We start from the raw sequence: 55,088 nt of genomic DNA, 5'->3' as shown, positions 1-55,088 counted from the left end.
CGGCTCAGCTCCCTCCAGCCCCACTACACCCCCCCCGGCTCAGCTCCCTCCAGCCCCCCTACACCCCCCCCGGCTCAGCTCCCTCCAGCCCCCCTACACCCCCCCCCGGCTCAGCTCCCTCCAGCCCCCCTACACCCCCCCCCGGCTCAGCTCCCTCCAGCCCCCCTACACCCCCCCCGGCTCAGCTCCCTCCAGCCCCCCTACAACCCCCCCCCGGCTCAGCTCCCTCCAGCCCCCCTACAACCCCCCCCCCGGCTCAGCTCCCTCCAGCCCCACTACAACCCCCCCGGCTCAGCTCCCTCCAGCCCCACTACACCCCCCCCCCGGCTCAGCTCCCTCCAGCCCCACTACACCCCCCCCCCCGGCTCAGCTCCCTCCAGCCCCACTACACCCCCCCCCCCGGCTCAGCTCCCTCCAGCCCCACTACACCCCCCCCCCGGCTCAGCTCCCTCCAGCCCCACTACACCCCCCCCGGCTCAGCTCCCTCCAGCCCCACTACACCCCCCCCCCGGCTCAGCTCCCTCCAGCCCCATTACACCCCCCCCCCGGCTCAGCTCCCTCCAGCCCCACTACACCCCCCCTGGCTCAGCTCCCTCCAGCCCCACTACACCCCCCCGGCTCAGCCCCCTCCAGCCCCACTACACCCCCCCCCGGCTCAGCTCCCTCCAGCCCCACTACACCCCCCCCCGCCTCAGCTCCCTCCAGCCCCCCTACACCCCCCCCCCGGCTCAGCTCCCTCCAGCCCCACTACACCCCCCCCCGGCTCAGCTCCCTCCAGCCCCACTACAACCCCCCCCCGCTCACCACGACCTCACCTCCAGCCCCCCCCCCCGAGGCTCCACTATACGCCCCCTCTCGGTTCAGCTCGGGCTCGGCAGCCGTCCCCCGACATTGAGTCACACCCCCAGCTCAGACCCGCAGCCGGAAGTGGCCGGGACTCCCCCTGTGAGCGATAGTCACATGACCAGATCATCATATGATCCGCAAAAGGGGCGGGCCCGGGAGCAGCTTCTCGCGAGAACAGCGGAGGTATCGGCGCAGCAAGATGGCGGCGCCGGAGACAGTGGCGGTGCTTCCTGGTTCCGGCCCGGAGCAGGTAGCGGCGCCGTGGAGCGTCGCCGGGCCCCTGGAGCCTCCTCTTCCTGGGCCGGGGTCGGTTCCCCGGCCCCTCAACGGCTCCCCACGGGTTCGGCTCCGCTCGCCGGGCCGGCTCCGCTCCCCGCTTCCTGCCTCCCCTGGCCGGGCTCGGCTTCCCGAGCCGCTCGGCTCCGCTCAGCCGCCCCCCCCCCCCCCCCACGCGTCCCTAGGCTGGTCCCAGCTCTGCTTCCCGCTTCTCCCGCCCTTGCCACGCGGGCCTCGGCTCCGCTCCTCGGACGCCCCCTCCCCTCTCCAGCCTCCTTCCTCCGCTCCCCCCCCCCGCCTCCTCCCTCCGCGCCCCGCTTCTGAGCCCCTCAGTCCCCTTCCTCGCCAGGCTGCCCCGACTCCGCTCCCAGCCTCCTCTCCCGCCCGGGGGCCCCTCCCTGGGCTGCCCAATTCCTTCTGCTATGGCCCGGGCCCTTCATCCATGGGAGCTTTCGTGGTGTTTCCCCCTGCTGGGTCCAGACTGGGGCTCTGGGCTCCCCGCGGCCGCCCTGGATGGGGGCTTGTCCTGCGTAGACAGCTGGGGAAACCACCTGGCACTGCCCATCATGTGAGCGTTTTCCACCAGCAATACAAGATAACCTGCTGCTTACCAGCCCGTCTCCGCTCCTCCCTCCAAAGCAGGTAACGAGTAATGGAACCGCAGCGGGGGCCCCGACTGCAGAGACCCAGCAGCAGAACCAGCCCCAGCAACAAGCTCCCAATGCCTGGCAGGTCATCAAAGGAGTGTTGTTCAGGTGAGCCCTGGCTGATTCCCCAGCTGCCCTCTTCTCATCACGTATTAAAAACATGATGTTAATTTAAATTTGGCCTCTGAATCCCTTGCCCCTGGCTGTAGGTGCGCTGACAGTTATTACAAATACATTTAATAACAAAACAGCAACAGATCCCATCCTCTTTTAAAAACTGCCATTCAGGAAGGAAACATGGACAACTAAAAACTCCCACTCCTCTGGTCTCCTCAGAAACCCACAGCCCAGCCACTGCTGCAAGAGCAACACATTTTCTGGGCTGAGACAAAGATATAAATTTGGGGTCATCTGTTTACTGATCGCCCTTCACCCGCAGTTCAACTCTTCATCCATCAGCTCTGCCACCAGTTTCATATCACATAGAATGCTGCGGTCCCCCACATCTGAGATCTCTTGGGCACCTATTGAACATTGCCTAACACTAGTCTCTGGGACTTCTCCAGGTGGAAGGGAGAAGAACAAAGCCACCTGAGTTCAGCTTTTTCACTCTACCATGCACTCTAGTTGAGAGACTAATGCCTCATGATCTAGTATTGGCACAGGCACCTGGTAATCTGTGACATACCCAGGTCACAGCCCTAGTTGTGAGTGTGAGGCATCGAGCTACTTCAGAATGTCTTTTCCATTGTCATAACCAAAAATGGAAATTTAGATATTAGTCAGTCACTGGAGAGACTGTCAGCATCAAGTGAGAGCTTTTAAGCAGAGTCCGAAGAGATGTTTCCACTAGAGCAGTGAGCATCCTGCCCTTCTCTAAGTAGATGTTAATGTTCTCAACTAGCCTTCAGCAGCACTGAAGGAGGAGATAAAGTATGGGTTGGGTAGAGTGTTGTTCCAGGACATCCAGAATCTGAGTGAACAACACCGGTCAAAACAAAAAGAAAAGGAGTACTTGTGGCACCTTAGAGACTAACCAATTTATTTGAGCATAAGCTTTCGTGAGCTACAGCTCGCTTCATCGGATGCATACCGTGGAAACTGCAGCAGACATTATATACACACAGAGATCATGAAACAATACCTCCTCCCACCCCACTGTCCTGCTGGTAATAGCTTATCTAAAGTGATCATCAAGTATGGCCATTTCCAGCACAAATCCAGGTTCTCACCCTCTGCCCCCCCCCCCCAAACTCACTCTCCTGCTGGTAGTAGCAGGAGAGTGAGTTTTGGGGGGCGGGGGGGGCGGAGGGTGAGAAAATCTGGATTTGTGCTGGAAATGGCCCAACTTGATGATCACTTTAGATAAGCTATTACCAGCAGGACAGTGGGGTGGGAGGAGGTATTGTTTCATGATCTCTGTGTGTATATAATGTCTGCTGCAGTTTCCACGGTATGCATCCGATGAAGCGAGCTGTAGCTCACGAAAGCTTATGCTCAAATAAATTGGTTAGTCTCTAAGGTGCCACAAGTACTCCTTTTCTTTTTGCAAATACAGACTAACACGGCTGTTACTCTGAAAACTGGTCAAAACGTGACTGGAGAGAGCCAAGTGTCCTGTTTATGTGGCTGCAGACAGTTCTAGCTAAATCTGTTCAGTTTTCTTGGGAACAGGAAGGCTTCACAGCAGCCAGTGTGTGGAAAGAATGTGGGTTAATCAGGTTAATTGCTAACCTGAAAGAAATTGCTGCTGGAGGTTTTGCAGATGCAGTAGAGTTTAAAAAAAAATTCTTAACTTTTGCATGGCCATTGTGAAAGAGTGAACGTGTGTGTGTATATATTGACATACATGATCAGCTTCAGATGAGATTTTTACCACTGGTGGTGGTGATGATGAGAGCAGTTTAATGTGTGTGAATTGAGAGTTGTGGGCTCTAATATTTTGAAGAGGAAAGATGTAGAGTCAGGAGCATTGGAAATACAGGGGAAAAATAAAATATAAGTCCCATGGGAACGGAAATAGCTTAGGTTAAAGATTCCTATGCAGCTTGATGCTGTTTAGCTCCCAGTCCCCAGAGTTAGAACAAGTCTTTTACAGACTAGACAATCTTTCCAGGCTGGTGTAGGCCCCTGCCATGCTTCTAAATTAACGTCATTCATTTAAGACTGGAACAGGCTTCTGTTTTAGGCAGGTTCCCAGGCTAACAGTCTTAAATTAAACTCCAAGCTGGAGAGGCGATCCTGGCAATTACAGCCAGTAAAACCTAACTTCTGTACCAGGCAGATTGGTTGAAACTATAGTGAAGAACAGAATTATCAGACACACAGGTGAACATGCTTTGTTGTGGGAAGAGTCAACATGGCTTTTATAAATGGAAATCATGCCTCACTAGTTTATTAAACTATCTTTGAAGGGGATCAACAAACATGTCAATAAGGGGGATACAGTGTACTTAGACTTCCAGAAAGCCTTTGACAAAGTCCCTCACCAAAGACTCTTAGGCAAAGTAAGCAGTCATGGGATAAAAGGGAAGGTCCTCTCATGGATCATTAACTGGTTTAAAAAATAGGAAACAAAGGGTAGGAATAAATGGTCAATTTTCAGAATGGAGAGAGGTAAATAGCAATGTCCTGCGGGGTCTGCATAGCAACCAGTGCTGTTCAACAGATTAATAAATGATCTGGAAAAAGTGAGGTGGTAAAATTTGCGGATGATACAAAATTACTCAAAATAAGTCAGTCCAAAGCCGACTGTGAAGAGTTATAAAGGGATCTCACTAAACTGGATGACTGGGCATCAAAGTGGCAGGTAAAATTCTTTAAGTGCAAAGTAATGCACATTGGAAAACATAATGCCAACTATACATACAAAATGTTGGGATCTAAATTAGCTGTTACCATTCTAGAAAGAGATCTTGGAGATATTGTGGGTAGTTCTCTGAAAACATCTGCTCAATGTGCTGCAGCAGTCAAAAAAGCTCAGTGTTAGGAACTATTAGTAAAGGGATAGACAATAAAACATAAAATATCATAATGCTTCTATATTAATCCATGGTATGCCCATGTCTTGAATATAGTTTGCCGATCTGGTCGCTCCATTACTAAAAAGAGATATTAGAATTGGAAAAGATACAGTGAAGGGCAACAAAAATTATTAGGGGTATAGAACCTCTTCCCTATGAGGAGAGATTAAAAATAGGGCTGTCGATTAATTGCAGTTAACTGACGTGATTAACTTGGAAGAATTAATTGTGATTAATCAGTTTTAATTTATTAACAATGCAATTTCAATTGGTATTCTATTAACTATTTTTGGATGTTTTTCTACATATTGATTTAAATTACAACACAGAATACAAAGTGTACAGTGCTCACTTTTTATTATTTCAAATATTTCAACTGTAAAAATGATAAACAAAAGTATGAGGTGAATTGAAAAATACTATTTCAAGTACCATAATGCAATCTTTTTATCATGAAATTACATCTCTAAAAGGTAGATTTTTGTTGTTACATAACTGCACTCAAAAACAAAACAATACAAACCTTTAGAACCTACAAGTCATAGAATCACAGAATTGGAAGGGACCTCTAGAGGTCATCTAGTCCAGTCCCCTGCACTCAAGGCAGGACTAATTATTATCTAGACCATCCCTGGCAGGTGTTTGTCCAACCTGCTCTTAAAAATCCCCAATGATAGAGATTCCACAACCTCCCTAGGCAATTTATTCCAGTGTTTAACCACCCTGACAGGAAGTTTTTCCTAATGTCCAACCTAAACCGCCCTTGCTGCAATTTAAGCCCATTGCTTCTTGTCCTATCCTCAGAGATTCAGGAGAACAATTTTTCTCCCTCCTTGTGAAAACCATGTACTTTTCCATGTACTTGAAAACTGTTATGTCCCCTCTGTCTTCTCTTTTCTAGACTAAACAAACCCTTTTTTCCCCCTGTCTTCCCTCGTAAGTCATGTTTTCTAGACTGTTAATAATTTTTATTGCTGTTTTCTGGACTTCCTCCAATTTGTCCACATCTTTCCTGAAATGTGGTATCCAGAACTGGACACAATACTCCAGCTGAGACCTAATCTGCGTGGAGTAGAGCGGAAGAATTACTTCTCATGTCTTGCTTACAATACTCCTGCTAATACATCCCAGAATGATGTTTGCTTTTTTTGCAACAGCGTTACACTGTTGACTCATATTTAGCTTGTGATCCACTATGACCCCCAGATCCCTTTCCACAGTACTCCTTCCTAGGCAGTCATTTCCCATTTTGTATGTGTGCCATTGATTGTTCCTTCCTAAGTGGAGTACTTTGCATTTGTCCTTATTGAATTTCGTCCTACTTACTTCAGACCATTTCTCCAGTTTGTCCAGATCATTTTGAATTTTAATCCTATCCTCCAAAGCACTTGCAACCCCTCCCAGCTTGGTATTGTCCTTTGTAAGTGTACTCTATGCCATTATCTAAATCATCGATGAAGATATTGAACAGAACTGGACCCAGAACCGATCCCTTCAGGACCCCACTAGTTATGCCCTTCCAGCATGACTGTGAACCACTGATAACTACGTTCTGGGAACGATTTTCCAACCAGTTATGCACCCACCTTATAGTAGCTCCATCTAGGTTGTATTTCCCTAGTTTATGAGAAGGTCATGCAAGACAGTATCAAAGGCCTTACTAAAGTCAAGATATGCCACATCTACTGCTTCCCTCCTATCCACAAGGCTTGTTACCCTGTCAAAGAAAGCTATCAGGTTGGTTTGGCATAATTTGTTCTTGACCAATCCATGCTGACTGTTTATCATCTTATCTTCTAGGTGTTTGCAAATTGATTGCTTAATTATTTCTTCCATTATCTTTCTGGGTACAGAAGTTAAGCTGACTGGCTGTAATTCCCTGGGTTGTCCTTATTTCCCTTTTTATAGATGGGCCCTATATTTGCCCTTTTCTAGTCTTCTGGAATGTCTCCCGTCTTCCATGACTTTTCAAAGATAGTTGCTAATGGCTCAGATATCTCCTCAGTCAGCTCCTTGAGTATCCTAGGATGCATTTCATCAGGCCCTGGTGATTTGAAGACCTCTAACTTGTCTTAGTAATTTTTGACTTGTTCTTTCCCTATTTTAGACTGTGATCCTACCTCATTTTCACTGGCATTCACTATGTTAGAAGTCCATTCGTCACCAACCTTCGTGGTGAAAACTGAAACAAAGAAGTCATTAAGCACCTCTGCCATTTCCACATTTTCTGTTATTGTCTTTCCGCCCCTCATTGAGTAACTGGTCTACTGTCCTTGGTCTTCCTCTTGCTTCTAATGTATTTGTAAAATGTTTTTCCTGTTTCCTTTTATGTCCCTAGCTAGTTTGATCCCGTTTTGTGCCTTGGCTTTTCTACTTTTGTCCCTACATGCTTGTGTTGTTTATTTGTATTCACCCTTTATAATTTGACCGAGTTTCCACTTTTTGTAGGACTCTTTTGAGTTTTAGATCATTGAAGATCTCCTGGTTAAGCCATGTCTTGTAACGAGACTCGATGAGCTCAATCTATTTAGCTTAATAAAGAGAGGCATAAGGGGTGATTTGATTAGTCTATAAATACCTACATGGGGAACAAATATTTAATAATGAGCTCTTCAGTTTAGCAGTGAAAGGTCTAACGTGATCCAATAACTGGAAGTTGAAGCTAGACAAATTCTGATTGGGCCAGTGAGAGTAATTAACCATTGGAACAGTTTACCAAGGGTTGGGCATCTCCATCACTGACTATTTTTAAATCAGGATGTTTTTCTAAAAGCTCTGTTCTAGCAATGGTTTTGGGGCAGTTCTCTGGCCTGTTGTATACGGAAGGTCAGACTGGATGATCACAACAGTCCCTTCTGGCCTTGGAATCTATTAATGTTCTTGCCCCCAAAGAGATTACAGTCAAAGACAGACATGACACAACAGGTGGATTCCAGAAACTGATGGGGAAGCATGAGGGACCAGTGAGACCGTTCTGATCAGCAGGATGAGCAGTGGCCACAGCTGCTGTTTTTCATCTTGTACACATTCCCTTTGTGCTTTGTCTTGTCCTGCTACAGCCCACAGGCTTGGGGACTTCACTTGCTCTCCACCCTGCCCTCGAGTCTCTGTATATCCAGCACCTGGCAGCGTTGTGCTCCCCTGTCAGCCACCTTAAGGTGGCTCTGACATGGCTGTAGTGGGCAGCAGACTAAGGATCTCCACGAGAGGCTGCAGAATCCAAACTCGCCTGTGGCTTCCCATACCCACCACTTTCTAAGAAGCTCTCCCTCCATCTGCCCCACCCCACCCTTTTTTAGCCTCATAGGCCCTTCATGCCCTGGCCTTCCAACTACAAAGCACCCAGCCTCGTCAAAATAAGCCACCTCCCCATGCCACTTTCTCAAAAAGGAGATGCATTTATTTTTTTCCCTGACACCACCAGGATCATGTTCTTGCACTTTCATGGGATGCTCTGACTCTCATCCGCTTTGGCAGACTCCCCTCAGGAGTGATCACAGCTCAGTTTCCAGCCTGTGGGCCAGGGAAAAGATTCACTGAGCCAGGAGAGAGAACTAAATCTTCGGCCCCTTTGCTTTCCTGAAAAATCCAGGGATTCAAGCAAACCTATCTCCTAGTTGCAGAGATACGAGAGTTGGAGGGTTGTTCCGTGCATGGGCCAGGCTGGCATGTCGAACAGTAGGGGCTCTGAGGGTATGTCTACACTGCAATAAAGGACCACTGGCACATCAGCTGACTTAAGCTCAGGGGCTTGGACTGCAGGGCTATAAAACTCCAGAAGGGAGAGGGTCTCAGAGCCCAGGCTCCTGTCTGTCTACACTATTTTTAGTCCCACAGCCTGAGACCATGATCCTGAGCCAGCTGACTTGAGCTCTGAGACTTGGTGTTGTGGTTTTTTAATCATGTTGTAGTTGTACCCTGGGGCTTGCACTGTTGCAAAGTGAGGGTGGGGACAGCAGATGAGGTAAGAGTAGAGCAGAGGCCTAGAAAGGCAAGAGTGGAAGCTTACATTCAACAGAGCCGATGTGGGAATTCAGCCCAGTGACTCAGAGGGGGCTGACTTGGGCTGGTCAGATAAAGAAGTTGAGCTTGGAATGTGGCACTCAGAGTAGATGCAAGTCTTGCAGGACACAAATTTCAGCACGCACATTCAGTGCCTGAAATGTCCTACCTCTCTTGGTTCTGTATCCTTAACACATTTTTAACAAGTTTTTTGTGGCTAACTGCTCTAGAAAATAAATTCCTACCCATGTAGTCTTCACTGTAACTATTGGCTATGGCGCTTAATATTGTAACTGGCATACCTCTGCGGTACTGAACCTTGAAAGGATTGGAACTGTTAACTTTTCAACTTACTAAGGCAAATTAGCTTGCAGAAGGGGTGTCAGCAAGGACTTTCCACTTGGAAATGTGCAACACCTAGAGTTAGCTGTTTCAGTGTTAAGTGTACGAAATCTGTTGTAATATCTACTTGGCATGCCCTCTCTTAGCTCAGAGGGCTGAGTAGCGTTTTTTGGATAGGCTGTAGTTCAAAAGGAATTATCTTGGGGCAGTTCTCTGGCTTGTGCCTTACAGGAGGTTAGACTAGTTGATCACAGTGGTCCACTCTGGCCTTGGAATCTACTGTATAGGGATCCAGTACTACAGATTTCTCTGTTTGATTAAGGCTTCTCTTAGTCCCTGGTATTGCTATAGTTTATTTTCGAGCATCTGCACAGGCTTCCATATGTGCATTTAGGTTTGGGGTACTTAACTAAAAGCTGACATCACTGCCAACTTCTGTGGTCTTTGTATCCCAGTAAATTCTCACTTACTCTGTTGCCTTGCTCTGTCGAATGGTGTGAGAATTCATTGGGGACCTCTCACGTATGTGGCCTTTTCATGGACTATTTGGATCACCAAAGAGGTTTGTTAACGCAGAGTTCAGGTTGCCTGGTGAATGCTGCCTTGTACCCTTCCAGAATGTGAAGGAAAGCTAAACTTAAAACTTCTGAAAACCAGGAACTACAAATGTAGCCCCGCGTTCAGAGCCTTGTAGGGCACAAGGCAACTGTTGTTCTGCTTTTAAGTTGTTTGCCAGTGAGTTTACCTTGATGTTATCTTGAAGTGGTGGTGATAGTGAAGAGGTTATGACTAAGGGGCACCTGTGGGGCTGGACCATATGGGAGCCTCCTGCTGGGCACACCTTACTGCTTCTCAGCTACCAACTCTGTCCAGCCTCTCCATGCCATGGTACAACTAGAAGGGCCAGAGGGCAGAGGGAAAGTGGTGGTAGAGGGGCTATGAAGAGTCCATCTACCAGCTAGAGACAGCAAGTGGGGGGAGACACTTGAGACCCCTTATTGGAGCCTAATGTAGGGATCAGTGTTCTGCACACCTATATGAGGCTTGCAAAGGTGTGAAATGGCCCCTTCATCTCACTGGGTGTTCTCCCAGCTCTCCTGACCAAGCTGTGTGTATCAATGGCATGCACTGAGTGTACTTGGTTTTAGTTTCCCACACAGACTAGTCAGTTTTTCATAGTGTTGCTCAGCAGGAGCCTGTAACCGTGAACTGGCACAGAACCAGTTTACCCTGGCTGGGCCTCATGACCACAGGCTGTAAGTCTGAGAAAGTGATGTGACCGAGAGAAACCAGCGAAGCTTCTTCCGTACGGAGCTGGCTGGCTGTACAGCGAGCACAGTCCTCCTAACAGATCTGTCATCACTTCAGCTGTAGGCTTGGTGTGTGGGGCTTCTGTTATGTGATTAAGGGGGCATTTGGCTGTGGCAGAAAGGACTGGGTAAAATGTCAGTGTTAATTCACTCCCCCTCTTTCTTCCATAGGATCTTTATCATCTGGGCCATCAGCAGTTGGTTCCGTCGTGGGCCGGCACCACAGGATCAGATTAGCACTGGCGGAGCATCCCGTGTTCCGAGCCGCAACCTCTTCCCTAAAGACACTTTAATGGTAATGGTGAAAGGAGCAGGCCTTTAGCTGACCCAGGTTCTGAGTAGGGGTAGCCACCCCAACTGCATGGGTATCAGACAGTTGTTAGGGCCAATCTCAGATGTAGGGTAAATATGACCTGTGGTCCAGGTGTCTGTATCATCCTGTCCCAGAAGGATCATCATTAGTGCTTGGGGCAGAGCACTGAGACTAGAACCCTGGGAAATGAACCCCGCACTGCCACTATGTGACCTGGTGTAACTCATGTCACCTCAGTTCTCCTACTTGGAAAGTGATACCATCTCCCAGGGATGGCAAGACTGAATTAGTCAGTGTATGTGACGCAGGCCAAAATCCTCAAGATGCTCTTGAAGGGCAATACGGGTCTCCTATGTTGCACACAATTGCAGAATCCACCCAGACTTGTTCCAGAATCTCAGCTTTCCTTAAAAAAAAGAAAAAAACCTTGAAAGTGAATGATGCAATGGAGGGGAGAGGGCTGATTCTGGGAAGGGGGACGTGGTAGGGAGAGTGTTTTTGGGAAGGGTTTTGGAGGAAAGGGCTGTGTGAGGGGGGTCGAGCTTTGGTACATTTGACTTTGTGCAGCTGATGAATTCCAAAGGTAAGGGCATTTTTTCAGTGTGTTCTGATTGGAGTGAACTCGGGCTGAGTTATGTGGGCCCAGTTCCAATTCCCACTAGGATTTTGCCATGGATAGCATCTAGGGTGAGGAGTTCATTTCTCTTTCTTCTGCTCCCAAGGGTGTCTCCAAATCCCAGCCTGCTACATAGTCACTGCTCCTCTCTCTCCATATTGGACTTCTCACAGGGCAAAGGTCACTTCCTGAGTAGCCTTTTTCCTTGGTGCTGAAGGTTGGCATGGAGGAAACCTAGCAACCCTTCCTCTCCTGCATATAAACTAGCCCAGATACCTTCCTGTCCCTCTTGGGTATGGCCAGGTGGGAGCTGCTGCAACTACTGGGATCATCTCTGTGAGGGCAGGGCAGTTTGAGTGTCAGTGCACCTGAGAGATGATCAGCTAGCCAACAGGGCAAGCTGCTGCAGAGGTCTAGATGATGATTTGAAGGGAGCAGCACTTGTAGGAACGCTAGGCAGCAGCTAGAAAACCCAGGCCTGGCTCTCGGATGGGGAATTGAAGGGGTACTCCTGAGGGCGTTCTGCGCCAAAAAAACCAAATATTTTAAAATTCTGCACACAATATTTTAAAATACTGCAAATTTTATTTGTCAAATAAATGTGGAGGCTCCAGCGTGGCATTGGGGACTACAGGCCACTGGTTGCATAGAGGTGGGAGATCACTCTGCAGCTCCTCCCTGTGACACAGACTCAGCGCTGAGGCTGCATCCTACCCTGATACAGCGCAAGGACCGGGCCTGCCCCAGAAACACCCCAAGGCCCTGCCTCCCTCTGCCAGGTGCACCAGGTGTGGGCAGGCAGGCTCAGCTCAGCAAGATCCAAGTGTGGAGCAGCTTAGCATGGGGGGATCCTGGTGTGGGTTGAGAGGGTTCTGTGTGGGGCAGTCTGGGTGCACGCAGCTGAGTGGGAGATCTGGGTGCACGCAGCTGAGTGGGAGATCTGGGTGCATGAGATTGAGGGGGGGCTCTGGGTGCAAGGGTAATGGGACTGCAGGGGGGGGTCCAGGTGAAGGTAGTTGGAGCTCAGTGGGGGTGAGGGGTCTGGGGGGGTGTGGAATAGAGCTCAGCAGGGAGGTCTGGGTGTAAGGGGTTCAATGGGGGAGTCCAGATGCTGGGGGAGTAGGGCTCGGTGTGGTGGGGATCCAGGTGCGGAGGGGAGGGCAGGGTATGAGGGAGTCTGGATGCATGGGGGTTGGGTGGATGGGGGAGCAACTCCCTGTACAGTGATCCCTCCCCCTGCAGCTGATGAGTAATGGGCACAGGAAGGGAGCGGGAGAGAGTGTTTGCAGAGCTTCCTGCAGACTGGGGAGAAATCTGGGGGTGGGTCTGACCCAGTCCTGGATGCTGTGCAGTGGAAGAGGAAGTCCCATCCTCCCCAGTCCAGCCGGGACTAGCAGTTGAGCCCAGCACAGGGTAGGTGCCACCAGCTGGGTCTTCCCCAGTCCTGCCTTCTGCCTCACAGTGATTTCTCTCTGCTGGCTGCCCTGGGCACCCAAAACATCCTGCTGGGGAGTTGCATGACTGCTCTTGTGGATTCCCTTTGCTTCCCTATCAGAGAGTCATTTTTCTCCAGGGAAGCAAAGAAATCTGGGGGGGCATGAATTCTGTGCATGTGCAGTGGCTCAGAATTCCCCCAGGAGTAAAGTGGGAATGAGAAGAGATGGGTGGGGTTGCAGGAAATGAGAGAGGTTTAAAGGGAGGTAAAGTGAGAGCCAGTGGAGAAATCTTGTCCTGTGTGTGCAAGGGACACCTTGGTCCCCAAACCGTGGTTTCCTGGCTAGTGGTTTTGAGCCCTGAAATAACTTCCTTCCATTAAAGGATCGGAGTCTGGAAGAGTTCTTTCCAGTTCCCATCCCTGGTGGGATGCAGAGAAGGATGTGGTATGGCAACATTCTTCCCCCAGCTATCAGCCAGGTGCTGGTTAGGAGACTTGGAAGCTCGATCTCTGAAGTTTGAGCAGCTTGAATGGGAGGGAAGTGAAAATAGAACTCTGGGAAATGAACCCTAAACTGCCAGTGTCAGGCAGATTCCTGTGGCCTATATTCGAGCAACCCTGGAGCTGAATTAGTGGAGGTTTGAAAGCTAGGCTTTCCCTTGCTGAGGAGCAATGTCTCTCCTCTTTCCAGAGGACACTGGTTTTGGACATCACACGCTGAGCATGTCCAGCAAAGTTTGTAAAGTGTGCACCCAGATCCCTGTCAGCTCCATGGTTCTCACTGATCAGCACTTCCCCAATGGGTCAGCGCCAATAGGCTCTGCGGTGGGCCTGGGACGCTGCACGTTTACTGTTCTCTTCCACTGACTGACCAGAATTCTTTGCATGTCACCCTGGTTTTGTGCAGCTGCACCCACTTCCTGCCCACACATCATCCCCTCCTCCCCCATTTTCACACTGGGTAACCAAACCATCAAGAGGACTTGTCAAAAGTCATGTGGGAAGCTTGTGGCGGACCAGTGTCAAGCTGCAGTCTTTTGTCTCCTAGGCCTGTGCCTCTAGTACTGAGGTATTCGCCTCTTGCTGCAGAATTAGGCTCAGAATCTCAGCTCTCATTTTTAAAAAATGTATGTTTCTAGTCCTATAACCTTAAAACTGTGAGACAAGCAGAAACTGCCGCTGTGATGCTAGTGCAAGGCTGCAGGGAGCCAAACAAAATAGCGCTAAGGTGTGAACCGCCATTCAGTCAGGACCCTATGTACTCCATGGTTCTGCAGCTGCAAACTTGGCATATTTCCAGGAGGTCGTGGAGTCTGTGTTTTTTTGCTGTGGGTTTTGCCATTTTGCTATGGCTGAGTGCTGATGTTTTGTCTTGTCTCTCTGCCCCGTTGGATCCTGTCTTCACCCATCTTTGGCTCTGCAGCATTCCCCACAAGTGGAAAGCCGGTTGGATTCCAGCATGTGTTCCCTGCTCTGCTCAACGGGACCAAGCTGTAGGGGTCAGGATGCCAGAGTTGGGGGCTAGTTTGCAGCAGGGAAGCTGGAAGTGCAGGTGGTGATCAGGGCTGTCTGGAGAACGGTGCAGCAGCTGAGACCCAGGGAGATGAGCCACTAAAGCTAGCTCTGTACCCTTCTGTCTAGGATGCATGGACGGGGGTGGTTGCCATCGGGGTTATCCCAGTTCTATATGGAATATGTGGTGCCCTGCCCTTAACCCTCTACTCTACCGTGCAGCTGAAGCAAGGTGCTCATTCGTTGTCTCTGTTTTCTTAACTTTAAAAGGGACCGGGTAGCACTAGTGCATTTCCTGCTGTAGGTTTGCTCACTTGTGTTTTGAAGTCTGTTGTTTGACGGTGTCATAAGCACCTAGATTTGCAGCAGTTCTTCTGAGTGGCACTGTGACTTCAGAGCATAGATGGATTTGTCACATTACAGAGCTTATTCCACGTTCTCTGTCTTAGGCTCTCTATTTGTCTTTGGGGTTTAAAAATTCCACACCCTGAGAGGCATAGCTATACTGACATAAGACTATGTCTACACTGGCACTTTCGTTGCTAAAACTTTTGTTGCTCAGGGGTCTGAAAAAACACCCCCCTAAACGACAAAAGTTTTAGTGACAAAAAGAGCTGGTATGGACAGCGTTACGTCTGTTGACGAAGCTGCTGCCCCTCATTGGGGGTGGTTTTATTTTGTCACCAGGAGGGCGCTCTCGCAGTGAGAGAGAACGGCCACACAGTGAATCTGACAAAGGTGCGGTTGCAGCAGTACAACTGTGCCATTGTCAGGTACGCTGTGTAGATGTAGCCTAACCCCAGCGTAGACAGCTCCAGGTCAATGGAAGAATTCCATCCTAGATACCACCTCTTGGAGGAGGTGGATTACTTACACCGATGGGAGAATCCTGTCTCACTGAAGGTAGTGTCTACACTGAAGTGCTTGTCTACGTAGGAAAGTGTTTGCAGTTGTACAGATATAATTAAATCTGTATAACTATACCCGTGTAACTCCCTGTGCAGACACTCTTCTTCCAGAATAAGAGTGTTTTTTTCAGTTTAGTTTAAACCCTTTCCCAAGCAACATAAGCTAAATTTAAAAAAAGACCCTGTTCTATGGGAATACGGGTGTCTGCATAGGGAGTTATACTAATATAACTGTAGCTGTTTAAATTCAGACCTTAGCTTATACTGTTTCCCATGTAGACAAGCCCATAGTGATTGCATAGCTAACCTGCTCAGTTTACAGCTTTAGAGCTGTTTTCCTTGCAAACCCATAGTGGGATCTGAGAGTCAAGCTGGGGTCTTTCTGACTCAGCAATAAAGATTGTGCAGGCACATAAACTTTTGCAACCCTGTTGCCCTGTGTGGATCACATAGGTATGACAGAGGGCAGGACTTGTCAGTTGGCATGCTGCTAAAGATCCTGATGACACACAAGCCACACCAGACTCCAGGTTCCCCTCGCATTCCTGTGCTGCCTCTGCATGGTTAACTGGAGTCAAAAGCAGGAGAAACTTATGTTAGCCAGCAGATGTAACTGTTCTCTTGTGAGCTGTCTGCTGAGTCAAAAGGGGCCACTTGTCAGAGCAGAACCACACTTCACAGGTAAGTAATACAGCATTACAGTTGGAGTTCCATCCAGGGGTGGCTATCTGCTCCTGGCAGAGTATCCCCTTTCACCCACCCTCCCTTCAGTATTTTAATGTCACCATCACGCTGAGCTGTCTGCCAGAAGCAACCCTCCTCTCCTCTCCCTGCAGGACCTTCACGTGTATATCTCAGAGCATGAGCACTTTACAGATTTTAATGTCACCTCAGCACTGTTTTGGGAGCAACGGGATCTTGTCTATGGTGACTGGACCAGTGGTGAGAATGCAGATGGGTGCTATGAACGCTATGCAGAGTTAGACATTCCTGAGGTTAGTACATAACTGATTTCTCTCTTCCTAGGTGGTTTTTCTCCTGACGCTGGATAATGGGCCATAGAATGGAGCACTGACATGGAGATGAGTTGTTTTCTCCCCTTTTTTGCTCTGTGTCCTCCTTTTAAAGCCTCAGATGAAATGCTTAGGCTAAGGCATTGCAGGCTTTCCCTCTGCAGCCTTCAGGGATTTTACGGAGTGACTGATCTTTCCATAAGTAAGGTGTAGCTGGCATTCTGTTGCAAGCTTGAGTTTCACTCTCCTGATTTGGCCAGCAATAAACTCCCCTGCCTGCAATGTCCTTTCTGTCCTTGTTCCAGAGCAGGAGTCAAATGCTGAGATGTACATGCACAAGGCATTGGTCAGCTTGCAAAACCAGCACCATTTCCTTGTTTGCAAATGAGTGTTGTCTTTGGGTGGTGGCGAGCTGCTGCTCTGCCAGTAATGGTGAAGTCTGGAACAACTCCTTTTATTCAGACCCAGCCTTCTCTCTCTGCCCATATAACTGAAACTCTCACCCAGGTCCCTTATGTCCCATCCCGACTCTGGCTCCTTGCTACCTCTGGCCTGTTCAAAATGCCACTGCTGAGATAGTGTTCTTGATATGTCAGTTGGACTATATTACTCTCCCTCTTCTATTTGCTCTGCTAGCTCCCCCTTTTGCCTTCTCAGACTTCAGCTGCATGCTATCACTCTTCAAGTCCCTCCTTCCAGCTGTTACTGTTTGCTAGCAAGTAGTCTCCTGCCACTCCTCCTGCAGTGTCTGCCTCAACAGCCTGCTTGCCTGTAGCTCCCATAGTGCTTGCTTCTGGGCCATAAGTAGGCAAGGATCATCATCTCTAAATTGATCTGTCAAGCCACTATCCAATCTTTCTCCAAACTCCTCCTAAAAATCTGCTGCTACAGGACACTGACCACTGCAGTGGCAGACAGATGGCCCTTGGGGATTACCGAGGCCTGGCTTGGTTGTCTTTTAGTTTTTAATCTCATAAACATGTTTTAAAAAACCCCAAAGTTACTTGGAGCCGCTGAGGGGGCTGGGCTGGGTTGGGGGTAGAGCCAAAGATAAGATGGGGTGGGGCCAGGTTGCAAGTGGAGCCACTGAAGTGGTGGGGCTGGGCTGTGGGTGGGGCCATGTGATCCTATCACTTCTCACCCATATTCTTTCTTTTATGCCCACTTAGTTTTGTCTGCTATTAAGCTGTACGTTTTTTAAACCATCCATGTCTGAATGGCTCCCACGCAATGGGGCTTCACCTCCCTCAGGCCCCATGGCGTTACTGTAATACAAAACAGTCTTTGGAACAGCCTTATTCATCAGTCACAGGGATTCATTTCTTGAGTCACCCCAAAAGGTTGAATACTTTGCAGCCTCTGTATGGTTAAGAGTGGGCTCCTGCCTTCCTTATGGCCAGACAGAGCATGGGAAACCTCCTTTATCTAATCATGATTAGACAAGTAGCATTCCGAGAGCAGCCATTCCCACTGTTCAAACATATTATGCAAGTATTATGCACAGAGGTAATTTATGGGCAAGGCTGTCTTTTGTTCCAGGTTTGTACAGCACCTAGCACAACAGGGTCCTGGTCCATGGCTGGGGCTCCTCGGCACTATGGTAATATAAATAAACAGCAGACTGAAATAAGGGAAGTGTGGCACTTACATGGAAAAAGCAATGGTCCTGTAGTGATGAAGCTTTATGTTTAAAATTGTAGAGATATGTAAATCTAGTTATAAAACCGGTGTTGTGATGTTCCCCTCGTATGGGCCCTATGTATTAAGCATTTTCATTACACAGGAAATAGCCATGTCACTTTGGATTAGCCAGTGGACTCACTGGAGCATAACGGATGCTATTAGTGCATCCAGAAGAGGAAAGCAATGTGCCTTGAAGTGATCATGACGGGCACAGTAAGCTGCTTGATGCAGACTGCTCTGCGTAGCCTAGGCAGTGTCGTTCCTGGTTTTCCAATGCAGGGAATGAGGCGGCTAACCATCCTGTTGGTGTGTGTGATTTCAGAGTGTGCAGCACAATGGCTCCATGTACGTCCATGTGTATTTTACGAAGAGTGGCTTCCATCCTGATCCCAAACAGAAGAACTTGTACAGAAGACTTGCTACAGTTCACACATCACGAAGTAAGACTGCTCTTGCTGGCATGTGTGGTGGGGTTCAATAGTGTTTGATTTCCATCTTCTGAAGCATTGGGGATGGTCATGGCTGGAGATGGGACAGTAGCGGGGCCAGGGCTCTGAGGTGGCATCGAGCGTTCTTTCTCAGGTGCTTGGCTGGCTGGTTTTTGCTTACATGCTCAGGATTGAACTGGTTGCCATACATGGGGTTGGAAAGGAATTTTCCCCCCAGGTCAGCGTGGCAGGGACCTCGGGGTTTTTCACCTTCCTATGCAGCGTGTGGGTGCTAGTCACTTGCTAAGATTATCTGGGTGTATCTCACTTAATCATTTCCCTGCAATTGTGGGGGCCTTGGGCACTGGTGCCCCTCGGTCCCTTTTGTTCTCCGACTCTGGCATATAATAGTCTAGTCTTCTGAGCGCTGTAATGCTTAGGTCTAATGTTGGTTGTTGAGTTTACTGTGCAGATGCTGGGTACTGTTGGTGGCCTGTGATACACGGGAGGTCAGACTCTGAGGCGGTGGTCCCCAATGTTCCCTCTAATTTTTTCTATTCATGTGCAGCATAAATGTTATGTGTACCGAGGTATGTGCAGATGTTCGCCACCAGTAGAAACAAAAAACCTAGAGACAATGTATATTTTTGAAGAGTTACCATAGGGATAATTAGTCCACCAGGACAGCTTAGGCATTTTAGAACTCATGGCTCAAAGAATCAAATTTAAAGAGAAATAAAAATTATGAAATGCATAAACCAGTCAAAACACTATAATTTTATTCTTTCAAAGTGTGTTATTTTAGCAAATATACATGCACTGCAGGAAGTGCCAAGAAGTAACAGCAACAATAATACAAGTGTGTGTTGGGAGGTGTGTGGTCTGCTGGGGAAACCCGTACGCTGTCTCTTTAAGACACACTGAAAGCTCTCCTACTCTATCCTGAGCCCTGTTGTCTTCCCCCTCCCCTGCTCGCAGAGATGGGGTATGTGGCGAGGGGAGTGAGCATGGAGTTGGGGGGGCGCAGCGGGAGACTGTGTGAGCTGGCTGCTGGGGAAATCAAGGTGGGGGAAGGGGCACCTGAACACATGCTGCTGGCTGTGCAGACTCTGCTAATCAGCTGGGCAGCACTGGAATGTCTCCTGTGCAGCTGCCCAAGTGGGCAGCTTACAGGGAATGCAGATGGGTCCCTTCAAGCATTAAACTCTGACTGTCTGATTATGTATATAGTGCTCGAGCAGTGTGTGATAACTGGTGTCACAGTACAGAAGTGTTCTAATACTAGAAGAACTAACTGAGAGGCTACCATAGTGCTGTGTTGGTTACATGTACCTTTTGTGTCTTGCGCTTTCTAACTAAGGACTTGTCTACATGGTAAGTTTAGTGGAGGCAAGCTATGGTGTGATTCTACAGCAGTGGTTCTCAAACTTATTTGATCGCACCCCCCTTCTTTTTGTCTGTAGTAGCTTACAGTGCCCCACCCCCCCTTCTGGGCACCTGGCCAGCAGCCACCACTCTCCTTCTGCCCAGATCTGAATGTGCGTAGTAAGTCTCCCCTCTCCCCCTCAAAGTTTCTCAGGATCCCCAGAATACGTTCTGCGCCACCCAGTTTGAGAACCTCTGTTCTACTGTGCTCTTACTTGCCATGTGATACATAGATTCCAAGGCCAAAAAGGACCACTAGTGTTATGTCCTGTACAGCACAGGCCAGAGAACTTCCCCAACATTATTCCTTTTGAAGTAGAACATCTCTTATTTTAAAAAAAAAAAAAAAATTCAACCTTGGTTTAAAAATTCCCAGTGATGAAAAATTCACGATGACCCTTCGTTAGTTATCCAATGGATAATTATCCTCACAATTAAAAAATGTGTACCGTCTTTCCAATTTGAATTTTTCTAACTTCAACTTCCAGACATTGGATCATGTTAGACTGTTCTCTGCTAGACTGAAAAGCCCATTATCAAATATTTGTTTCCCAGGCAGGTACTGTAATCCAGTCATCCCTTAACCTTTTCTTTGTTAAGCTAAATAGTGAGCTCCTTGAGTCTATCACTATAAGGCAGGTTTTCTAATACTTTAATCATTTTCATGGCTCTTTTCTGACCTCGCTCCAATTTATCAATATCCTTCTTGAATTGTGGACAACAGAACGGGGGACACTATCCTAGCAGTGGTCACACCAATGCCAAATACTGAGATAAAAGAACCTCTCTACTTGTAGGTTTCAGAGTAGCAGCCGTGTTAGTCTGTATCCGCAAAAAGAACAGGAGTACTTGTAACACCTTAGAGACTAACAAATTTATTTGATCATAAGCTTTTGTGAGCTACAGCTCACTTCATCGGATGCATCTACTTTATACTTGATTTTTCTGTTTGTGCATCCCAGCCCTTTTGGCCACAGCATCACACTGGGAGCTCATGGTTAGCTGATTATCCACCACGATCCCCTAATCTTTTTCAGAGCTGCTGCTGCTTCCCAGGAGAGAGTCCCCCATCCTATAGGGGTGTCCTACGTTCTTTGTTCTCGATGTATGCCTTTACCTGTATTAAAATAATACTGTTTGCTGGCACCCAGTTGACCAAGCAATCCAGATCTTTAAATCCGCAACCTGCCCCTTGCCAGAACCCTGCTAAAAACACACCTGCTTGATGAGGCCCCCCCCTTACAATTACTTTGAGACCTATCAGCATATTTAATTTAAAGTATCATGTTAATTTTGTATCTTCCTAGGTTTTAATCAAAATGGTGTGGGATACATATTAAGTGCCCTACAGAAGTCTTATTATATTACAACTATTATCTTTATCAGCAAAATTTGTAATCTCATACCAATCAAGTTAGGATCTATTTTCCATAAACCCATGTAGATTGGTATGAATAATATTACTCTACTTTTATTCTTTCTTAATCGAGTCCCATATCAGGCATTCCATTATCTTGCTGAGGATCAGCGTCAGGCCTACCTAGGTCATCACATCTACGGTTTTTAAATATTAGCACATTTGCTTTCTTCCATTCTTTGGAAACTCTGTGGAAGTTACAGGATTTTTTGAAAAATGAGTATTGATAGTCCAATAAGCTCCTCCTCCAACTCTTTTTAAACTCTTGGGTGCAAGTAACCCAAATGAGCTGATTTAAAAATTTCTAGCTTTGGTAGCTGCTGTTCTTCTGAGTGGTTGCTCATGTCCATTCCATTCTAGGTGTGTGCATGCCCACATGCATAGTCGGAGAGTTTTGCCTTAGTGATATCCGTAGGGTCGGCTACGGCACCTGCTTGAGTGCCGCGCTCACGCGTCGGTATATTAGGCGCTGCCGGCCCTACGCCCTCTGATTTCCTTCTTACTGCCTGTGACAGTTAGTCGGAGCACCTTGTCTTGCATTGCAAGAGCGTTAGCGGTTCTTACAACCCATTGTTCTGTCTCCTTTGTATTAGTTTATAGGTACTTAGACCATTAAGTTAAGTGTTAGTATAGTTTAGTAGGTGCGTCAGGCCGATGCCCATTAGCGACCCCCACAAGAGCTGTTTAAAGTGTTTGGGGGACAAGTGCAGTAATCTACAAAAACTTTCGCCCTCGAACTCAAAAGGAGTGGGATACCCAGTTGAGGGCTCTCCTTATAGAGGGTGCACTTCGTTCTGCCTCAGAGCCCTCCCAATTGGACTCCATGCCTAGCACCTCGGCATCAGTGCGGAACGTATTCCCAACACTGGGGTCCGTCCGGCACCGTTCCCCCTCACTGGTGCCTAAGAAGCGGCTGCAGACGAAGGGCCTGCCAGCACCAGAGGGGAAGGGGGCTTCAGGAAAAGGACCTGTCAGGCCACATACCCACCCCAGAGCTACACAGGGATACCGTTATGGTCCGACCCCCCCCGCCCCTCCAAGCTACCCAGGGATCTGCCCCTTGGTAATGGCAAGGGGCTCCAGCTCCTCGTAGGTTCTTCAGTGCCCAAAGCAGTCCTGGCAGCCACAGATCAAATAGGCCGGCTGGCACTGTAGACACCAAGCCAGGTGACAGGCCCCGCTAAGGCCCCCAGCATCCAAGGGCAAGCCGGTTGTGGGACTGCCCTCTAAATCAGTGGAACATCCCTGGTCCCCAGACCACAGGTGCAGGTACCGCAGTCCCAGTTCCCGTTTAGAAGACCAGGTTTCTCACGCCACAATCTCCACCTACGAGACTCCATGACACCTCAGGACACCTGAGTTAAGGCACCAAACCCCATACCCAGGGTACCATCGGACCTCCCGCCAGAGATCACCATGGCGCAGGTTACCATCGCCTAGGCGGTCTCCCAGGCATCGGTCCCCTCTGGTCCGGGATAGTTCCCAATCGCGGCACTGGTCTCCGACTCCTTGGTACCGCTCTTCGAACAGACACTGATCCTCGCCCTCTCCTTACTGGTCGCCGACGAGGTTCAATCAGCAGACTTGGGCCTCTACAGCTCCACCCTGGTCTCTGGATGGGCAGTGGTCTGGGTCGGAGTGGCAGTTCAGCCCCTCACCAAGGAAAGGTGAGTCACCACCAACCGGCAAGGCTGGCACAGCTCCCGCAGTGGCGGTGTGGCAGCAGAGCCCGTGGCCCACGCAGTGGCAGAACTGGAACCCATGGAGTGTGCTCCCACCATTTCTCCCTGGCCACATCAGACAAGCTGCCTCCAGCACCACTGACACCAGAATTGGAGCACGGTGCCGAATCTGAAGTGGGGGCAACACACCCAAGGAGCCATCCCCAGACAAGGAAGGGGAAGCTGCCCCTCCCCCTGCAGTGCAGTCGTCGTCCTCTCCCAATGAAACGGTGGTGGGCGCATCCCAAACAGGCAACCCCCCCCCCCCCCCAACGACTTTAAGGTGCACCAGGCCCTCCTCAAAAGGGTAGCTGCCAATCTGACCTTGGAGGTCAAGAAGCTAGCGAAGGAGTCTGACGACCTCTTTAATGTTATATCCTCTACCACCCTGGCCTGGGTTGCGCTGCCTGTCTACCCAGAGGTCCTTAAAATTGCCAAATCAGTATGGCAGACTCCCTCTTCCATTCTGTCTACTGCCAAGAAGGCTGAAAAGAAGTACTATGTCCCTGCAAAGGGATTTGAATACCTGTACGCCCACCCTCCAGCAGCGTCCTTGGTCATGTCCGCTATCAATGAGTGGGACAGTCAGGGCCAGCCTAGTGGCACACCAAAAAATAGACGCCAAGAGGTGGGACTGGTTTAGCAGGAAAATTTATTGGACAGCCAGCCTTCAATTTCGGGTGTCTAACCATCAGGCCCTATGAGGCAGGTACAACTTCAATCTGTGGGACTCCATTAGCAAATTCAAGGATGCCCTTCCATGGGACCAGGTCCAGGCGTTTGTCACCTTAGTGGAGAAAGGCAGAGCGGTAGCGCGAGGCACCCTCCAGATGGCCTGGGATACTACGAACTCAGTGGCCAAGGTGGTCGTCTCTGTGGTGGTCATGAGGCTCAGCTCCTGGCTACAGTCCCCCAGAGTCTGAGGAGATGCAGACCACTCTTCAGGACCTCCGTTTTGAGGTAACAGGGCTCTTCTCTGAGCTTACCAATGCTCAGCTCCACAGCCTTAAAGACTCCCATGCCACCCTCTGTTCCTGGGGCCTGCACACTCCTCAGCAGGCTAGGAAGCCGCTCCATCCTCCACCTCTTCAGTCAAGATACAGGGCATCCCCTGTTCAAGCACTTACAGGAAAAAGGACAAAGACGAGGTTTAAGCAGCAGCACCCTTCATCTTCCCGTTCCTGTGCCCAGCCTGGTCCTTCCAGAAGCAGGCATTTTGAGGGTGCACCTGAGGACGGCTACCCAGTCGCTTCCCAGGATCCACCCTCTTATTCTTTCCTCAACTGCCTGCGCCCCTTCCAGTTGGCCTGGTCGTGGCTCACCTCAGACCATTGGGTGCTTGACGTAATATCTTCGGGCTACACTCTGCAGTTCATGGCCGACTCTCCCTCCCACCCTCCTTCCCTGTCCCCCTTCAGAGACCTTTCTCACAAGCAACTCCTCGTTCGAGAGGTCGAGAACCTCCTGACCCTGTGGGCAGTGGAGGCGGTCCATTGGGACATGAAAGGGAAAGGGTTCTACTTCCGCTACTTCCTAATCCTGAAAGCAAAAGGAGACCTCAGACAATTCTTGACCTGCGCTGCCTCAACGAGTCTCAAGAAGTTGAAGTTTCACATGGTCTCCCTGGCCTCCATTATCCACTCCTCTCGCCACCTCTCACACGTGCCTGCGGTTGTTGGGCCACATGACAGCCTGTACTTATGTGGTCTGGCATTTGTGGTTCCACCTCAGGCAGTTTCAGGCATGGCTGGCGTCGGTCTACATCCCCAACGGACATAGCATGAACCATCTAGTCAGAGTCCTGGACCATGTCCTGTCGTCACTCACATGGGGGAAAGATCCTGTATTGGTGTTGAAGGGAGTTCCCATTGGTTACCCTCGTCTCTGATGCTTTGGACCTGGGGTGGATAGCCCACCTGGGCAATCTCAGCATGCAAGGTCTCTGGTTTGGTCTCGATCGCTCCATACACATCAATGTCAGGGAGCTCAGAGCTGTTTGCTTGGTCTGCCACGCCTTCCTACCTCTCATAAAGAGCAGAGTGGTTCGGGTCCTGATGGACGTTACAGCAGCTATGTTCTATATTGGGGAGGGTTAACTTTTTGGTCCAAGGGCCACATCAGTGTGTGAAACTGTATAGAGGGCCGGGTAAGGAAGGCTGTGCCCCGCCCCCAAATATCCTGACCCCCATCCGCTCCCTCCCACTTCCCGCCCCGTGACCGCCCCCCTCAGAACCTCCGACCCATCTGTTAGGGGGCTTATTCCTTCACCCACTTACTTCCCTGGTCCTTCTCGCATGAACAGAGAGCAACAATACCCGAAGTCCAAAGGTGCAAACAATTCGATGTTTATTGGGGTGAACTTCCAGCAAGCATGATTCCAGTTTCCTTCCTTAGTATCCTCCTTCCCAGCTCTGACACCACAAAGCCTTACACCTGTGTCCCTGTTCCCATTCCTACCCTTAGCCAAACATGATTCCAACTTCCTTACTCCCATTCCCTGTTCCCATTTCCCCCTTTAGCAAAACATGATTCCAATTTTCTTATCCCCATTCCCTGTTCCAATCTCACACACCCACATGCCCATGCCCACCCCCACCCACACCCACACCCCAGTCACTTCCTCATTGACTACAGATTATATAGTAAAACTTGAGTTCTGCTTAGCTATACCTTAACCAATCATTTTCCTGAAATTTAACTAACCAATCCTAACATATTGTAACATGATTATGTAACCAATTATATCCCACCACCTCAATTAGTTTACACCCAGCAAAATTAATTATACAGCAGACAGGAACAATCACAGAACCAGACAGAGATTATACAGACAAACAACAGCAAAGTGGGAACTATAATGACAAAACAATACAGAAGTGAGGATTTCACATCCCAGCTATTGATAAGTGAGTTCTTGCCAGACAGGATGCTATCAAACTAAGTTTCCTTTTACATTTTCTAGGCACTTCCCTTTCTCTGGAGGTGATAGGAATACAGTCCTGTCCTGATAGTGCCTAACAGCCCAATAGCACCTTATTTCAATGTGACTAGTTTGGAATGTGAGGATGTGACCGTTCGCTTCCCAGCTTATGGCTGCCTCTGCTGCTTAGCCAAAGGCCTGAGCCTAAGCACAGGGCCACAAACTGTCACAGTTAGAGAAGGCCCTTACACCAGCAGACAGTGATTTTGATTCTTTCTTTTATACCTCTATCACTAGCCAAGTGATAAGAATACACCTAAATTCTTAGAGTACAGGCCTTTGCAGACAGGCCTGAATATCTATATCCTAACACCATCCAACCCCCCTTGCTCCTTGTCCCCTGACCGACCCCTATCCATACCCTCGGCCCCCTGTCCCCTAACTGCCCCCCTGCGGTACCTCGTGCCTCTTATCCAAACTCCCCCCCACCCCACACACCCCCCCGCCACCTTACCATGCAGCTCAGAGCAGCAGGACCTCACCGCCTGGCCGGAGCCAGTCACACTGCCCATGCAGTGGCGTTGCTGCGGGGGAGGGAAAACAGCGGGGGAGGGGCTGGGGGCTAGCCTCCCCAGCCAGGAGCTCAAGGGCCAGGCAGGACCGTCAGCCCACAGGCTGTAGTTCGCCCACCTCTGTTCTATATCAACAAGCAAGGCGGAGCCAGATCATCTGCTCTTTGCCAAGATGCTCTCCAGCTATGGGATTTCTGAGTACAACATGACCTCCATCTGGTGGCCACTCACCTCCATGGAGCCAAGAAGACTTTGGCAGATCGCCTAAGCAGGACCTTCTTATCTTGCCACAAGTGGTCCCTCCATCCAGAGGTGATCAGCATCATCTTCCAAAGGTGGGGAACTCCCCTGGTGGACCTCTTCATGTCCAGGGAGAGCAGGAAGTGCCACCTTTTCTGCTTCATTCGGGGGTCTGAGAGAGGCTCCTTGTCGGATGCTTTCCTGCTCCCATTGTCGAGCGCTCTGATACGCGCCTTCCCTCAAGTTCCGTTCATTCCACAGAATCCTCGTGAAGATCAAGCAGGACTGGGCTAGGGTATAGAGCGTCACACCTACCTTTTCGTAACTGCTGTTCTTCGAGATGTGTTGCTCATGTTTGTTCCATTAACCAACTCTCCTGGCCCTCTGTCGGAGTTGCTGGCAAGAAGGAACCAAGAGGGCATAGGGTTGGCAGTGCCTAATATACTGATGCATGAGCACGGCACTCAGTGGGGCACCACAGTCGACCCTATGGATACAGCTAAGGCAAAAATCTCTGACAACTGGGTACGTGGTCATGCACACACCTAGAATGGAATGGACGTGAGCAACACATCTCGAAGAACAACAGTTATGAAAAGGTAGGTAACTGTTTTTTCAACATCCTCATAATTTACTATTGGAATGGAAAGAGTGTCATCACATAACTTGACTACATGAGGGTTTTTCCAAATAAAGAACAAATATTTATTGAACACTTCTGCCTTTTCTGCATTATATTGATAATTCTACCATTTCCATCGAGTAATGGACCAGTACCATTGATAGGATTCTTTTGGTTCTTGATATATTTAAAACGCTGTTTCTTATTGCCCTTAACTCTACTGACCATAGATTTCTCCTTGTGTCCCTTTGCTTCCCTTATCAATTTTCTACAATTTTGAGATTCTGATTTATGTTCATTACTATTGAGTTCCCCTTTCTTCCATATTTTTATAGCTGCTTTCACTTCCTCTCTAAGCTAGGTTGGCCTTGCTGCAGTGCACGGAAAGGTCTATAGTGCACTATGGCATACTGCTGTTAAACTGGAGCACGTTAAAGCACACGGGGGAACTTTTAGTGCACTCTAGGGGGGCCCACACGTCGAGTTACTGTGTGACAAACTAGTGAGCTGTAGGCTCCACCCTGATTTGCTATGTAGAAAAGCCCTAAGATGCTTGTTTTAAATGGGTTGCTTCATTAATGGAAATAAAATAATTGGGATCCTGTCCTTTCATCGAGGTGGCAAAGGATTGCATCTCTCTCTCTCTAGAGAGAGCTTAAAACTAGAATTGCTGTTTTAAGCCACCCGATTGATCATTTGTTGTCAGATCATCCCTACAACAAGAGTCACTGCAGGTGAGGGCTGTAGGATCCGGGGGTGGGAAGGGAAAGATGGGGGGGGGGAGTTCCCTGGAGGCGGGGCGGTGGGGAGCCCGGGGGGCGGTGGGGGAGGTCAGGCAGGGGTTCTGGGGATCCAGGGGCGCGCTGGGGCGGGGCACATGGTCTCTGGAGGCGTGGGGTTGGGGAGCCCAGGGCAGGGATGAGCTGGGGAAGGGGCTTGGGCAAAAAAAAAAAAAAAATCCTGCTTCGAGCAGGGGGTTGGACTAGATGACCTTCTGGGGTCCCTTCCAACCCTGATATTCTATGATTCCCATAAGGCAGCAGCTAGTCAGATATGCTGCTCACTTTCATTTTGTTGTGGTCTGTTGAACACAACTATCTGCAAATTGTTTGTACTTGTCTATGGACTGAATGCACACAGAGAGGTCATCATTTCCCAATGGCTCTACCATTCCAGCTACCCTGCATCTTCCTCAGTCTGCTTCTCTGGATGAATCGCTCCATCTGGTTATTGCAGTGGGATCAGGGAGTCCGGAACCTTCATTATGTGGGTGCTTCCAGTAATCCCCACTGGGAATGCCCTCACACTGGAAGTGTCCTGCTTGTCGGCCATTACTCTACAGATAGTCATTAAACTGACTGGGTTAGTGATTGTTTTAATTAATTTAAGCATCAGGATAGTCAGTGAGTTGTTGAGCTTGAAGCGAAGATTAATGGGTGACTTGAACACAGTTTATAAGTAAGGATACAATTTAGTAATGGAGGTCACAGATTCTGTGACTTTATCGAACCTCCATGACTTCTTCAGCTCTCAGCATTACCCCTCTCCCCCACCCACCAGGGTTGTGGCCCCCCCCACCCCACCCCCGGCTGTGGCGGGGGCTGTGCATATGCCACCCCATCACCTGCCGGGGCTGTACACACGCCACACACATCTCCCCCACACACACCCCGGCCATGGCTGTAGCTGGAGTGTTAGGATATAGATATTCAGGCCTGTCTGTAAAGGCCTATACTTTAAGAATGTAGGTATATGTTTATCATTTAGCTAGTAACAGGGGTATAAAAGAGAGAATCAAAATCACTGTCTGCCTGTGTAAGGGCCTTCTCTCACTGGGACAGTCTGAGGCCCTGTTCTTAAGGTAAGGCCTTTGATTAAGCAGCAGAGGCAGCCATAAGCTGGGAAGTGTATGGTGTCATGCTCGCATTCCAAACTAGTCATATTGAAATAAGGCAATCTGGGGCTGTTAGAAAGGTGATCCGATCTATCGCCTCCAGATAAAGGGAAGAGTCTAGAATATGTAAAAGGAAACTTAGTTTGATAGTTTGCTGTTTGGTAGGAAGTCACTTATCAATAGACATAGTTGGGAAACCCTTATGTCTTTATAGATGTGGTGGTGAAATGCTCACTTCTGTATTTTATCATAGTTCCTACTTTGCTATTGTTTATTTGCATGGTCTGTGTCTGGTTCTGTGATGATTTTTCTTTTTTTTTTTTTTTTTTTTGTCTACTGTAATTAATTTTGCTGGGTGTAAACTAATTAAGGTGGTGGAATATAATTGGTTAGCTAATCATGTTACACTATGTTAAGATTTGGTTAGGTAAATTTCAGTAAAATGATTGGTTAAGGTATAACTGAGACTATTTTATAAATTAGGGGCAAACAGGAAGTAAATTGGGATTTGAAAATAAGGAAAAAGGAACTTGTATTTAAGCTTGCTGGAAGTTCACCCCAATAAACATTAAATTGTTTGCACCTTTGGACTTCGGGTATTGTTGCTCTCTGGTCATGTGAGAAGGACCAGGAAAGTAGGAGAGTGAAGGAATAAACCCTCTAACGCGGGGCATGCACCCCGCGCCCCATTGGCTGGGGCTGTGTCCCTGCTGGCCCCCTGCCATGGCTATGTGCTCCAGGTTGTGTGCACCCTCCCATCCTCCAGGGCTGCATCCAGGTCATATCCCTCACCACCACCACCACCCCCCGTCATGGCTGCAGTTGGAGCAAGGATTGTGCACCCCTGTACCACGGCTGCGGGCTGGAGCAGGGGCTCTGTGCCCCCTTGTGGCGGAGGGGTGCCCTTCCCATGGGGCTCCCGCAGTCATTCCTCCACACCCTCTCCCCCATCCCCTTAGTTATTTTTAGTAAAGTCACAAGGTTTTCATGGATTTTCCATCACTGACTCACTTAAAATCAAGATTGGAATTAATTCAAGGTCCTTTTACAGTCAGGCTAGAGATCATTGGTCCCTTCTGGCTTTAAACTCTATTTTTATTATACGAATTTGAATAAATGCCCTTTAGAAAGGGACATGTTTGTGTTTTTAAAAAAACAAAACAAAAAATTGAACAGATGGGCATCAACAGATCTAGGAGTTGGCTTCTGGAGGATGGTAAGTGAAACTTATTTCTGAGAAGTCATGGAGAAGTTGGGGTGATCCTAGAAGGTTACAGAAAAGCAATGCACTATGAATCAGAAGTGGGTGGGTGCAATTTTTGTTGGAAAGGGAGTGTGTCGTGCTGCGTAGGATGGGAATGTGGTTGTCTTTTGTTGTGTAACATGAAGCTAGGTAGAATGTCGTCTGACCATAATCTCAGTGAGGTTTATAGAAATCTCCACAATGTGGCTTTTGCAGAGACCATCTTTGAAATATGCAAGGCTGCTACTGAGTTAAAGCCAGACACTTTTATTATAAGTAAGGCACAAATTTAACATTGAGGTGATTAACCATGGGTGCAAACTGCCAAGGGAAGGGGCAGATTCTCCAGTTGGCTGCCTTTCTGGGCGGTGTGCTTTAGTCAAACAAGCCGTTGGGCTCGATGCCGGGGTAACTAGGTGAAGCCCTGTGTAATACAGGGAATCAGAGGATTTCCGTATGAGGAGAGATTAATAAGACTGGGACTTTTCAGCTTGGAAAAGAGACTAAGGGGGGATATGATTCAGGTCTGTAAAATCCTGATTGGTGTGGAGAAAGTAAATAAGGAAGTGTTATTTACTTCTTCTCATAACACAAGACCTAGGGGTCACCAAATGAAATTAATAGGCAGCAGGTTTCAAATAAACAAAAAAAAATTTTTCACACATCCCACAGTCAGTCTGTGGAACTCTTTGCCGGCGGATGTTGTGAAGGCCAAGAATATAACAGGGTTCAAATGGCTATTAGCCCTGGATGGGCAGGGATGGTGTCTGTTTGCCAGAAGCAGGGAATAGACGACATGATGGATCACTTGGTGATTACCTGTTCTGTTCATTTCCTCTTGGGCACCTGGCATTGGCCACTGTCGGTAGACGGGCTACTGGGCTAAATGGACCTTTGGTGTGACGCAGTATGGCCATTCTTATGTTCTTAAGAAGCTATTATGTCCCCATTGGATGCTTTTCTTATATTTACTGAGAGCCTATAAATCTAAACCAGGTGTTCTCAAACTGGGGGTCGTGAACCCTCAGGAGGTCACAAGGTTATTACATGGGAGGGGTTGTGAGCTGTCCACCTCCATCCCCAAACCCTGCTTTGACCTTCAGCATTTATAAGTGTTAAATACAAAATAAAGTGTTTTTTTTTAATTTATAAGGTCACACTAATAGGTTTGCTGTGCAAAAGTGGTCACCAGTACAAAAGTTTGAGAAACACTGATCTAAACCCACATGTGCTCTACCCCAATATCCTTCTGGCAGTGGTGGTGATCTGAGGTCTCTGATTCTCTAAGGAAGTGTCCATAGCAAAGGAGTAGTTCCTTTTGCTGGCTAATTTATGTAGCAGCATTGATGTTTGCTAATGTTTGTTAACTTTCCTGCCATTGCAGCTGTGATTCTGGGAAAGGAGGCCAGAAGAGGGGTGTTATAAAATAGGGACAGGTTAGTTTTACCAGTTTGAAGGAAGGATGTTCAGGAAGTGCCAAGAACTGATGCTTTTTATTCAGCTGGTCAGTGGTCCACTTTATGTCCCAAGTTATGAGCTCAGGAAGCTTGAAGCGGATCTGTTTTGGACGGTTGCCTCTTGCAGAGAGTGTTACTGATAAGTGGAAGAATTCAGTGTTACTCACGCCTGCCTGTTTTTCCTTCTAGTGATAAATAAATATAAACGTCGACGGTTCCAAAAAACCAAGAATCTTCTGACGGGGGAGACGGAAGCAGATCCAGAAATGATAAAGGTAACAAACCGCTTTCCTCGTTCAGTGAGGCCCTGGCTTTTCTCTCTCCTTTGCTTCCACACCCAGGTGCATCTTTGTGCTTGGAGAGATGTTTAGACTTTGCTGCAGTCAGGTACTAACTTCCACTTCAAGAGAATGGGAAGGATGGTCAGGGTCTCTGCTGGGGTGGGTGTTGGAGAGATTACACTGGCCAACAGCATTTCGCAGGGAGGCCATGAAGCAAATTGACTTGTAAAACACATGGTAAAGACATTTCAAAGTACATCTTAACTCCCTAGCAAAACCTGGACGTCTGCAGAATTTGCTGTATCCCGGGTGTCATTACCCGGGGAATTAGCAGCTTTACTACAAGTGGATTGATAATTTAAGAAATCAGTTTTTTTTTAAATCCTCTCTATATCCCTTTGTTTGCTGTGGGTTAATGCTTTTCCCAACCAGTGGGAAGTAGAACTTAAACTCAGCAGTGAATAGGTCCAAAATGTTCCCTTGATGTTTGTTGGTTCACACTCCTTAATCCTTGGTACTGCGGAAATGTTTCTGTGGAATTCTTTGCTCCTTCTCTTTAATGAACTGTTACCTTGTTCTCCCTCTGATGTATTGATACAAGGTTTTCCTTCACTCCTTTGTCCAACGATCACACTGGGGGACTCTGACCTCCCTGGTGTTGTACCAATAAAATAAAAACCAGCAGGATCTTATTAAAGGGAAAAAGGCAAAATACCACATTTATTGTGAATACAGAAAGAATCATAGTAAGCAGTTCGTTATAGCTATAACATTCCATTCAATCTCATATTTATTCACACATTCATTCATACAAACACACACACACACACATACACACCCACTCACACAGGTTCTGCAAGGTTGTTATCATAGTTACCAGCCTTAGAGTTGCTCATGCCAAGCCACTGGCCAGGTGGCCTGGACATGAGGAGGGAGCAGGGCCTTGTCAGATGCTCATCTGATGCTCCTGGAAGTTGGTTTGCAGAATCAGACCCCAAAGTTCTCACTTTTTAGAGTCTATTTTTATAGGAATTTCTTCCTATGCCAGTCTATGGGAATTGCTTCATCATGCTGTTGCTGAATCAATCAGCAGATAGCACATTCCTGACGGCTCCAAGATGTTATCTTGTTCTTTGGTTCTCCCATTCTTGAGGCTGTTGGGTGGATTCCAGTCTGCCCTCCAGGGGGTCCTCTGGTTATTTCCACTTGATGCCTTCTTCAGCCAATGGACACTGGATTCTTAGGCTGGCACCTCCCTGATCATTCAGTTATTATCCACACCAAGCATCCATCCACATACATCCTCTATCTCTATTTTAATCACAATTGTTAATACAACAAAAGGGCGGGGAGTCTCTGGGTGCTGTTTCTGTTGTTCGAGTATTGCTTTGAGTCTCTCTCTCTCTGAATTGCTTTGAGAACAGACTCAGTCTTAGAATGTACTAACACAATTAGCAGCTTGCAAGTTTCACACATAGAGGGAGAGAAACAGCACCAAAAACCAAGAGATCTCTTAATTAGTAATACCCTGGAATTTAAACTCTGGGGAATCAAACTCATTTGTGATTTTAATACAGAACTTCTTTAATATGATCCAACATAATCCCCCTTTTGACACTAAGATTTATAATCGTCAGTGTCACTTTCTATGTAGCCTATTCAAGAGAAAGTACTGTGAGGCAATTTGAGTTTGTGATTCCAATTCTTGCCACATACATGATCCTAGTGATGTATCTTTACTACAAGGTTCTGGGGCAACAGGCAAGGTGAGGCACACCCACTTTTGAGGAGTCCATTCGGTACAACCTCTAGTGTCCAATAGCTTCCCTCCCTCCCCAGCCCACTGGCTCAAGGTCCAGGGTAGCCAAAAGGATCCCATGTGTAATATGGGGAGTGGGTTAACCTTCAATACCTTTGCCTCCAGGGACTGTTGGTGTGCAATTTTGACAACAATTTCTCCCATTAACAAGTCTGGTTTACAATAGTGGAAACATATTGCATCCATTCATATTGATAAGTGTCAAACAATGATCTCTTTCTTTTTTAACAAATGCATCAAACCCTTAATATTTCCCAATATGACCCAGAACATTTTGTGTTCCAAAGTAGCTAGTGCAAGTATCTGCATTTCAGTGCATCCCATAGCTATGGCTGTGTAGTTCCCTATTTCTAATATTTTTTTTTCTTATGGATAAGCCATATGGTAGTATTAAGCCATTACTAAAGATTCCATTGGCCTTTTAGGTTACCCAGACCAATTTGGACCAAGTCTACATTAGCATGTACTTGTTTTTGTATCAGGCTGTCCTGTAGCTGGGACAGAAAGCTTAATTTATTTTTAAGTTCCTGCAGGTCTTCAGTATTTTTTTTTTTAAACACACAACAGTGCTAGCAACAACACAAAACACAAGACGAAACATAGAACACAGAACACAAAACACAATTTCTATTGTGACAGTAGATTCATGGTATTGGGTTGCTTTTCAGCTGGCAGCTTTTCCTGATTTTCTGAAAGACAAAGAACATGTTTCTACCCCTTTTGGGGTGGCAGATTATTGCTTAAAATATTTCTTTTACAAATACCCTTGCTGATTGCAGGCAAAACAGAGAAATTGCCCCCATATTTTCCTGTTTTTGTTCTATAGGCAGGCCAGGTTTCAAAGGCTTTTATCTTTTAAGGGTTATGGGGAAATTATCCCACTGTTTAGTCATTAAATCCCTGAGTTTTCCTTCTTATACAGCAGACCAAGTTTATAATGTTTTTCCTGCTGTGTTAAGCTTTAAGTTTTATTTACAGGTAATAACTGAGAAGCATCATTACCATACGACCTTAAAGGATTTTTCCAAAAATCATACACACTATACGTTGTTACAGGGATACTTATTATCATTAAATTTATTAAAATTATCTTGTTATCCCATGCCTTTTATTTAGACAATTTGTTTGCTGACCAGGTATGTCCTTTATCTGCAACTCCTTTGTGCTGCTAGTTCTTTCCTTCATCATTTAGGTAATTTGCATTTTCACAGAAACTTCCTGCTTTTGGATTTAAAGCCATCAGCAGCTCAGAGAGTCTATCTTAAAAGGGACACAATCAATTTTCACCAGAGTTTTGATTACTTTTAACTTCTGCTTCCAAAACACACAGCAATCTGAAAAAGAAAACCCAACCTATTGTGGCTCCCTTTGGAGCCCTAATAGCATTTTAATTAAGTAGCATGGTATGTTTGCATTTCTTTTGCCCCTTCTACAATATACCCTGCACATGTTCTGGGGCAAATGCACATTCCTTCCATAGTTTAACTTCTATAACATTATCCAGATCCATTTTTACATAAGGTGTCACTATTTCTTTTTTTTTTGCTTACAGAGTTTTCATGTACCTTTATCAAAGTGACAGTCTGATTACTCAGAGCCATTTTAAGACTCAGTGTTTCTAACATTGCTTCTTTTTGTTTTGTGCACCTCACCCCTGCTGTTGCTTCAGAGAGGCACTGTCTTTTTTTAATTATTTTTTTTTACTACAACTCTCATCTGCTATTTTGTTACAAAAACAAACAAACAAAAAACAAACAAAAAGAATCCAAACAATTTTTTTTTATATTCTCCTGATTTTGACTGCCCTGCTGCAGCCACAACTTATTTTAAATTTTGTAAAGCATTGAGTTACCTTTTAAGGGTTAAATGCCAAATCCCAAAGCCAAACAACACTAATTACCTGTGTCTAGCAAAAAGGTCTGTCAGTTTTGCAACTTTGAATTAAAGAGTCAAATGGATTTTTAGTGGCATTATTTAAAACAAAAACAAAACCAACTGGTCCTTAGAACTTCACATATTTACACACACAGAGACAGATACATACACATTTTCTTTCCCTTAACATCCCTTCCACACTGCTCTGTTTTTTTTTTTACATCTTACATTCCCTTTATACATTTGAGGCAGTTAAGTTCCAATAGAACCCTCTTATGTTCTTTTAGCAAATTTGACTAAATTGTCCAGTCAAATGGTTTTAATCAGATAGTTTATTTTTGCCTGGCTAATTTACAGACATTCCTTTGGGAAAAGGGCCCATTTTTCTTTCAGAATGGCTGCAAAGAAACCAAGAATGCTCTAACACTTTTCCTTTTTAACATTTTCGGTTAAAAGTTGTTTGGGTGAAATACAAAGTTTAACTGCTTAATTCCCTCCAGCCTCTGCAGAGTTAACTTTTTTTTTTTTACTCTCTTTTCTCTTTGTAATTATGCCTGGGGGTGCTGTACATAGGACCTTCTCCCCCTTTACCTGCCTCCCTCCAGCCTCTGCAGAGTTAACTTTTTCACTTTTTGTATTCCTGGAGTGCCTCTTTCACTATTTTCAGCTGGCTTTGGGTATTTGTAGCCAGCACCTTCCAATTGTCTGCTCCCTTTTCCATTTGTGCCTTTTCCTCTTTACATGAAGACAAGCGGAGGGAAGAATCCTTACATGCCTCCCACAACAACCAAATTGCTGCTGCATCTCTGTTGGCAGCACTAGAAGGTTTGTATATGAGGATATACTGAGCCAATCTATCCTCTAGGTCCGAAATAGTGCAGACATCAGCTAGGCCTTGTTTAGTCCAAGGACTGTGCCCAAATTTTTGAAGGATTTGTTTAAAAGGTGTAATTTCTTTAACAAAAGGTGAGGTTGGAGTTCCTTCTGACTCCATTCCTCCCTCTAGTACTGGCTTACCCTGTTTTCTTTTAAACATCTTAACATGGATATTTCAATCTCTTTGTCACTGCTGGTATTACTTAGCAAGTGACACAGCCTAGATTCTGAAATCATAGCTTAATCTATGCGTTTTTCCCCTGCTACCTTCCCGGAGGCCAGCAGGTCCCCTGCTACCCTCCCAGAGGCCAGCAGGTCCAGTTAACCTATTTCTCCCTGCTACCTTCTCGGAGGCCAGCAGGTCTGGTTAACCTGTTCTTCCCTGCTACCTTCTCGGAGGCCAGCAGGTCCGGTTAACCTATTCTTCCCTGCTGCCTTCTCGGAGGCCAGCAGGTCCCCTGCTACCTTCCCGGAGGCCAGCAGGTCTAGTTTAATCTGTTTTCCCTGCTACCTTCTCGGAGGCCAGCAGGTCTGGTTTAATCTGTTTTCCCTACTACCTTCTCGGAGGCCAGCAGGTCCCCTGCTACCTTCTCAGAGGCCAGCAGGTCTGGTTTAATCTGTTTTTCCTGCTACCTTCTCAGAGGCCAGCAGGTCCCCTGCTACCTTCTCCGAGGCCAGCAGGTCTGGTTTAATCTGTTTTTCCTGCTACCTTCTCGGAGGCCAGCAGGTCCCCTGCTACCTTCCCGGAGGCCAGCAGGTCTAGTTTAATCTGTTTTCCCTGCTACCTTCTCGGAGGCCAGCAGGTCTGGTTTAATCTGTTTTCCCTACTACCTTCTCGGAGGCCAGCAGGTCCCCTGCTACCTTCTCGGAGGCCAGCAGGTCTGGTTTAATCTGTTTTTCCTGCTACCTTCTCGGAGGCCAGCAGGTCCCCTGCTACCTTCTCGGAGGCCAGCAGGTCTGGTTAACCTAATAGAAATGCCTAGCTCACTAGAGCTGGCGGTGTGCACACCAATATTTACAATAACTGAGGTTTTTTACCAATATTCCCCCTTTCGCAATTCTCCACCAAAATGTTGTACCAATAAAATAAAAACCAGCAGGATCTTATTAAAGGGAAAAAGGCAAAATACCACATTTATTGTGAATACAGAAAGAATCCTAGTAAGCAGTTCGTTATAGCTATAACATTCCATTCAATCTCATATTTATTCACACATTCATTCATACAAACACACACACACGCACATACACACCCACTCACACAGGTTCTGCAAGGTTGTTATCATAGTTACCAGCCTTAGAGTTGCTCATGCCAAGCCACTGGCCAGGTGGCCTGGACATGAGGAGGGAGCAGGGCCTTGTCAGATGCTCATCTGATGCTCCTGGAAGTTGGTTTGCAGAATCAGACCCCAAAGTTCTCACTTTTTAGAGTCTATTTTTATAGGAATTTCTTCCTATGCCAGTCTATGGGAATTGCTTCATCATGCTGTTGCTGAATCAATCAGCAGATAGCACATTCCTGACGGCTCCAAGATGTTATCTTGTTCTTTGGTTCTCCCATTCTTGAGGCTGTTGGGTGGATTCCAGTCTGCCCTCCAGGGGGTCCTCTGGTTATTTCCACTTGATGCCTTCTTCAGCCAATGGACACTGGATTCTTAGGCTGGCACCTCCCTGATCATTCAGTTATTATCCACACCAAGCATCCATCCACATACATCCTCTATCTCTATTTTAATCACAATTGTTAATACAACAAAAGGGCGGGGAGTCTCTGGGTGCTGTTTCTGTTGTTCGAGTATTGCTTTGAGTCTCTCTCTCTGTGAATTGCTTTGAGAACAGACTCAGTCTTAGAATGTACTAACACAATTAGCAGCTTGCAAGTTTCACACATAGAGGGAGAGAAACAGCACCAAAAACCAAGAGATCTCTTAATTAGTAATACCCTGGAATTTAAACTCTGGGGAATCAAACTCATTTGTGATTTTAATACAGAACTTCTTTAATATGATCCAACACTGGCTCTGTTTCCACTACCTTTTTCCTGCTCCCATACCTGTGCTTCTGCTATCACTTCCCCTTCTGTCTCTCCTGTGGAACTTCCCTCTTCACTTCAGCTCTCCAGTCCTGTGACAGAGCAGTCTGTGACTGAGGAGGAGAAGGGTCCCAGGAAGAACTCTGTTAACGGGTTAACTCAGAAAGGGAGCCCAGTTAAACCCTCTGTTGAAAATGGATACAAATCTGAGTATGATAGAGAAGTAGAAACCAACTACAGAGGGCTTCCTCCTGCCCTTGTATTGCAAAGGGCAGACCTGGCACGCTCACCCCTAAGGCATGTGTGTTGCTGTTCTGAGTGTTCTCTGGGCCCAGGACAACCCAGTGCTATTTACTGCGGGGTGCCAGACTGGATCACAGGTGCTGCTGATTTGCAGCCTCATGCAGCCTTGTAAGCTGCAGAGAAGCATTATGAGAGGCCACCTTGCTAGTTGTGGTCTGGTCTGATCTAATCCTCATTTGCCTGTCTGTGACTGGCTGGTGCTGACAACCCCAAGCTCTGGGTGTCCATAAACCTCTGACTGCTAGAAGCTGGGATGGATTCCTCAATAAATTGCCCTGTTCTGTTCACTCCCTCTGCTGCTGATCGCTGTCGAAAGACAGGATAGTGGGCTATGGACCATTGGCCTGTCCCAGTCTGGTCATTCTTCTGTACTTGTGTTAATCTCTCGCTCCCTCCTGGCTGGAGGAGAACAAAGATGGAAAAAACACAAGACACAAAAAAGCCCATAGGAGAGGAAAAACTGATGGACGGTTGAAGGGGTTGATTGACTGAAGTGAAAGAGACATGGAGCCAAAGGCCTATGAAGTGATTTTTCCAGACCTGGTTCGGAAATAAAGCAGCACCTTTGGAAGGGTTAGTAACTAGCATTATGAAGACACTTGCTACCTAAAACCTAGCAGAACAAATAGAGTTCTTATGGGTTTTAAATTGTAAAAAAAAATCTCCTAGTTTTGATGTGTAAAAGATTCATGAATTTACTTGTGCCCTTCTCCATCTAGCTGACTTGTACAATTTATACTCATGGGGGCATTCTGTGCCAAAAATTAAAAATTCTACACACAATTTTTTAAAATTCTGCAAAATTCGACACATTTTATTTGTCAAACTAACACTATATAATCGCACCAGTTTCAATTATTTTGGTAATTTATTTCAAAATACCTGTCAGCAAGTATGTTTGTAACAATACAGACAGACACAAATTCCCCCAGGAGTAGAGAGTTCAAGAAACCCCTGTGACAACCCAGTTCCTGTTTCTCTGCCCCCCAGAGTCCAGCCAGGGGGGCCAGACACCCACAACCCCTCCCCTCCCAGAGCCCAGTTGCAAGACTCCCCCCTTGCCCAGACACCCACCTTCCTCTTCCCCATTCCCACCCCACCCCCAAGCCTAGGGATCCAGAGGGAGAAACAGTCTGATGCTTGGTCCCAGGAACTGCAGCTGTGAGGAACCTCTAGCTCCCTCTCCCTCCCTCTAGCAGTGTCTTCTATGTGTGAGCTGGGCTCTGCCATGTCCAGTGACCCCTAGTGGTGGCTGTTAGCACTGCAGCTCATTTCTGTGTGGGAAAGGAAATTCTGCGCACACATTAATTTCTATAAAATTGTGCATTGCACAATGACGCAGAATTCCTCCAAGTTTATCTCCTCTAATCTATCTACATCTGCTGATGTTTGTCCGAGATCTAGATGAAACTGTCTTCCCCTTTGCCTCCCTCATGGTCCTAAACTCGTCAGGTCCTTCCATCCCTGTCAGGTGGTCTCTCTAGCTGCATTGTGGAAGTCCAGTGCCTTTATCTGTGCATCCTTTCCCCAGGACCAAATCCAAAATTACCTACAGTTCCAAATCTAATGAGCTGCATTGGATGTTTTTGTATACGTGGTGCCCTCTTGCTATTGCTAGAGCAGTGAAATGCCCCAGCACCCCTGTACCAAATGTGACTTTGTGTTCTTGTTGCAGAGAGCAGAAGACTTCGGCCCTGTAGAGGTGATCTCACACTGGCACCCTAATCTCACCATCAACATAGTGGACGATCATACTCCCTGGGTGAAGGGTAGTGTGCCACCGCCTCTGGACCAATGTAAGAATTTGGGATATGCCAGCACTTCCCATTCTCTGAGATGCCATTTTGAAACGTGTGCTTTTGCTCGAAGAACTCTTCTTTTCAGAGCTGATCTGTCTGGTTCTTATAGCTGGTCTTGCCATCTCCTCCCATCACAGTTCTCTGCAGAGTTTTCCTCTGTTATTTGCCCAGTTTGGGGCACTTGTTGGAATGTAGTAATTGCATGCGAGTGGAGTTGGTTTTGTCTGCTTTGGACTAGCTTATTTTCTTCAGAATACTTGTGGATTGGGCAGTTGAGGGTTTGGGGAATGGAATATTGGAGACTTTCCCTCTAGTCCAGTAGTATAAATTCCTCTGAGTTGGTAGTAACTAAATTGTTACCATCTATTCATGGCCTTGTGAGTAGGCTGGAAGGATTGGACTTTTAGCAGGAAATGTTGGTAAACACTGATTTCAACACACACACACACAAGACTATTTCCATCAATGATACTTTGCCTACCTATCAACATCAATGAAGAGAAATGCTGCTTGAAAACTTGAGTCCAACCGTAATGTGCATAAGACGGTGTTAAATGCCAGCATTAGCAGAACTAGAGCAGAGCACCTTTTTAGGGACCTTTAACTTTCTTAATCTCAACATCTGGCATTAAATAATTGTCAAACACCTCCCTCCATAATATCCTGCAACTGTGAAAAAAGAGGTAAAAATTGGATAAACGCTTAAAGAAATAAGCATTGATATCTGTCAAAATTATTTTTAAAAATGCAAATTGAATTCCGCCAAGCCTACTTACGGGAAGTGAGTTAATGGCTTCAGTGCAGCATCTAAGAGGCAGGTGTTCACAGCGCACAAAAAAAAACAAAACAAAACCAATTCACCCTTGTAATTGGGCCCCTGTGTTGCCTGTCTCAGTGGCAACCCAGGACTGAATAGGTCATGGAGCTTAAACTCTCACCAGGTGGCCCACTAAGTAAGGACTCTGTTACTTTGTCAGGGAAGGACGTATGTGGCAGACTTACCCTGCTGCTCCCCACGCACTACCCGTTCTGACAGGTTTCAGAGGAACAGCCGTGTTAGTCTGTATTCGCAAAAAGAAAAGGAGTACTTGTGGCACCTTAGAGACTAACCAATTTATTTGAGCATGAGCTTTCGTGAGCTACAGCTCACTTCATCTGATGAAGTGAGCTGTAGCTCACGAAAGCTCATGCTCAAATAAATTGGTTAGTCTCTAAGGTGCCACAACTACCCGTTCTGTGGCTAAATGAACATCCGTCTCCAGCGTTGTTAGACTGGCACTATCCATCAGTTTGAGATTCAAATCACGAAGAAAATAGCTGGCACCATAAACTCCCCAGAAGCCAGTTTGATATTTTGGAATTCTGCAAATGGCCTAGTTTCCAGAGGGTGTTAATTGGATGCTGTCAGACTGCTTTTAATACCTGAGTCTGAGCTTGGTCAGTAATATACACAGAGGGAATGGGTTTGAGCTCTGCAAGACAATGCTGTACTTAGTTGGGCACCAAGAGAACAGTGCTATATTCTCCCATTCCTCTGTGGAAAAGCAAGACCCCCCCCCTCCATCGCACTCTGGCAGTCACTTAGTGCTCAGAGTAGCCTGTATGCAGCAGGAGTTGGCATCTTTCTCCTGAGGGAAGGCCGGGAGGTTCAAGCTCCATGTGCAGCCAGCTGTACAGAAGCAGTTGCTGGTCTGGGGTTCCCTGCTGGTGCTGGTCTAGGATGGTTTCTGTAGTTGCAGGATGAGGTGGGTCTCCCTCATTATCTGTCCGAGTGCATGAAGGTAGCTTTCTTTGTGCTATCCCCATCCCTGTTTGCGCTCTCAGGCCTGTCTCTGTGCTCTCTCCCATTGCTGCAGATGTGAAGTTTGATGCAGTCAGTGGTGACTACTACCCCATCCTCTACTTCAACGATTACTGGAACCTGCAGAAGGATTACTTCCCCATCAACGAGACAGTGGAGCGGCTGCCTTTCCGCCTCTCCTTCTGCCCACTCTCGCTGTGGCGCTGGCAGCTCTATGCCGCGCAGAGCACCAAGTCCCCATGGCACTTCCTGGGCGAGGACTTGTACGAGCAATCTGATGAGGAGCAGGATTCTGTAAAGGTTAGACAGCCTTGACAGATCTCCTCTGGGTGGGTTTTCTCCAGCTTTGCTTTTGGTGGGTCCCTCTCTCTGCCACTGTCCGTAGAAGTCCCGCAGGGCTCTGCCCTAGGCTCGTGCCTCTCCATCCTTTCTGACCACAGTCTCATCCACTCGTAGAGCTTCAACTGCTGTCCCTATGTGGACGACTCCCAAATGTACCTCTCCACTCCTGGTCTGTCCCCCTCCATCCAGTCCTGTCTTGGCCTGGCTTTCCAACAGCTCCTCATTTCATGCTGTCAGCGTAATTTTAACATAGCCAGACCTGAGCTGCTGCAGTAAGAGTGACTGAGGAGCCTGAACCCCAAATGGCAAAGTCACTTCTGAAAATGCATCTTAGGCCCCTAAGTCATTCAGGCACTTTTCAGAACATTCCCAAATGGCCTACTGATCCCTCTCCTCTGGCCCAGACATAACCACCATCTGGGATCCCTTTCCATTTTCTTTTCCTATCTGTGCCTCCTGTGACTGGGTACAACAGGACAGGCCCCAGGATATTGTTGCTGAGGAAACAGAGGCCAGCGTAGTCAGCGCTGTTCTGCTCTGAAAGCTGCTCTGTCGAAATGGTGTCAACCGTCACCAGATTTACTCTTGGATCTTGTCTCCCTAGCTCAAGACAGGCCAGGACTCCCCCAATTGTTAGATCAGTGGGGCTCTGGGGAGCTGGCAGTGGGATGCAAGCCCTCCTGCTCCGTCCAAACTGGATGACCTTGAAGACTAGAGTGACAGAAATGGGATGAAATTCGATAGTACAAAGTGCAAGGTCATGCACTTAGTTTAATAATAAGAATCTGTGCTACAAGCTGGGGGTTCATCAGTTAGAAGCGATGGGGGGCGGGGGGAGAGGCCTGTGTATGTGGGTCGATCACAGGATGGCTGAGTCACCAACCAGTGTGACGTGGCTGTGGAAAAAGGCAAATGCGATGCTAGGATAATAGGCAAGGCATTTCCAGTACGTCCAGAGAACTATTAATGCCATTGTATAAGGTACTGGTTAGACCTCACTTAGAAGGCTGTGTGCAATTCTGGTCATACATCTTCAAGAAAGATTAATTCAAACTAGAACACAGCGGGCCTTGCTCAGTCCCTGGGTGAGTACCCACAGTATCCCATACACTTAGATGTAATGTAACTTCCTGTTTCCTGTGACTCTGAAATCTGTTGGCATTTCTGCTTTCCCCAATTGTTCCTCCTAATGCATCTCTTGGTTGGGTTATTTTTCCACACACGTACTGGCTCCTGTTGGTCCACCTGAAACCCTCAGTTCTGTCTGGATTGCCTTCTCTGGGTCCCTTTGGGTGAGGCCTGGCCGGAGGGGCGGGATAGGCCCTTCACATCTTTGTTCTCTTTTCAGGTTGCTCTTTTGGAGACCAATCCATATCTGCTGGCTTTGACCATTGTCGTTTCCATAGTTCACAGCATATTTGAGTTTCTTGCCTTCAAAAATGGTAAGTTCCGCAGTGCAGTGAAGATCTCCTCTTTTGGCTCCAGCCCTTACTCCTCTTAGGGAGGGTTTTTAACCTGGATCTGCATTGGCCTTTGCAGAGTTATTCAGTGCCCCTTGTTGGGGTGGCAACATGAATGTTAGAGGAATGTCTGGGGCAGGTGAAGAGCATGGATGTGACTAAATGGAAAACAGTTGTTGTCACTTGGGCCCAGGCTGTCCTGTGCTGAATTGCTGAAGCCCCATATAGCTGACTAGCTGACCTGTCCCTCTGCTACCTGCCCTAACTCTCTGCACTCTGCTCCTTGCCATTCCTCCCCCCACACACCCCACCCCACCCCCACCACCAATGTGCTTGAGGTCAGGAGGAGCACTCTCCATTCTGCCAGCCACCAGTTTCACAAGACTCTTCTCAGCTCTTGTGAGGCTTGCAAACTTCAAGTGCTTCCCTTACAAAGTCTGTGGGCAGCAAGTTGCATGCTTCTGACGCTGCTGGGAGTTCAGTCTGTATAATGACCCCATGATCACACACTAGCCATACATCTACTGGCCACAGGAGAGTCTGTATTCACAACATAATGGAGAGGGCAAAGTCAGTGTCTTGCCAACACTGGATAGGTTTCTAGCCAGGTTCATCTGAACCACCTTCATGGCGCACAGAGCTGGGCTGGCCATTTTCTTCCTACAGCTGGAATATAGAACACAACTCACTCCCACTCATGGAAGTGAAATGCATTTGCAAGTAGACCTGTGCGTTGCTCCTTTCATAAGATAGAGGAGAAAGCTGGAAATTCCTCCCTGCAGTGGGACTCCAGCTGCCCCTGAAGGGCCCCCTGTGCTCAGGAAGTTCTCCCTCTATGCTCTTTTCTCTGGCTCCTAGATATCCAGTTCTGGAACAGCAGGCAGTCGCTGGAGGGGCTCTCCGTCCGCTCTGTGTTCTTCGGGGTATTTCAGTCACTTGTGGTCCTTCTCTACATCCTGGACAATGAAACTAATTTTGTGGTTCAAGTCAGCGTCTTCATTGGGCTCCTCATAGACCTCTGGAAAATCACAAAAGTCATGGATGTCAGGGTAAGTGCGTGGCTCATTGCACTAGACCAGCAGTTCTCAGCCCACGGGCCACATGTGGCCCAATTAGCGCACAGCTGTGGCCCAGCTCAGCTGTGTGCTAAAGGCTGGTCCATATGCCCAGGGTCCGCCAGGTTCTCCGCAGCCTTATGGGGAGGAGTCGGGGCTGCCGGCCCATCCCATGTGGTGGGAGTCCAGGGTCGGGGCAGCTGTGCAGTGTTGGGGGTCTGGGGCAGCCGTGTGGGCCCCACAGGGTCGGGGGTCCGGAGCTGCTGCTGCCCTGCCACCCGGCCCCTGCGGCCCAAGTAATACATTGTGGGCCACATATGCACTAGACTGAAGGGATGCCGTGTGTAGGAGACCCAATTCTCCACCTTGCCAGTGTAAGCAGGAAGTGAGTGAGTATGAGATCCGTCCCTGTTTGCTCCACACTTCTGGGCTATGATTTCTGAGTGGGCCATTGAAGTTGCTTCCTTTGTAGCCCTTTGGGAAATGATGTGGAGAAGAGGTGAGTGTTGCTGCATTCGTGAAGATGTCGAGGGTCGGCTGTTGCTGATCTGCTCTAGGAGCCTCGGGCTGCTGTTGAGAGGACTCCACTCCCTGAGGAATCTCTCTCCGGGTTCCAGTAGGCATCATGCATCCAAGGATCGTAGCTGAGGGATTGCATGAATAGATTTCACCCCAGCACTGCAGTGGGATTTTGGCAACTTGGGTTCTGTTCTGCGCTCTGCTCACAGTGTGACGGTTCTGTTCACTCCTGGTGACTTATTCGTTACGGTGACCCTGCAACCTGGAGAGATGGGGGTCTGTCTGGAACAGTTGTGTGCTGATGAAAACTGCCCGTGGATTGCAGACATGACACAAACAATACAGTTATTCAAAGCAGCTGGCCTGCCTTCATCTCCTGTTTAGTCTGCGAGTAGTAAAACTGCATCCCATGGGCAAGCTAGTGATAGAAAGGTCTGGGAGGTAAAAATCTACAGAATCATCATTTCAGTGGTGTCACTGCCCCGTGGCCGGGGGACTTGCTGCCACCCAGCTCCATGTCCTACCATCAGTGGAAATGTTGATAATAGTGTCGTCGGAAATGGGTTGAGTTGAGTAACATTCGAAAGCCTGTTCTCCCACAAACCCAGTGGTGCCAAACATGACAAACTGTGAACAATTTTAGAGAGAGAGATTCAAGAAAATGCATAAAAATCAGTGTGTTTTAATTGCACTTTAACACAGGGATGCGTTGCTTCCGTAAAAAGACACTGATCTTTGGTCATCCTAGGGAAGTTAGCCTTGACATGTAGGACTGAAAACACTTATTCATCAAAGTAGTTATCTTCAGCGTTCTCTGTCTAGGGCATCACTGCTAGACACACTGATCCTCGTCTACGCTGCACTTGCACAAGGCAGGTGGTGCATCTGGTCTCTGCACACGAGCATTTGATGACCGAAAGGATTGATTCAGGAGCGCAGGGTATTTCACACATAACTGGTGTGTCCATCCTCCAAGACCCATCCAGGCCTGATATGTGAAGGTAGTTTTTGATGCACTAGTTTGTGCTGGAACTATTCTGTGGCTTAATAATTTGCCCTCTTGATAGACCTTGATACACAAGGCCTTGTGGGGGAGGGAGCTACATAGTCTGCTGTGTGGACAATAGACACTATCCTTTAGTGATCATGTGGAGCCTCCCCTCCCAGCTAGGCTGCCTTTTCAGGAGGGTCCCTCTTGGGACAGGTTGGTGGCCTTTATTATGTACTGCCTCCCCTATAACTCCTGCTCTTGTCAATAAACAGCTGGATCGAGACAACAAAGTCGCTGGGATTTTTCCACGTTTAACCTTCAAAGACAAATCAACATATATAGAATCGTCTACCAAAGTCTACGATGATGTAAGTCCAATGCATAGCAGAGGATTTCCTTCAGCGCATGGTAGGATCCCTCTGGGAGGTGGGGGCCCAGGGTAGTGTGGGTTAGATTCCTACGCCATTGGACATGGGACCCCCTGACTTGGGAAAGGGGACCCAGGTATACCCTGCATTAGGATCCTGCTCCCAAAAGAGGAGGTGCCCTGGATAACGTTTCCCTGGTCATCCCTTCTAGCTTATTCCTTGGGAAACTGCTATTCTCCCAGCAGGACACAGCACCTTGCTAAGCTGGGCTGCACTGGGATCTGCAAGAGAGCTGAACCCGCAGCACCTTCTAGTTGTTGGCTTGTTTGCCTTGAGTTCTGTTCCTCCTCTCTGTTGGATGTGCGTGTGGGTCTTCATGTGTCCAGTTCGCTACTCCCCTTGGTCTATCTCTTCTCTGACTTCTGGCAGCTGCTTGAGTGATGCATGACCTCCATTTACCTGTCTGCAGCCACAGTATCCCTTCCATCAGCTCAGTGCATGGCCCAGTGTCCACACTAGGCCCTGCAGCCCCAAGTTTCACCTTTCAATCTTTTCCTTCTGGCATGACTGCAGGTGTTGGGGCGTAGATGTCGTTAAGCCACGTGTGTGTTGGTGCAGCCCCACCCTCACGCAGCTGGTAATCTCAGTAAAATGTCAGTCATGAACTGCTAAAGGGTGCCCTGCTTTTCTTGGCCACTCTGCTGGTCTGATCCCTGGAGTCAGGGAGGGTAGTGTATGGGTGTAGCTCAGTGGCTTTATAGCTTTTTGTATTGGTGACCCCTTTCACACAGCAAGCCTCTGAATGTGATTCTTCCCCCCCCCATTTAAAATGGGGGTGTAATTTAATGGGGGCTAAGAGCTGTCAGTGGTTACCTTGTGACCCCCAGTTTGAGACCCCCCCTGGTAGCTCTACCAACCCCTAAGCCCCACGTCTTTGAGAGATGCAGCCCCGGGAGTGACAAGTGTGTTCAAGGGGCCATGGAGGACACTCACTCCTTGGTGGCTGTGATGGCGGAAGGGAAAAAGGATGGTGACCCTGCTTCCAGCCCTGCTGTGGTGCGGTAGCGAGTGAGTGAGAAGGGATGTGTCTAGCACCTTGTGACCCCATGCATTGTTCAGAAACCCCCTTCTAGCGAGAGTCCCTCACTGTGAAGCCGGGGCTTGAGAGCCAGCAAGGCAGCAGGCCTGCAAAGAGGTGGGTATGTGACTAGCTGGCCCCTGTACCCTCAGGGCCCCCTGCTCTGATCCTGAGCAGGATTCTGTGCAGCTCCCAGCTGACCAGTCACCTTTGAATCTCGCCTCCCCAGATGGCGTTCCGGTATCTCTCGTGGATTCTCTTCCCCTTGCTCGGCTGCTATGCTGTGTACAGCTTGCTGTACATGGAGCACAAAGGCTGGTACTCGTGGGTCCTGAGCATGCTCTATGGCTTCCTTCTGACATTTGGTGAGTAGCGCCCACAAGGCAGCGTTCTGGTTGCATGAGTTTGCTGGAGTCGCTGGGCCCCGTCTGAGGCCTCCTGACCCCCTCCCAACCTCTTGCGCCCAGCTTCGGGGTCTACCCACACTCGGGGAAGGCCGTGGATAATGCTGTGCACATGTTAGAGGCAAATCACGTGTGTCTGGCTGGAATTAGGATGAGCTTTCAGCGGAGAGAAGAGGTACTGAGTTGCACTTACCAGTAAAGAGCCCTCCGGCTTCTGATATCCCATGCAAAGGGCCTGGCTTCACATCAGCTGTTTGGGAATCATTAAGAGAGAGATAGATTATAAGATAGAAAATATCATATTGCCTCTATATAAATCCATGGTACATCCACATATTGAATACTGCGGGCAGATATGGTGACCCCATCTTAAAAAAGATCTATTGCAATTAGAAAAGGTGTACAGAAAAGGGCAACAAAAATGATTAGGGGTATGGAACAGCTTCCATATGAGGTGAGATTAATAAGACTGGGAGTTTTCAGGTTGGAAGAGAAACGACTAAGGGGGGATATGATCGAGATCTATAAAATCATGACGGGTGTGGAGACAGTAAATAAGGAAGTGTTATTTACTCCTTATAACACAAGAACTAGGGGTCACCAAATGAAATTAATAGGCAGCAGGTTTAAAACAAACTAAAGGAAATATTTCTTCATACAATGCACAGTCAACCTATGGAACTCTTTGCCAGAGGATGTTGTGAAGGCCAAGACTATAACAGCTCAAAAAAGAACTAGATAAATTCATGGAGGATAGGTCTATCAATGGCTATTAGTTAGGTTGGGCAGGGATGGTGTCCTAGCTTCTCTTTGCCAGAAGCTGAGAATGGGTGACGGGATGGATCAGTTGATGATTACCTGTTCTGTTCATTCCCTCTGGGGTACCTGCCATTGGCCACTGTTGGAAGACAGGATACTGGGCTAGATGGACCTTTGGTCTGACCCAGTAGGGTCGTTCTTATGTTCCATGGCTGTCTCTCATGCACACTCCCATGTTGTGTCTCACGATCCAGAGCAGATGGATGCAGTCCCCTTGTTTCTTTGTTCCTGTCTCCTAACCCCAACTTGGAAGCATGCCCTTTCCCCCAGCTGCAGCCATGCGGTATTCTGTATAGGCACCTCCAATTTCATTTCCCACTCTGGGTGTTGACATTCCCCTTGTGCTTCGGCTGCAGTGATTAGGTTGCACTGTCCCTCACTTAGTAACGCTTCTAGTCTGTTCCTGGCCATATTCCCTGCTCTTGGGGGAGCTACTGTAGCAACTTCAGACTCTGTTAATCTTCAGCTTCTGTTTCAGAGAGGTTCTGTTTCCTGCTATATCCTGCACATTGGCAGTGCATGCTGGTGAACTGCTGGGCAACTGCCTTTTCTGTGTAGGTCAAAGTCCAGCCTTGCTAGTTTGAACTCGGGTGGAACTGGTTCTGCTTAAATGAACTGATGGAATCCAAGCAGGCTGTGATCATAGAAGCTGTTCCCAAGATTGCAGTGTCATCCTCACGTAGGCTTAGTCTACACTGCAAAGTTTTGCCAGCAGAGCTCTGTTCCCTCGGAGGGTGGAGAAACTCACATTCCCTAGCCAACGTAGCTATGCCGGCAAAACCCTTGGTGTTAACACAAATACACTGATACACAAGTGCTTCTGGTGGCAGAGCTGTTTAGCTATGCTGGCAGAACTCCTCCTGGTGGATCATGCTGTCCCCACATGGGGGCTCTGCCAGCGAAGCTCTCCCAGCAGCAAATCTGTAGTGTAGACAAGCAGCTTGGGTCTCAGAGAAACTCACCTACGTGCTCACCTGCATAATCCCCGCCCCGGCTTCAGCTCGTTTCCTAGGGCCAGGAGGGGATTTGGAGCTGTGCGTTGTTTTTCCCCCATGGGCAGTTATCAGTGGGAGTTCCCCAGCATTCCTCAGATTACCCAGTATTCCCCAGTGCAACATGACTTCTTACAGTGCTCCCTGTTTCCTTTATCTGGGCCCAAGTGTTTCAAGATGGAGCCATTGCTCAAGACTTCTGGCCCCTTTGTTTTTCTTGACGTTTGACTTTCAGTGGCTGGGCTGCTGACTGCTCTGGGGCTTAGGCCTTGTCCATACAGCCAGTTGGTGTATGGCAAGCAAGGGAGGAATCTGCAGGGCACCAGCTTGCTGCACACACGAGTCCCATGTGCTCATTACTATAGCACAGTGCCAGAGTGCAGCTTAGCACCCTGCACTCTGAAGCCGCTGTAGCAGTGACAGTGTGATGAGTTTACTGTGTGCAAAGCTGGTGTGCTGTAGTTGCATGTCCTGACTTGACATGTAGGTAAGTCCTCTGTCTTCGTTCTGTGTCTAGGACAGAGACCATCTGTAGGGGGAGGGAACGTGAAAGGAAGGTTCAAGTTCCCGATTGATTTTTCCCACATCTTCTAGTTTTTCTTGATGCTGTCTTCTCCCATCTTCCCCCTCTGGGCAACGTGTGGGTTGTTCCCATTGGAAAAAGTTCCCTGAACACTTGAAAGAACCTGCTGTATCCAGCTGAGCTTCCTTTCTCTTCCAGTGACTTCAGCTGTTCATTTTCTGCTCCAGAGCAGAGCATTCACACTAAGGCCATGTCTGCATTCATCACAAGGCCCTGCACGTTCCCCATTATGCTGCCACCGTGGAGCCTTCGCAGTCCACGACAGCTGCTGGTTTCAGGTGGAGCCTGTGAGAAGGCCTCTGGCTGTCCCTCCTGCAGCATGGGCTAAAATCTCTGATTTTTAAAAAAAAATCAGATTTTCAATTAGATTTTTTATTTAAATACAAAACATCTTTCTTCTTAAAACCAACACTATTTAAAATTCAATGTGCAATTCTGACATCCTGCATTAAGGGCTAAACCTACTATAATCTATTAAAATCACTAAAATTAAATAAATAGTAATCAGTTTCTATGTGCTGCCAAACTTTTAAAGAAAGTCAAGCCACTGAAATGGTGGAAGTCCCTGGCTAAGTGCCTGGACCCTGAGTTTACTGAAGTGATTTTGACAGCAGTGGTCACCTCTGCAAGTGCAGAGAGAGAGTTTTCCTTTGTCTCCATTTATTCAACTGGTTAATTCAGAGCTGAGAAACCGATTGGGAGTTGAAAAGCAGGAAAACTTGTTTTCCTCTTCCAGTCGATGAATAAAACCAAGGTGAGAGGATGAGATCTATTAGTTCTAAAGTCTTGAAGGCCATAGTGACCAGAAATTGGTTAAATTTACTAGCTACAGATAATACTTCCTTTCTTCAGTAAATCAGTTTTAAATACATAACACATTTGGTAAACTTAATTTTTACCCTTATATATCCAGTACATGTAAAGTAGTTTTATTTAACTACTGAAACAATCTTTAAATGCTGGGATTTTTTTTTTGCATTTTTAATTGGATTTCAGTGTCCATGCAAATACAACTTGAGATAAATCACAAGTAAAAATTAATCCTATAGTAAATAAGAAACATTGTTCACCATTTTCTCACAGAATAGAATAAAAATTAAGAATCTGAATAAATGTATGTTAAGCTATATAACTGGTTAGAATGTGTATACGTATGGTGTATCTTCCGGGTTAGCCAATAGAAACATCAATGGAATATAAAGGCTGTATAGTTAGTTGCAAATCAACATGTTTTAATTGTTACCAACCAGTGAGAATTGACCGTTCTTTAGGAAAAGAACTAAACAGTGCCAATGCAAAGCAAGATTAAAATCGGTGATTTAAATCAAGGTTTCCTGATAAGTGATTCAAATCACTCCACTCTGACCTGCAGTCTCTGGTCTGCAAGGCTAACGTGACCTCCCTTAACTAACATGTTGCAATTTACCCACAGAACACCCGACCTGCATTGAAAACCAAACTCCCTTTGTTTTCACTTGCTTTGCTGCTGACCAGCCTCCCTATTGCTCCCTGTTCCTTTCAGATTCCAGGCCAACTGGTCTTTCTTTTAAAGCACTCCCTGGGCTTGTGGCAGCCTGCCTCCCTCCTCCTCTCTGCTTCCCACTGTCCTGCTCTTAGCATCAGCTGCCTCCGGCCCTTCATGTAATCTCACCACTACTGGATCAGGAGCCTTCTTCCTTGCAGGAGCCTGCTGCTTTGAGCAGCCTTCTTGTATTTAATAGATTTTAAGGCCATAAGGAACCACTCTGTTCATCCAGTCTGATCACCTGCCCAGCGCAGGCCAGAGAATCCTGTCCAGCCTAGCAGCTAGCAGTTGGACTAGCGCACACCAGCCTGGGTTCAAGTCAGGAGGAATGCACTCCGTCCGTCAGTAACTTGTTCAATGGGTGATTGCTCTCGCTGCTAAAAATGTGACTCTGCCATTTCAGATAGCTGAGAAGGTTTCTCCTCCCCGCCTCTGCCTCGGCTATTTATTCTTGGGACTCTGTGTGGTGAACTCTATAGAGCTTTATGGCAGAGCTGCTGTGAACAAGGGTTGCCCTCATTTCTGCCAGGATTTAACTCCATGGCCTGGGCCAGCTGCTCTGCTGGCATCCAGCCTGTCCCAGACATGCAGTGTACATTCCTTGGGGGGCGTTAGCCTCGTGGCCCACCACCTGACTTCTCTCTTTCTCCCCAGGTTTTATTACGATGACTCCGCAGCTGTTCATAAACTACAAACTGAAGTCAGTAGCCCATCTGCCCTGGAGGATGCTCACTTACAAAGCACTCAACACCTTCATCGATGACCTCTTTGCCTTTGTGATCAAAATGCCCATGATGTACAGGATAGGCTGCCTCCGAGACGGTAAGGGGCTCAGTGCCAGCCTCTCCCATCCCCTGCCATTATGTGTAAGGATGGCAGTGCGTCTCCTTTACGACTGTGTCGGAGAGGCATGGGGCATGCTGTGCTACTGGGGATGGGAGTGTAGCATGTCAGTGTGTCTCCATAGCCAGTGTGGGGATCGCCAAGGCTTAGCTGGGACCCTACTGGTGTCTGATCCCAGCACTCAAGACCCCACTTCTTTCGGCTTATTGCAGCTGCATGGCACTTCTCCCACTGAGCCTTCCAGGAGTCCAGTGATGGCTGGCCTGTGAGTTCCCCATGCAGCATGAGAAAAAAGAGCTTTCTGCCTCAGGGTCTCAGCATTTCCCTTGTGGGCTGCAGCTGAGCTATTCTGTCACTCGTGCCTGGGGCTCTCTTGCCAAGCAGCTCACCAGGCACTTATAGGCCATGGGGGACCAAGAACTGGGCAGTTCAGATGTGTGCATCTGGCCTGGGGTTTGCCTGCTGTTTACGCTCGCTCTGCTCTCCTCCCACAGATGTCGTCTTCTTCATTTACCTCTATCAGCGCTGGATCTACCGGGTGGATCTGACGCGTGTCAACGAGTTCGGGATAAGTGGGGAGGGCCAAGTCCCTCAGCTAACACAAGGTACCACTTCGGCGGACTGTGCCCCAGCACTGCTACCCGATGGGGAGGCAATGAGCACCCCGGGGGTGATAAAGGAGGGCCTGGCTGATGGCTCCCCTGCACCAGTAATGGAAGGCATGGCCGATGGCTCCCCTAGGGCCCAGACGGAGAAAACAGCAGAGGACAAGAAAAAGGACTAACCTGCTCTCACTTTAATTTTTAAAAAAAGCCCCGTGGATACTGGACAGAAAGCGAAGGGGGGGAGCTGCTGTGGTCCTCTGGCTCCAAAGCTTTTTATTTTCTATTCCAGTAACTTTGGGGTGGGTGGGGATTGAGAATTTGGTGACATTCCTGTGATGTGCTGTATCCATGGGAGAGAACCCCCGTATCTCTGTATTTAAAGTCAAACTCATCCAGTAATCATTGTGAGCGCCGTTCCATTGTGCAGGTGTTTAGGACATTAAGGAGTTTCTCAGAGTTGTGTCTCTGTTTCATAAAGAGAGCTGATTATCCGAACACGTCCCATTTCTCATCATTGCACTCTACTATGGACTCTGGATTGAATAAATTCATATGGGTGTTAAGTTAAACTTTGCCCTCTTCTCTTTCATCTCTCTGCACATCTGCCCTGGATGCAGGCTCCTCTAGGAACATAGGAATTGCCAGACTGGATCCGAACTGAGCCCCATCTAGCCCAGCCACCAGCATCAGCTGCTTCAGAGAAAGGTGTGAGAACCCCTAGTAGCAGAGGTGGAATAATCTCCTCTCCTCATCAGGTCTCATCCTGGTCTCTAAACTCTGAAGCCAAGGTTTAATATCTCTCCCACATGTATGGGTTTTTTTGTTAATTCCCATAAATGTCCAGTCCCTTTTT

The 55,088-nt window shown here is 47.7% G+C and overlaps 1 protein-coding gene across 2 annotated transcripts; it reads left to right on the top strand.

Annotated features, from left to right (window-relative positions):
• Window positions 1-976: 976 nt before the first annotated feature.
• Window positions 977-54,804, top strand: CLPTM1 (CLPTM1 regulator of GABA type A receptor forward trafficking). 2 transcript variants are annotated; one of them, XM_073321916.1, is made up of 14 exons: window positions 977-1,096; window positions 1,762-1,877; window positions 10,618-10,741; window positions 16,067-16,225; window positions 18,249-18,366; window positions 32,055-32,140; window positions 40,727-40,847; window positions 42,707-42,951; window positions 44,342-44,435; window positions 45,312-45,502; window positions 47,291-47,386; window positions 48,694-48,829; window positions 53,442-53,609; window positions 54,125-54,804. In XM_073321916.1, exons 1-14 carry the CDS (start codon window positions 977-979, stop codon window positions 54,412-54,414), a joined length of 2,064 nt encoding a protein of 687 aa, XP_073178017.1. In that variant the 3' UTR covers window positions 54,415-54,804. The 2 variants fall into 2 exon arrangements, with proteins under 2 accessions (XP_073178017.1, XP_073178018.1); XM_073321917.1 differs by having other exon boundaries at window positions 1,007-1,096; window positions 1,765-1,877.
• Window positions 54,805-55,088: the final 284 nt, after the last annotated feature.

This window comes from Lepidochelys kempii, chromosome 23 (genome assembly GCF_965140265.1).
Source record: "Lepidochelys kempii isolate rLepKem1 chromosome 23, rLepKem1.hap2, whole genome shotgun sequence".
Taxonomy (NCBI): Eukaryota; Metazoa; Chordata; order Testudines; family Cheloniidae; genus Lepidochelys; species Lepidochelys kempii.
This window is presented reverse-complemented; position numbering and strand designations above follow the sequence as displayed.

Coding starts and splice junctions, on each gene's coding strand:
- CLPTM1 (XM_073321916.1), top strand. CDS start 977: ATGATCCGCAAAAGGGGCGGGCCCGGGAGCAGCTTCTCGCGAGAACAG. Junction 1,097..1,761: donor CTGGTTCCGGCCCGGAGCAG/GTAGCGGCGCCG, acceptor CTCCCTCCAAAG/CAGGTAACGAGTAATGGAAC. Junction 1,878..10,617: donor ATCAAAGGAGTGTTGTTCAG/GTGAGCCCTGGC, acceptor TTTCTTCCATAG/GATCTTTATCATCTGGGCCA.